The sequence below is a fragment of the Elaeis guineensis genome, chromosome 1 (assembly GCF_000442705.2).
Source record: "Elaeis guineensis isolate ETL-2024a chromosome 1, EG11, whole genome shotgun sequence".
NCBI classification, from domain to species: Eukaryota; Viridiplantae; Streptophyta; class Magnoliopsida; order Arecales; family Arecaceae; genus Elaeis; species Elaeis guineensis.
In genome coordinates, this window is record NC_025993.2 from 167,191,955 (window position 1) to 167,264,043 (window position 72,089).

The 72,089-nt window shown below is 39.8% G+C and overlaps 5 protein-coding genes across 25 annotated transcripts in view; 2 read left to right on the forward strand and 3 right to left on the reverse strand.

Moving 5' to 3' along the window:
• Positions 1–2,531: 2,531 nt before the first annotated feature.
• LOC105060266 (spermidine synthase 1) lies at positions 2,532–10,600 on the forward strand. The gene is made up of 9 exons (XM_010943910.4): positions 2,532–2,933; positions 5,000–5,076; positions 5,193–5,315; positions 7,167–7,271; positions 9,062–9,134; positions 9,583–9,654; positions 9,730–9,925; positions 10,026–10,155; positions 10,238–10,600. Exons 1-9 carry the CDS (start codon positions 2,735–2,737, stop codon positions 10,301–10,303), a joined length of 1,041 nt encoding a protein of 346 aa, XP_010942212.1. The 5' UTR covers positions 2,532–2,734; the 3' UTR covers positions 10,304–10,600.
• Positions 10,601–11,996: 1,396 nt separating this feature from the next.
• LOC105060264 (serine/arginine-rich splicing factor RSZ21) lies at positions 11,997–23,872 on the reverse strand. Of its 16 annotated transcripts, none has more exons than XR_012136248.1 (9): positions 23,736–23,872; positions 19,272–19,380; positions 17,973–18,061; positions 16,788–17,010; positions 15,899–16,015; positions 15,041–15,187; positions 14,929–14,968; positions 14,563–14,788; positions 11,997–12,368 (listed from the first exon to the last, which is right to left on the reverse strand). XR_012136248.1 is itself a non-coding variant. In XM_010943897.4 (8 exons), the coding sequence occupies exons 2-8, from the start codon at positions 19,358–19,360 to the stop codon at positions 14,732–14,734; spliced, it is 726 nt and encodes a 241-aa protein (XP_010942199.1). In that variant the 5' UTR covers positions 19,361–19,380; positions 23,736–23,872; the 3' UTR covers positions 13,853–14,731. The 16 variants fall into 16 exon arrangements, 14 of the variants coding, with proteins under 14 accessions (XP_010942199.1, XP_010942201.1, XP_010942202.1 ...); XR_012136247.1 differs by lacking the exon at positions 11,997–12,368 and adding an exon at positions 13,853–14,401; XM_010943897.4 differs by lacking the exon at positions 11,997–12,368 and having other exon boundaries at positions 13,853–14,788; positions 15,077–15,187.
• Positions 23,873–52,575: 28,703 nt separating this feature from the next.
• On the forward strand, positions 52,576–61,761 carry LOC105060263 (potassium transporter 10). Its single transcript, NM_001303589.1, has 9 exons — positions 52,576–52,614; positions 52,706–53,213; positions 53,341–53,394; positions 57,451–57,711; positions 57,792–57,844; positions 58,970–59,093; positions 59,207–59,461; positions 60,528–60,934; positions 61,129–61,761. The coding sequence occupies exons 1-9, from the start codon at positions 52,576–52,578 to the stop codon at positions 61,759–61,761; spliced, it is 2,334 nt and encodes a 777-aa protein (NP_001290518.1).
• Positions 61,762–62,862: 1,101 nt separating this feature from the next.
• Positions 62,863–64,166, reverse strand: LOC140853250 (uncharacterized). The gene is made up of 4 exons (XM_073247555.1): positions 63,996–64,166; positions 63,756–63,908; positions 63,522–63,648; positions 62,863–63,203 (listed from the first exon to the last, which is right to left on the reverse strand). The coding sequence occupies exons 1-4, from the start codon at positions 64,058–64,060 to the stop codon at positions 63,003–63,005; spliced, it is 546 nt and encodes a 181-aa protein (XP_073103656.1). The 5' UTR covers positions 64,061–64,166; the 3' UTR covers positions 62,863–63,002.
• Positions 62,863–72,089, reverse strand: part of LOC105060260 (uncharacterized) — an 11,861-nt gene continuing 2,634 nt past the window's right edge. For 3 of the 6 annotated variants that reach the window (XM_073247546.1, XM_073247551.1, XM_010943885.4), the window contains 2 exons: positions 66,675–66,762; positions 65,408–66,494 (listed from right to left, as the gene is read on the reverse strand). In XM_073247546.1, the coding sequence (XP_073103647.1) occupies positions 65,730–66,494; positions 66,675–66,740 (831 nt within the window). In that variant the 5' untranslated portion in view covers positions 66,741–66,762 and the 3' untranslated portion in view covers positions 65,408–65,729. Of the gene's footprint in view, positions 64,170–65,407; positions 66,495–66,674; positions 66,763–67,699; positions 67,854–72,089 lie in introns of those variants that run through there. The other 3 variants (XR_012136270.1, XM_073247543.1, XM_029260501.2) reach the window with 3 other exon arrangements.

Here is a 72,089-nt window from a genome sequence, read left to right on the forward strand (position 1 = left end):
CTAGATCTAGTGGCCGTGCATCGTATAATGTCTTTCATACTAAGTTCATTAGACATGTATTATCTTGATCATACTCAAACCAACGGTTGCATCTTCTTATGTAAGGTTCAATTAGCTCGAGCTCCACTCCTAACTGTGACTTTCTGGATCTTTTTTTTTTCACGTATTAGAGATAAAAATGCTTAATGGATTATAGTATGTAAGGTATTGCGGAAAGTGTATCACAATTTGTTGGAGATATGGACTCTTTTCTAGAATGACAATATTATGATCAAAGATTCATGGTTCGGACGGATCAATTTTTACTACTATATATATATATATATATATATATATATATATATATATATATATATATATATATATATATATATATATATATATGAGATATTGTTCACTTCGATCGTGAACAGTTATGGTATGAGATTTCATAATTTTATTTTTTAAAAAATATTTTATAAAAAAATATTAAATTTTATTTTTTTATTTTATAATTAATATAAAATTAATGATGCCTTCCCACCGTAACAAATGTATAAGTGCACCAAATCAAGATTCCAACCCTGGTTGGAGGTGTTGCACTAATTGCGCATATGTCATATCATGGAGCTTTGATTTGGTATAGTCTTTGGGCCCCCGTAAGACTTAGCATGGAGCTTTGAAATGACTAGCCAATAGCAAATCGGACGGTGGAAGAGGTGTCCAATTATTCGGTCAATCATGAGTACTACGAACAAAAAGTACATCCCATCATCAGCGTACTTCTTGGAAGAAGCCCATTCTCGCTGGATCTGAACATAGCGGGAACAGGGCATAGCTTTCCGACGCCACTATCCCAGCTTTTCCACCTCCCGATGGCCAAATGAGTCAAAAATTACGGTCTATGAAGAAATTTGATAAGCACATTCCCATTTCTTTACGGAGTCACGCACCTCGTTTCACTCTCTATGAGGGACAGGAAGGCTAAAACCAGATTTTGCCTTTTCTTTTATCATTGTTATTATTTTACAATAATAAAAGCACCGGTGCATGCAATAATTTCTCCTATTCCCAGCTATGATGCAGGTGGAATAACATCCACTAGTGTGGGTCCTGGAACCACGAGGGAAGCAGACAGCAGTGGCAAACCGTCAATTTCCAAGGTAATGCTGCTCAAACCATGTGTTGCATGTGAGCACTTCATAGATGCTGCATGCGTTCTTGTTATATCTCATATAAAAAATATTGAGATAATACTTTATATTTAGCTGATGTCATAATCTAAAATGACTAACATATAATAGAAATACATACTTGATTGATCTCTTCATGGCTGACGATAGATTTTATATTTAATTTATATATAAATATATATAGATATTAGATACAATCATGTTTAATGTATAAGCAATGATTTTTTTTTACTATGATTATTACTTTGATGGTATTATCTACAATCCTCATTTTAGCAACTAAGAAATATTGTTATAATTAAAGATCAAAAATCCATCATCTAGTTGTTATCTTTCTAACAATAAAAAAGAAATTACTATTGAGAAATTATTGGTTGAAAATAAAACTTTGTCTTTCAAATTAGAAGCATGGGATATTTATGACAATATTGATAGAAAGATATTTTATTATGAATTTTCATATGGATTAGTGGAATTTTCATAAGCAAGAAATATTTTTATATATAACATCAATTATATTGAAATAATAGTTGTATATATGCACTCTTTATATATAACTTACAAAGAAGATAGAAAGATATTTTATCGTGCGAAGTTTTATATAGCTTAATGCATTTTTCATGAGCAAAAAATATTTTTATATATAACATTAATTATATTGAAACGATGATTGTATACATGCACTCCTTATACATAATTTACTAAGGAGATAGAAAAATATTTTATTGTATGAATTTCTATACAGACTAGTGAAATTTCCTTAAGTAAGAAATGTATATATATATTTGAAATTTCCTTAAGTAAGAAATGTTTATATATATATATATATATATATAGCATCAAGTATATTGAAATGATGAATATATATATGCACTCTTTATATGTAACTTAGCAAGGAGAATGCAAAACTAGTATAGCAATATTATAATACTAAAAATCTTGTGATGAAAATACTTTGCAACACCAATTGCATAAATAAAATGATATTCTGTGCTGGCACTCATGAGATGCAAAATGAAAAATTCTTGGGCTATTGATGATAACCTAGCATTAACATCTTGTTGTATCTAGCAATAATTGACAATTGTCATGGGTAGAGAGGACTTTTCATTCTTATTACTCTATTTTAAATCATGAGTTGAAAGCTCTACCAAAAAGAAAAAGGAATCATGTGTTGGAAGTATTATAAATCTATTCTTGGGGTGGACACAATCTCCTTGCTCATTAGTATTGCAGTAAATGACGCAAAGCCCGCTGACTAATAATGACCAGCCAACGATGCCATCAACGCTTTTTTTTTTCTTTTTATATATTAAAAAAAGCGTGTGGGAAAGTGGAGTGAGAATAGGAATCCGTAAAGCAAAAGGTCCCGGTCCCCAAAACCCTAATCGAGGACTCTATCATATATACGCTATCAATCTTAGTGGGTAGAATAGATAAAGCCGTTCGTCCGTGCCCACCCTTCTTTTGATTTTATAGAGGGAGAGAGAGAGGGAGCCTCATAGGGAGTCTGAGGTCGCGAGCGAGCGACAACGAGAGAAGAGGAGAGCTCGAAATCTTCGATGGAAGCCGAGTGCGGAGTCCCGGAGGTGCCCGGCGAGGAGGTGGCCGTGAAGAGGGCGAGGGCGAGCGAAGAGAGCGTGGAGAACAACGGGAACGGGGCCGCCGCCGCGGCGGGGTCGGCGGAGGACGGGAAACCGGTGGACGGCATCTCCACCGTCATCCCCGGCTGGTTCTCCGAGATCAGCCCCATGTGGCCTGGTGGGTGCTCGATCTTGGTTCTTGGATTTTCTTCCAAACCGAGGCCGATTCGTAATAATTTTAATTTATTACCTCTCTTATTATGGATCTCGATATTCCATGTTTCGCTTATCAAGGTTGTGTTTTATAGTTTTTCCTGCTAAAAGAGTCGTTTTTTTGGTTTGTTTTTAGTGCCTTTTTTTTCTTTCTTTTTTTTAACTGTTTAACGAATGAATATTATGTCTTGTTTTTTGAGATTGAGTGTTATATATATATATATATATATATATATATATATATATATATATATTTTTTTTTTTTCCTCCGTCTAAAAGACTAGTTTTATTTTTGATGGTTTTGTTCTTTTTCTTTCTCTTCTAACTGTTTGTTTAATTTATGATGATGGATGGATCTTTTTCTATGTTTACAAATGCAACTGACCTATATTACGTTTAATATCTTTTTTGGTGGTTATTTGGTTTGTATTTTTTTTTTGGCTGTAAGGACTCGAGTTGCTTACAGTGTTCTTCTTCTTTTCTTTCTTTTCTTTCAATTAGCTCAAGGATATATATATATATATAATTTAGAGGATGGTGAGATGATTATCTCACCGAAACAAAAAATAATATGAGAATAAGTGCCTATTCTGGTTATCCACTTTTCTATATCTAATAATTTGGGTCAAAGTATAACTCAAAAAAGTTGAATGGGAAAATCGGTCGTTTTCTTGGATGTTAAGACTCTTTAGCCAAGGTATGGTATACGGTACTGAACTGGACGGTACAGAGTGTACCGTTCCATTACCAAACCGTTACATGGTATTTGGGGGTGGGGTACCGACACTAGGTATGCCGAACTGCCTTCTGTACCAGGCATACAGATATAGTAAGGGTAGCACCGATATGGAGGCTGATACCAAAACGGCGTACCTTGCATTTAGCTTTATTGTTTTTCTTTTTAAATTGACAGATTAATTCACTAACGGTGCTTCTTTGTGTACGCGTGTTCATATTACCTTTTTAGCAGAATGTTGGATCTCCTTTTTCCTTTTTTTTCTTCCAATGACTATTTCTTATTTGGAAAAACTCCACACTGTTTATCTATGCCAAATTATAGTGGAGATTACTGCTGTTATTTTCATATAAGATAGGTTTCACCTCACGACTGATGCTCCATGGATTGAGTTGGTTGAAGATCCTCTTCAAGCTGTCCATGTATTTTTATAATTATATATTTAGCATTTTGTTCTGTTCTGGGTCTTGTAAGATGTTTAGCTCTATGTTGAGTAGATTTTGATTGTTACAGGGAAACTGTTGCTCTCTAAATATCTTTGTCTTTTGCGCACAGATCTGCTATTGGTTAGGAAAATTTGTTTTTGCAGATCAAGAGGAAAGCCATCTCTTGCCTTAATGCTTGTCAATGCATTTCTTTGGTTTGGTTTGGATTCCAAGAAAGTAAGGGAAATTAAAATGAGAAAAATAAGTGCTACTCATGCCTAGATTTAATAGATGGTTCATGCCTACATTACTCTGATCAGGACCTCCATTGTTTTTTCATGTTACTTTTCTATTATCAAAACAGAGCCTGATTTGAAGGCTTGCTTTTATTTGGTCTTGTAGCACTATTAGGGATTGCTAATAATTTCCTTTTTTTTTTTTTTTTTTTTTTTTGCTTTTGCTATTTAACAAGTTATTGGAGAGAGAAACAAGGAATATGTCCTGTGAATACTAGACTGTTGATCGGCTTGTCAGAATCTGAGAAGAAAATGATATTAGAAGGCATGGATCTGGAAATTATCATTGAGTATTAAAATATATCTAACACTACTAAGTGAAAAATAAACACCTGAACATATAAGGGATTGTGGAAAAATGATCTTGGATTATGTTGTAGATTTTATTCAAACTTCACTAAATTTAATGTTTATGTATTCCAGGGTTTCTATGCATTCTTAAATGACTAAATTGTGTCAACAATTCTGCATTCATCTTGTTATGCTTATTATAAATTAAAGCCTGGTGATTTCACACTCTTGATGTCTTGTGTGACAACAATTGATTTTTAAGAATGCTTGCTACCATTTACAGGAGAGGCTCACTCCTTAAAGGTAGAGAAGATTTTGTTCCAAGGAAAATCAGAATACCAAAATGTCATGGTTTTTCAGGTGATTCACCACTTTGAGACACCATGAATATTCTCTGTAGCTGTAACGCTTATGTCTTATTTTTTTCTAGATATACTTGTACTGATAATAACATGTCTGTGCTATTATGGTTTCAGTCATCGACTTATGGCAAAGTTCTTGTCTTGGATGGAGTCATTCAAGTGACCGAGAGGGATGAGTGTGCTTACCAAGAGATGATTACTCACCTACCACTTTGCTCTATTCCAAATCCTAAAAAGGTAGCTTTGTCATCTTAAGCTTAATGAACTCCATATATATTTTTGTAAATTATCTTAACTAAAAACTTTATCTTGAAATCTTGCTTTAGATGTTGTCTCATTGATTAAGTTAAACAGTGTTTATCTGTTATGCCAAATGGAGAACATTCTCTTTCAGGATTTCATATATGGATTATGATCTATTTCTAGAAATTAACTGAATATATGGAGGAGTTTTCTTTTCATTTTAAATGGTTGGATTAATGTTTTTGGATGAAGGTTAAAGTTCCAGCTGGTGGACTTTTTATCTAGCACCACTTGATTGAGATTGACTCATCATGCTAGACCTATTCTGGATTTATTTTTTCATTCAATTTGACATGTGAGAACTCCTGTTCATGTAACTGCAGATTGATAAGTGAGCCTCCTCAGAGGATTGATGTTGTGAAATATATAATGATGCTCATATTGAGCAGTCAAAGTGGCATTATTGCATTTTTGATATCTCCATTTTCATCTGGAGAGAAAAGCGGATGTGTTTTAATGACAACATGTGCTTGGTTGATTGTTCATTTTTCAAGTATCGATTTAAGTGGACTTGGTTAATTATCAACAACCTTTTGTAGAGCTTTTTCTTTGATTGGCACAGTTCAAGATAATTCTCTGAAATAATTCTTGAAAAATGCTGAAATCATTCTTGAAAAATGAGTTTGAATTTGATCAATATATGGTTGAAGGTTTCGAATTTCTTTCATCTGAAGATCATCAATTGCTTATCATTAGAGTGCATATCGTGAGTTAACGTTACTTTCCAGGACAATCATAAGAAGGATAACGGATCAGCTGAAGTATGGAATGATTTTATCAGACAATGCACTTGATCTATCAATTATTCTTTTAGCAAACTGAGAGTATTAAAGGCATAATTCCTCCATCTCAAGGAAGAATAATTGAACCCATGGTTCAAGCTATGGTTGTATTTCAATCTGCTGATCACATGATGAATTAAAAGTCCTTTTCATTGAGGGATGAAGAAGGAGCCACAAAAGGGCTGTTAACTGAGTCTAATTCCATCTGATTTCTCAACTATGTCATGCTCAGCAGCCCAAAAAAAAATTATGGAAACACTCAAATATTATCTTTCTTTTCATGTCCTATTGACTTATCCATCATATCTTCTCAAGCAGAAACTTAGCTGATACTGGTCAGCATGTACTAGAGTTGGTTCAGCTTAAAGAAGCACTTGGTCAGGTCTGGTTGGTTGAATCTAACTTGATCTGAACAAACTTGTTAACATACTTGTTCAAAGTTGTAACATTCGACTATCAGCTGGTCATTACTATTAGATAACCTACTTTACACACAAAGCACCAAGCATGCTATTGCATTACATTCATATTTTGGGGAGGGAAGAATTTCCTCTGCCACGACTAATCTTGGTATGTTTAATTAAAACCTAGCCTTGATGATAATAGAATAGTTTGATACTGAGTTAGCAATACTTTTATCATCTATTTTTGTTTGCCAGTTTTGTTAGAGAATTCTTTGACACACTTAAATTAAGTGTTTCATAGAAGTGTGCTCTGCAATGCATAGATAAATGTCCATGTTGAAGATATTGTTCTGTTTCCAGGCAAAGTTATTTCATCTTTGTTATTCCATAAATTAATTTGTGGCTATATTTCACATTTCACTCCTCCAGCTTATTTCTATGATTTTCCTTTTTCCGTTTGATTTACTCTTGCAGTGACCAAGGCATTGTATTTAATATTTTATTACAAATTGACAAGAAATTGATAAGCATGCTTCTTCCTTTAAGATTTTGAAATCTTTCATGTGCTTTATTCTTTGAAACAACGGTTACTGTTACAGGTTTTGGTTATTGGAGGAGGTGATGGTGGCGTTCTGCGTGAAGTTTCACGCTATTCTTTCATGGAGCAAATAGACATATGTGAAATTGATAAAATGGTCGTGGATGTGAGTAATTTAAACTATTCTCATTGCCCCTTTATCTTTAATATTACTGCATTGAAACATAAAAATAATAAAATTGTGATTCTTGTACCGAAGTGTTCATCTTTCATCTGACCATTTACATGATGCTTCCAGCATACCTTTGTTCTAATAGCTGATGACTGAAATTTTTTAATATCTTAGGTGCATGTGGTTGTCCTCGATCATGTGAAGTTACTCAGCAAGTTGTAACAATGAATGTCATTGGTTTATTTGATGATGTTCTTTAATATACAAAATATAGAATACGATACAAGTATCATTGACCATTAAATATCCAGTTTAGGGAAATTCCCAGCTGCCTTTACATGGTATTAGTTGGTTCCCACAATTTTTCTTATCATCTATTGATTTTCTATGTGATTTTCCATGTAAATGATTTTCTGCACAATGAAAGAGAACCATATAGAAAAGCCAAAACCTATATTCTATTAAATACAATTGAACCCACCTATCATCTGTCCTGCTTGATTGCTTGGTTGAAGAGTCTGCTGAGTCATGTAGTAGGGACTTTTTCATTTCATACGAAATTTATTCTGTTATATTAGACACTATGTAAAGCGACTTTACTTGCATATTCTATTTACTCTGGAACATATGAAATGACAGTTTCCAAGAAATGTCAATCAAAGGTCGAATTTTGGACATTTGATTTGTGGTAGATTCTATGAGAGTGTGAAAATTGAGATGATGGTGTTTTGGTTAAGGCTACAGGTATTTTAAAGACTGGTTGGAACCTTAGCCTTACTTAGACTGGTTAAGGATTTCCCTTTAATAATATTTTCTAGTATATTAGGCACAACATAATAATCCTCCTCCTTTTTCCACGCATGCTATATGACTGATGTCTCAAAAATCTATGCTAGTCCACCCTCCAAAAGGGGGACACTAACTACTAAGCTATTTCTCATAATGAAAGTGATGTGAAATATGTGCAAAATGCTAACCATGCAAGAAAATATGATTTGCAGTTTAATCATGAATAAGAAGCATGTGGTATAGTCTAACAATATTTTATATTATTCCCTTTTTCCCTTTTATCGTTTTCTTCTGAGGGGGAGGGGGCCAGGGCTAAAAAATTACTTTATGCAGTATGAAGTCCACAAACAGAGCCATGTCTATGCCTGTTATCCACTGTCAATTTTTGATGTATTAAGAAGATCTTGAAAGGAATGTTGCTTTCTACTTTCAACATCATTTTGAATATAAAGTGTCATGATCTCAAATGCAGTTGCTAGGTAGCTCAATCTTTTTCCCTCCACCCCCCTCCCCTCAATTAAGAAACAGGACCTCTACCACATATGAGTGCATTAGTCCGTGGTGATAAATAATGGACAAGGGGAGAAAACATGTTATTTTTTAATGGGATCTCTTTATTGGTTGAGTCTTCCATGTGCATTGCATGTGGTACTTCCTAGTATGGATAAAATAGTCAAAAACTCATAATAACCAAAATTTTGAAGGCTGGCTTTGTACATAGCATTCTGATTTACTCACATGCTCCAGCTAACATTAATAGTCTACTTGGACCTCTGAACAATGATGCACATTTTCTCTCTTTGCAATCTATTTATGTGTTATTGCTCTCTTCTTATTATAATGGACATAACAATTTATTCTCACCTTCATTTATTGTAAGATCTGCCATTTAAACAGTCTATGTAAAATTCTGTATCTTTTCATGATTCATTTATATATTACTTATAATTCTGCCCAAGTTAATGAGTTATTTGCTTTGTTTTCTTCTTTTGCAGGTTTCTAAGCAATTTTTCCCCCACTTGGCTGTTGGGTTTGAGGATCCTCGTGTGAATCTTCACATTGGTGATGGTGAGATACTTTTCGAATTATAAATAGTTAGCTTGTTAAAATCAAGAAAATAACAATGAATAAATCCTTGCTTCCCATTCGTTCAACATTGAAGCCAGTGATTTGTATTAGAAACTGTAAGTGCCACTGGAAGTGATTAAGATTCATGCACATTCAATGTGATGGTGAAGGGGCTCTGTTACAGCTGACGTTCCTTGCAGTAAAGAGCAGCTTTGATTTTATGTGAACTATCATACCTCTACCAATTTTGAGTGAGGATGAGCCCTTTCATTTTAAATATGTATCAACTCTCACCATTTCACTTGCTTTTTTGCTTTTTAACTTCATTAAGCACTTCATATGCATATGTTTATAAGATTTGGGTGTACCTTTATCTGGGACTTGGAGTGAGAACTTAATCATTGTAGACCTTTTTATGCTTTTTCACTTACTGGATACCAACATACAGGGGTTGCATTCTTAAAAGGTGTTGCAGAAGGTACTTATGATGCAATCATCGTGGATTCTTCTGACCCAATAGGTATGGCAAGATTGATGAAGTTACTTGTTTTCATTGCTTCTTACAAGCTCTAACATCCAGGCTTTGGTCAATCAGGTCCTGCTCAAGAGCTATTTGAGAAGCCTTTCTTTGAATCTGTGGCTAGAGCTCTTCGTCCAGGTGGAGTTGTATGCACTCAGGCAGAGAGCATATGGCTACATATGCACATCATTGAAGATATTGTTAATATCTGCCGTCAAATCTTTAAGGGCTCTGTGAATTATGCTTGGACAACAGTGCCGACATATCCAAGGCATGCTTGATATCTAACTTCATTTCTTCCTTTTCAAAAGTTTTTCTTTAATTTAGGCTATTAAATGGACATGTCTTGAAGTATCAGTTCATTAATGCAGTGGGGTGATTGGTTTCATGCTTTGTTCCACGGAGGGTCCACCAGTTGATTTTCAGCATCCTGTGTATAATATAGACGAGGATGAGAAATCGGACAAAACGGAAAGGCCATTGAAATTTTACAACAAAGAGGTATATTTGCCTGTCGTGTTTCTTTTGTTTTGGTAGGATTTCTAATTCTCTTCATTCCTTATTCGGATTGCATTTTTTTCAGATTCATTCTGCCGCATTTTGTTTGCCATCCTTCGCAAAGAGGGTTATTGACTCTAAAGTCAACTAAGCTTCATCCAGAGAGAGAATTCTGCCCAACACGAATAGGTGCAGGATGGGGATATGGCTGCAAAATATTATAGCAACTCAACCTGCACATATATTCTCTTCAAATTTCACCATTATATGGTTAAAAAATAAGGACATTTTGACTTGGTGGGTCTTCCTGCCCCCTTCAAAAGTCAAATCTACAATAGCAATATGTTTAGCAGCTTTTATTATGATTCCTTCTATGGATGATCTAAGATATTGGATGTCCTTGTGACATTTTTTTTTTAATATGCATCCAGAATGCATTTCATTGTCATCTCTCATTGTGTGCCGGCATGTGGTTGGTGCTAGTATTGTATCTTCTAAAAAATTGGATTACATCACCATCCACCCTGATTGGTCTATCGATGGGTCATGTTTCCTTGTTATATCTATTGTTACAGAGCCTTTCCTATCACCAAAGTTTGCCAGTTCCTATCATCAAACTTTACCTGGAGAGCAGGCATGCCATGAGGGGTCAAGGCGAATCCTGTGAATCGCACCTGAATCTTTTAATGAAAAGTTAATGTGACATGTAGAATTGCAGCACTTTTTGAAATCTGACGCTCTATTGCAATCTTTTGTTTTACGTTCTGTGTTGTAGAACAATTGGGCGCATATGGGATCAGTAGCACTACCATCCATGACAATGCTACGGTTTCTTTTTGGTAGGCAATAATTTAAAACCTTTTGCATAGTTTATATATTAGTAAATCCTATAAATAGGTGAGAGAGCATGAGTTTGGTGAAACGGTGTTCTCAACAGCCAGGACTTTAGAATATGCCTTATGCTTACTAAACAATTTTTGGATCAAACATTAGTTTCTACATGCATGTGTGCATACATACGTTCATGCATGCATGTACCTGGATATGTGTATGCTACATGCATCCATATGTGCATGCATTCATCCATTTATACAAGCATGCATTTATATATACATGCATACATCCATCCATACACATACATCCATGCTGGTGCATACATCCGTGCAAACTTGCATGCATCATCCGTCCATTCATCTATTCATCCATGCATCCACGCATATCCGTCCATCTATCCATCCATACACACAAAGAAGGGTTCTCAGATATTCATCATTCACTTGCATAAAACATCAAGTATAATGCTTGAATAACCTTGTAACCCCAACCGAAATGCAAGATTCTGCTAAAATTTAATAGCAGTATTGCAACAGGCATGAACGATTATTCATATCAAGAGAAGGTGGTTACCTGATCATTTTAGAATGCATTGAATAAATATTGGAATGTAGGTCTAGAAGATAAACCTTTAGCCACTCAAACACCTGTCATTTTGCTTATCCTTATTTTTAGTTTGTCTCTGCATTTATCTTTAATTACCTTGCTTTATTTACCTTGCTACATACATATATACATACATGAACACAGACACCATGGTTTCTACTATATACCCTGACACCATGGTTTCTGCGTTATGCCCATCCCATCCTTGGGGGACAGGCTCCAACTGGAAATGAACCTCCGTCCTCATGCCCAAGTAGCAAAGGATGATACCATTTCAATTCAAGCGGCAAAGAATAATTCCAGCAAGCATTCCATAATCAGAGAATAATTATACTTGGGAAACAAACTTATTATAATTACTACAAAGAAGGTTGTTGTAGTTCCTCACATTAAATCATTGTTCATGCTTTTTTAATTTTTAATAGATGAAATATCCTTTTGAAAAATTATTTCGAAACATACGACCAATCAAAAATTAGAATAACGTACAGCATAAGCACTCCAATAAATATGACTTTTGCCATTTTCTATCCCAAGCCAAATGCAGCCCACTTCTGTGCTGAACAAATATAGCCGTGCATGTGTGTGCATGCACCCACCTGCCTACAAGTTAGTCACTCTAGAGGAATCACATATCCTCTCCTCTGCACTCCTTCGGAATTGCTTCTTCAATGCTCTTATCAATATTTCACTTTTCCAGCATATATTTGTGGCTTGACGGCTACCACTTGTTCATGAATCAGAAATGGACTGTTTTTACCATTGGAAGGTCCAAACTGAAAAAAGAAACCATAAAAAGATTGTATGTCAACTCCATTAACCGTCTTAAAGAAAACTAAGATGGTAATTTTGGTGCCATATTTGAACCATTTCATACCTATGTTTCTTGTGAAAATATTTCCCGTGCAACACACAAGCAAAGCCTTTCTACAAAATAAAAGTCTAATAGACTTGCATTGAGGAGATATTTGTCATCTAAATGTCACCCATCATGACAGGATTGGATGGTGGGGATTTGATCATGATATATGGTGTGTTTTGTTGCATATGGCATTAAAATAATCCTCAAGAATCCGATCATGTAAGATCATCCAATCATTATGCTGGCTTTACATGTAAACAACTAATAAGAAACTTTAAACAACTAAAAAGCCTCATTGAAGACTCATAGAATTAGAAGAATCTATTGATTTAATTCACCATCACTCACCGATCATGTTCTTACCGCATCATCATCACCTAAGCTAAGATTTTTAGTTGTGACATGATATCTGCTAAGAGGAAGGTTTCACCAAGAGTTCGGCATGCTCTGAAAGACCTATACAGGGTGCGGCCCAACAGTCGGCATCATGAAAGAAGATTGATCATTCTTTCACACGAAAGATGCAACCGGAACATTTGAGAAAAACCCCGGCTTTTTCTTAAATTATTTTTTGTCTTGTAGGATTTTGAGGCTGTTCGGGAGAGGGCATGGTTACCTAGCAAGCTGGAGAGAGATGAGCGGATGGCAACTTTACCGTCCACCAAAGTTCTTGCTTGTCTTGGCAATCAAGCCGCAAGAACCTGCATAAAAAGCCACGTTGGCTATTTGGTTTGTACCATAGATTACACAGGACCCGACAGACCCCAAACAAAAACAAGCGTAACACCAAACTAAATTTTCCCCTCAGTTTCACAAAAAACAGGAGGGTATAGCATCACCTAAAAATGAAAAATTCCTCTCAAGCATTTGGTAAAATAATGCCGGTCAAGCATTTGATACAATAACACCTCGACTACGTTGTAAAGCTTGCTAATGGGAATTTGCCCGGTCAATTTCATGTTGTGTTTGTCATTGAGCTATAACAGTAGCAATCATGTCAGATAATAGAATACATGAAATCAAACACTAGTGAAGATTAGGTGGAATAGTTGAAACCACAAAAAAAACAAAAATCAAAAAACAAAAATAAAAAAAACAAAAAAACAAAAGCAAAAACAAAAAAAAAACAAAAGCAAAAACAAAACCATACACATACAATCCGACGGACCCTAGACGTATCAAAATTTGGACTGAACATACAATGGAGGTCACGCATAACAAATCCAGAAATCAAATCAGAAGCAGCTCGTATAGTCCAATATAAAACAAATCATTTGATTCGATTCAAAAAATATTAAAATGAAGATTAAAAAAAGCCCCCACAACGCCCTTTTTTTTTTTTTTGAAATATCTCAAAATCTACATTTGCAGCCACTTATCAAGATATTCATATCCATATATAGATAGGTCTGAGTGAGTATTCATATCAGCATATCAGGAAAAGATTCACAACAATTAGATGTCCATATAGTGCCATTTTCTGATACAATATGCATGCTATTTGATTATATCCCATCCAACTCCAGACCTAGCTCATGAATACTTATCATGCAGTCATGCATACACGATAATTAAATAAGTTCATCCAAATCTTGTTTTGGAAAACCAAGTAGCTCCACATACTATCCTGAAACCAGTCTTTTATGTTAACATTTGGTGGAACAGGAGGGAGACTGAATCAAGGCACAACAACGCGCCCCCACCATGTTGAAGCCACCCCAACATACCCAAAATGCTGGATGAGGCAACTACGTCATAGGCCATAACTAAGGTTTCGTTGGTGGCAGCCTGAGTGAGTGCCATACTAAACTTCTGAGCTTTTCTCCTATCCGCAGGTGAGTGAAGTAGTGTGAGCGAAATGGTAAGCACAGAGATGCAGAAAACCCATGTCAATGAGGAGCGGAAGATCCCACAGGTGCTGCTGTTTAGGCTTTAGCAGAACCGCACCTCACAACAAAGAAAAAGGTACATGTCTTTGTTAAAAGGCTTTAATAAACATCACTTCAAAGGCAAACAGAATAATTAATCCAAGACTGCATCCAGAAGTATAATATTCAAGATTTATGATAGAGAATAAGCACAATATATATCAAAGTAGAATTGGTAACCTCTCCAAATGCCAGCATTCTGAGGAGAGTGCTTTCAAGTAAAGGTGAGGAGTCCACAAGCTTCACATTGCAGTTAAACCACTTTGCTGAAGCCAAATACTTATCAAAGGACATTTTCGATGGTCTAACAAGGCAAAGTTCCTTGCATGACTACAGTAACAGACGGAACTCATTTTGTTCTTATAGAAAACATCACGCACTTCAAATGCCACTTCAGTGTCCATCCCTGCCAGGAATCAAGGGTGATGCATATATAAATAGCATAATAAAGAAAAGGAACCATAAGCAGCAGTCACAGGTTCAACAATATAGCAGTGACATACTGATTTACCCATTAGAAAGAGGAGAATCTTCACGGTAACATACTGGTGACCTGAGGCGAGGTGAATAACTGTGGCGCCGGCCCCTGCCAGGGATTCTGAAATCAGCAATGATACAAGTTATCAAGCAAGAAGAAACAGCTGCTAGTGGTTGTCACATATTCAACACGGCACTTGTGTTTTGGGTGACACACCCATCAGGAGAATCTTGACGGCGATATGATGGTGATCGACTGTAGCTCTGGCTTGGATAAGGTGAAGGGCTACGACGACGAGAGGACCTTCTTCCACGTGGACTGTAACTCCTGTTACCAAGAGAATGAAAAGATAAATGATTTAGAAAATACGGGAAAAAATCATAACAGGCAATGAAAGATATCCTACAATCCTTATACTGCATTGAGCCCTGATTTCACGTCACGTTTAAGGCCAGGAAAGGTAATTAAACTCAGCTCCCTTTCTTACTTTGTCAACATACCCATCCCAAAAGAGGAACTTAAAATTTTAGACCTTTGCAGCGGTTAATTGCTGTCGATAAATTTTGGTATTCCTGGGAAAAAGGAAATAACATAGTTCAAATATCTTCTGATTCCTCTCCATGGTCCTTTAGATCAACTCAAATTTTACAGCATTGGATAGGTTATCTGCAGGCAAAGGACATACATGTTGCTGAGGATAAAGGCGTCAAGATGTGGCAGCAACAATGCACTTGGATAGCTCTAGATCCAGCAGAGATGGTGAAAGGCAGATAACTTCTGATAGTTGGTGATGTTGGTTTTCTCCGCATCATGATTGGTTTTGCATTTTCTTTTTTTTAAAAAAAAAATTTACTTAGACTACCATCTGCAAGGAGTTATTTTTATTATGTCTTCCTCCTTATTTTACTTTTGTTCTTTTCTTACTTGGTCTACCACAAGCAGGTCTAGTTTTTTGTCCCCCCATTTATTAAATTGAAAAGAAACGATGTCTCTGTTCCCATCAGACATGGTGTTGGCAATTGTGTTTTGGTGACAAACCCATTGGCATAAGGAGAATAACGACGGCAATATGTTGGTGATCTACTGTAGCTCCGGTCTCGATAAGGTGAATAGCTGCTATGACTAAGGGATGTTCTTCCACGTGGACTGTAACTCCTGTTGCCAAGAGAGAAAAATGATTTAGAAAATAGGAGTACAAACTGTAACAGGTAATGGAAGATATCCTATAATTCTTATACTGCATTATTCTCCCTGCTTTTGCAAAATGTTTAAGGTCAGGAAAGGTAATCTCAGCTCCGTTTATGGAGGAAAAAATATCCTAAAAGAGAACCTTAGAAATTTTGGTCTTTGTGGGATAAAGAGAGATAACATAGTTTGAAGATTGTCTGCTTCCCCTCCATGGTTGTTTAGATCTACTCAAATCTTGTAGCATTGTGTATGTCATCCACGAGCAGAGGAAGGTAGGTGATGCAAAGGTCAATGCACAGAAATGGTGAAAGGCAGATTCCAAACTAGTGATAATTGGTGATGTTGGTGGTTTTCTCCTCATCATGAGTGGTTTTGCATTGGTTTACATGGACAGTCTACAAGGAATTTTTTTTTTTTTTGTCCTTAATTATGCCTCCCTTTTTTCCTTTTTTGCTTTTTCTTACTTGCACAACCCAAGGTTGGCCTAGGCTTGCTTCCCCCAAGCATTAAATTGCAAAAGAAAAGATGCTGTCTCCACAGGATGGTACACCCATTCCCTTTCCCCGACTTATAACATTATCGTGCACAATTGTAGAAATCGGACTAAACATGACTAGCTAATCGTAAATAAATCTTGATCCAAAAGTATCTCTCACCCCATGTCCCACCCAATAGAATTCTAGAAAAAGATGGCTATTGAGGCTAAATCACACAAGATTGGCAAAGAGAAAAATGGTACCTGCGCCCGTAACTTGGACTCCTGCGATATCGAGGAGGGCTGGGGCTTCGACGCCTTCCACTTCCCAATCCTCCAGAGCCAATGCGCAAGCGACACTCCCGTGCAAAATGACCAGGTTTGCCACACTGGTAACACTTCATGTCCTGATCACGTCCACGTCCACCACGACTACCGCCACCACCCGCAGAATTATAAGAAAGCTCAACACGCCAACCATGTCTCCCTTAAATCATTTAAAAGTGTGATTATTAGGAACAAGATAAAATAAGAACTTCCCTAGTAAAATAAGAACTTTGAGACCCATGCAACTATTGCCAGCTTGCTGACAGAGTAGAATCCTTTTATATAGCATCAGCTAATGCAAACAGAAGTCAACTTTCTAGTTATCATCATAGGGAATCTGGGTTATTGAGGACTGAAAAGGGACATTAAGGTGCATAATGTTGCTATTATTTATTTCCCCTGCTCTGGTAAACAGATCAAAAGAAGTTGGCAGATTCTCCTGCCTCTCAAAAACACAGATCAGGAGAGAGAAAAATTTTTGTGCTAAAATTATCCTGTGAACTGTATATTTTCTTATCCATCTCCCATGTGGGTTCCAGAGTTCCTCTCATTATGCGCTATATGAAATTTTAAACCAAAGAATATCATGCAAATTATTAAAACATACATAAATCTCATTTAAAAAGATGATGGATAGATATATCATGATAAAATGTTATGTAAAAAAAATAATGCAATACACCTTTCATTGCATCTACATACACAAAATGATGAGAAAGAAAATACTACAAAGTTCATATTGATGCAAGAAATAGGAACATCAACAAAAGTAGAACACCAATATTGATGGTTATAACCGTTATTTGACACCATAAATAACCCATTTCCCTCAGACGAAATTTTTAATTTAGATATGAAACCACTTTAGATGTTTTCTATTTTTTTCTTTTTCTTTTCCAAGTGTCAGACAACCATTGCCCTCAGTCTCAGCATTCATAAATCCATCATATTGAGATAGTGTCACTGTAGAGATTAATGGAACAAATATCAAGCACTTTGGGTAATGGATTTGAACATTTAATTCCACATGAATATCAGACCGCAGAGAGAAAGTAAACCGAAATTTCTATTTAGAGGATCCATAGACCATCTCACAAATGAAAAGCATAAAAACTTACATACCATCTAAGTCACGGATGGCATCCAATGCATCTCTTCGATCATCAAATTCAACAAACGCATAACCAGGTGGCCTTTGAGCAACCCAAACACTGCAGTTTAGTAAGCATTTTGATTAGAAAATAATGCTACATTTTCAGTTGAAACTAAGATGTAACACCATAGATTGATGTATTCAGCAATAGAAGTGCATTTTGCCACCATATTTCAGCGCCGTCAAAATGGAAGCTTGACATTACTTCATAGGCTATAGCAAGAACTAACAGTCAAGTTATTGTGCTAAAAAATGTCACAACTAATAAGCATGTATGACATGTGCGCACGCATAGAGCACATGCAAATACATGTGATGCATTGATTTGGTGAATGTACTGCGTACACAACACACCTCTTTCAATAGTAATATTTGTACTTTTTTCTTTTGACATCAGCTATGTGTGTATATCAGGAGTAGAATAGAGAGAGAGAGAGAGAGAGAGAGAGAGACAACAGCTTTGAATCCCACAAGATGGAAGTGCCTCAAACAGTTAACAACACCATTAATTTCAACAAAAATTAAAGAACTTTTAAGCATAACTTCCAATAACCAACCACATGAAGCCCTTCATGTTTCATAGCAGTATTTTAGTATGGAAACAATATCTGACATCTGATAGGTTCAAGAGAACAAATTTTGACCCATTCCACATGGAATAATATAAAGATGCCAAGTAATGCTATATTCAATATTGATCAAGTTTGTATTCAGAAACCATATAACCATGAAATCATATATAAAAAAGAAAATAAGAAATTGTTAATTAATCATTATCAAATTTCTCTGTAGTTGATATTACATCAAAAATTATGAAAACCTCTAATATAAAACAGTAAAACATAAAGGGCTGAAAGAGATTTCCCAAATAAATAGATAGAACTAAGCAAAGGTTTGCTTTGATAGTACATGAATGAGTAAACAGAGCCATTTTGATCCTAATAAAATCCAAACTTAAGCATATCACATGATCAATCAGGGCAAGCAAGAAATCTAAAAGCACAAGCATACAAAATATTCAAAAAAGATCCAAAAAAGGAATAATACAAAATATACGTGCGGACTCATACCCTATGTAATATGCCATAAAAGCAAGACATATCTTGACCCTTAGGAAAATGAAAATACATTTGTTTGCAAAAATAAGACACTGTAGTAATGGTCAAAAAAGATTGCAAATGATGGACACTCTGATGTAAGAGTTAACAGATAACTGTGGAAAGATGCTAACATGTATAAATATTATAGATGCGATTGATCAAGCATACCTTCGAAGTACACCATATTCTCGAAATTCATCTTCAAGATCTCTTTCTGAGACTCGCGGATCCAAGTTTCCAACATAAACTCGAGACATTTTATCACAGTGATGTCAACCTGATAGATAATAAGAGATGATGACCAGAAAAAAAAAAAGGATAGAATGCAATATAAGATGAAACAACACAAGCACACATGCATATAAATAACATGTTAAACCAGCATGCATTTCACAAAAAACTGCAGATCAATAATGAGATCAATCTTTCAAAATAATATACTCAGTAAAATGGTTAAATAAGACCAAACATTCAAAATGGTAGAGGACCACACTGGCCTCAGGTTGGTACAGGTATGTACTGTGCACTGTTCTGAGACTGCATACTGACACAGCTTGGTCCAACTGATAAACCAGACATAAGGTTACTTTTAGCCTCTACTTTTTCACCTATTTTTATTCATCTTTTCTTGTTTTAATAATCATTCTATACAAGATATGGCAGGCTTAGTGATTTAAATGACCAAATAATTCTGTCTCCATGCATGCCTAAATTTTTCATTGCTTAACATATGCTTCATGGTGTAATACATATTTTCAAATAACTTATTATGAAAAAAATACATGCACTCAACCTAGTTTTGGGTCCAAAATAAAATGACAATTTGATAGATGTCCAACATATAAAATTAAAGGCATAACCTCTATCATGCGATCCAATCACAATAAATTGTACTAAAACATGTTTAACCTCATCCAACATAATTAAAATCATCCATTCTACACCTAAAAGAAATCCCTAATTCATTAAACTCAAACTCTTCAATGTTAGAAGGGCTATAATAAGATTCCAATGATCCTCCTAATACTTTAGTTCTTCACTAAAACCAACAATATATAAACAAGTGAATTAAAAAGTCAAACACTAATTAAAATCAATTAGAAGCAACAAGAATAAACTAACTAAGAAATATTAATTAAGCAACTGCAGTTTTAAATATAATGCCAGAATGAGGAACTGGCATAATCTAATTTTTCCTGAACAATAACAGGTGCCTGGATTCAGAATAGATGACATAAGTACACATCATATGGATTGATGGTTGCTTGTGTCACTCAAGGAGAGATATAAATGGTACAGTAGCTAAGAAAATGTTTCATAGCAATCATTTTACCTAATGAATATATTTACTCGAATATTAATTATTCATGTTCTCATACTCGAGTACATCAAAGAATAAGAAAAGCAGATAAAAACAGAAATCACTCATTTAAGAACACCAGAGTATCTCATTAAGCAACGAATCCTAATTCATCACTTGGTACATGAACACATTGCTAGGAAACAACACATGCACCAACATTCTTTTAGAGCCAGGTTCTATTTTGGAACAAAGGACCTTATTAATGGATTGTCCTTCTAGCTTAAAATGTGAAAAAACATATCTATGAGTGTTGCAGCATCACATCCTCACATCGCATAAACCACATTTCTTCACAAACCTGAATCCTATAGCATGGTATTCCTATGATATAGTATCCAATTGCTATTTTGGAAACTGAGTCATTAACACTCACTAAGAGTTTTAAACCAACTTAATAAATTACTAATTAACATGGCTGTTCTCTGAACACCTTAAAACATTGTGTACGCAACCCAAGAATCAGTATCACAATATACGAATAACTCAAAAGAACCACTCATATGAACACCTTAAACATTATTTAGAAAAACCAAGCATCAGTGCCATAATATACCAATAACTCAGAAAATCACTCATTTAAATAAATGATTTTGCATGATGAGGGAAATCAATTTTCAATACCAGAATTCCATCCTCCCTTATCCCCATCCCCCCCCCCAAAAAAAAAGACATGCTTGAAACCCTCAAAGCTCATGAATCCACAAAAATTTGACAAGCTCAAGAATTTTAAATTGCATAAGCCAAACTACATTTATATCAACAAATTAGGAATCAATCAACCTCAAGCTCGAGCAATCAATGTGTGGAAGGAATAATTAATACTGATTTATTGCTTCTCAATGGTGCAGTAAGGTGTTTTTCTCTTTGCATTCTTGTTCACAGATAGATATGGGCATTGGGCCGGGCCGCCCATGACATTGGCATGGCCCACTTGGTACAGTAACGGACCGTGTCAGGCGCAACACATATAAGAAGGTCGGGCTGGGCTGGGGGTTTTGTGGCCCCCGGCACGACCTATAAGGGCCTGGGCTGGCACGACCCACAGATCAGGGCCCGGCCCGCATGCCGGCCTGGCCCCCTTAAGATGGACCGTGCCCTGGCACAACCCGTAATGATTTTTTTTAATTTTTTTTAAAAAAAAATTATAAATTAAAAAAAGATTAGGTTCCTTCGGGAATAAATATAAAAAAGATGAGGGAATTTTTTTTTTGGCCCATAACGGGTCCAAACGGGCCATGCCCCCGTCACAGATCCTTTTTTATAAAAAAAAAATAAAAAAAGGCCCATTAGGCCTGCAGGCCTAACGGGCCAATGTGTTGTGCCTGGCACGACCCGCCACCCTTAGGCCTAGGGTCGTGCCAGACCAAGGGTGTTTAAACGGACTGTGCCTGGCATGGCCCGTTAAGCCCTTAGCCCGATGGGCCTAGGCCATGCTATGCCGGGCATGGCCCATTGCCCATGTCTATTCACAGATCAGCAATATTCCTTTCTCAAGAGTAGATTATTATAACCAGCAAAAATAACAATAGTAATGAAAAATGCAAATGCCTTTGCATCATCAAAATTTCTTTTCACATATGAAAAAGTCTCTAACTACCAATTTATGCTATAGTTATAACAGCCAGCATCCCTTTGTACTGACATTCATACTTGTTCATTTGTTCAAACATTACTAATTTACTGTATAGTAAATTCTCGTACATGATAATGCACTATTGTACCTCTCAATTTAAAATTATCAATATCCACGATGTAAAATATAATTAACACAAGAAAATATAACCAATTCTACAGTCTCATTGCATGATATGGACAAACTCCTAGGTAGATTGTTTGCATGATCACTAGATGTCTAATCTACCAGAAAATGTAACCAATTCACAGTCTCATTGCATGATATGGACAAACTCCTATGTAGATTGTTTGCATGATCAGTAGATGTCTAATCTACCAAAAAGTTTGTTCACTATGTGCGTTGTGTGTGTGTGTGAGAGAGAGAGAGAGAGAGACCACATGACCTCAACAACTTATAAATGTGGCCTATAAAACGATACTTCATCTGACAAGGTGAAAAAAAAAAAATCAAAAGAAGATTAAAGTTTTTAACCCAAAAAAAAAACAACAATAAAATAAAAAAAATGGGTTGAGCATCAAGCCAAAATAAATGATTTTCTTCTAGCATGTTACCTTTTTCATCCTAGCAAACTGAAAATTGGGTTCCTAAAAAGATACAAAAAGCTATTTCAGCCCATCTCATAAAATATTACGTACTTCTGTTGGAAGCAGGTAACACTGGACCAAGCCACTTAGATTTCATCGGATGCTTATAAGAATAATTAAAGCTATTGACGATATTAGTTATATTATTCTAATTTTATATCAATATGCTGTATAACTATCCACAGTTCTTTGCGTATGCTATTTTAGCGATCATATAGAATACTTATTTACAGAAGAATATGCGTTCTGACATATCTATTAACATCTTCATGAACGCATAAATTGCAAACTTGAAGCACAGTATATTCTCAAAGTAACAGAGTACTGGTTTATGGAATACTCAGCATTTTATATAATTTCGATATTTATAAAGTAGCGTTGAGAATTATATTATTTTCTAATGTAAAAAGGCAAAACATTGTTTCTCAGTTACAGCTGGATTTGGTCCAATATGAATGAGAGAAGAGATAAAGTTGAGTCAAGAAAAATGATGGATTGACCATGATTCGACCTCGACCTCTATTAAAGAAAGGGATAAGAAAGCCTCACAGGTAAGAACCTCGTTATATGGCACAGGCTAAGGAATCCTAGTTCCACAAAAATCCTAAAAAAACCACCATTCATTCCATAGTATCTATATCATCGACAGGCTTAACCGTAGAATAACAATCTAAAACATGAGCTTTTACGATTCTGGAGAAGGTATTAGACCAAGGTTAAGCCAATATTAGCATGGATCAATGCAATTATGCAGAGAAAGAACAATTCTGCGTCAACTCCCTCCAAGAATCATTAAGATTCACCAAAATATAACAGGTTTAACAGATAGATCTCCAAAAAAACCATCTCGAAGCCAACCAAGAGAATAACTTTCTACTCCACTTTTCTTCACTCCCAGAATGAAAATTCTTGCTTTACGAATCAAACAGAATAGGGACCTTTCTGCGAACAAACGAGACTACACACCAATCCAGGAGAACGAGAGAAGATAACCCCAGAGCTACGAGAAATAAAGGAGAGGAAGTAGGCCAGAAGAAAAATCGGCTTACTCTTGTGGGATCAACCAGACGAGACCGGTGGCCAGAGAAGACAGCCCCTTGGGGTTTTAGGAACCAGGGTTAGGGTTTGTGGGCAGTTAGCGGCTGTAAAACCCTAGAAGCGGGACCGACGGAGGAGAGGATTTCGATTTATTAATTGAAGGATGGGTTCAAGGACACGTGAGATGCGTGTGACTATTTGACCGGGTCCGATAGAATCAGTACTTTGATCTAATCCGACCCGATTTTAATCCAGATACTGATCCAAAATCTGCATAATTTGGTCGGATGCGGACCATGGACGAGGTTCATAAATGGGCCGGTCCGGGCCACGATTTATTGAACTTCGCTCTTTTTTTTTTTTTTTTTTGTTAAGTAATTCTTTATGCACCACCAACGACGTAGAAAATCCGATGTGAAGTGCATCATTTTTTTTAATTGAACTACATAGCCATCATTTTTTAATACATATTTAATATCTGCAGATTGATATTTTCGTTTAAAAATTTTGTATGATAAAAATATTTCTATCCAAAATTATGACATCTCTTTATAAAAAATCCTTTACGACTTTCTGATATTTTGTACGACTTCATGTAAGTGACTTTTTGTGAATATATATGATACTTTATGTGAATCTATATGATTTTTTGTGAATATATATAATTTTCTGTAAATATATATGATTTTTTTGTGAATATATATGATTTCTTGTGAAAATATATGATTTTTTGTAAATAAATATGATTTTTTATGAATATATATATATATATATATATATATATATATATATATATATATATATATATTAATGTTCACAGGAAGTCATATATATTCTCAAAAAATTATATTTATTCACACAAAATCATAGGGTTGGAAGCCTTATATATTCATAAAAAGTCATATATATATACATATATATATATACATATATATATATATATATATATATATATATATATATATATATATATATATATATATATATATATATATATATATAAAAGAAGTCATATGATAGGAAGTCATATAAAATATCACAAAGTCATGAAGATATTTTCATCGTACAAAATTTTTAAATAAAAATATTAAATATTAAATATGCATCGAAAAATAATGATTATGTGATCCAATCGAAAAAAATGATGCATTCTATATCAAAATTTCTACATTTCACCGTGTACAAAGAATTAGGAACTTTGTACACTGTCTTATGCCACCTTCGTATGCAGTAGTTTGACGAGGCTATCTAAAACGCCTTAATTGTTTTTTTTTTTATTCTTTATTTTGTTTGTTTCTTTCCGAAACACACCCCTCCTGTCCTCAGCTTTTTCGTTTTTCTTTCCCACCACCTCTTCATAAAATGAGATCTTTATCTTCCATCTATACCAGGTGCCGAGAGTCAGTAGAACGAAACGTAATTTGATTGAGCTCAAACTCGGCATGTTTTTTCCACGTGCCATCGAACTAATGCAATCCTCTTCCTTCACACATCCTCAATCGCCAATAAAAAGGACCTCCTGTCCCTATCCTAGGTCTGGAAGCTCCTAGACACTTTTCTCGTTTGCCAATAAGAGTTTCGTGCGATCCTCAACAGCAAGGAGATCATCTCTCATGGCCCCTCTCAACCATTCCATCTTCAACCTCTTCGAGCACAACATCGAAATCCTTGATGTGCATTGTTGCGGCCAATCGCCTCGTCGCCCGATCGCCGGGAAGCGTGCACCTGCAAAAGGAAGTCCGCACTGACCGGAGGTGGCTCCGGCGGGGATCCTCCGACGGTCAAGTCAGAGAGGTGACTGGGCAACAGTGAAATGTAGACAAAGAGCTCCGAGAGAAAGAGAGAGAGAGGGAGAGGAGCAAGCCTGAGTTTTTGGGAGAGACGGGCGGATCCCCCCTCGCATACGACAAATCCACTCCTAGTCGCCACCTTACCGTCCGACTCAGGAGTGGAGGGGGGCAACTGTTGTGGGATACGCCAATATTATTTGAGATGTATCATGGGTGGCTCCTTCCCTCTTTTTATCCTCATAAATAGATCAATAATTGATTAATTATTGAGGATATGATCGACTAAAACTAATTATAAAGAAGTTCCTCGAGATCATCCTCATATTGCCGTAGATCCTTCCCATAAAATTCTTGATGAGAGCCGACTCCGTTGAATCCTTAAGGCCCTTACCGACCTCACCATCCTCATGCTCGATGAGAAAGAGGTCACTCCATCGTCAACCATTGCAACCTTCTTGCCGCCGTTGTTAAATGGAAAGAAGAAGACCATGAGGAGGGAGAGATCTTTTTCCCTTGTTGGCTTCTAGTTTTCTCTCTCAAGTTTGGTTGGAGAATTATCTTTCTTATCCTTGTTTTCTCGTCTTCTACATAGGTGATGGCTGTGATATTTTGCTTTGGCTGCCTTTTCATAGATTTTTGGAGGTTTTAACAACGGCCTTATCCTCCTCTTTGTAATGTTTTGCTTCTTTTTTTCTAGGTAGGGGTGTGGCTATAATATTCTCTCTTGCCATCTTTTTCTTAGATTTTGTGAGTTTTAATAGAGGCAAGCCAGTTTTTTTCCTTAAATTTTTGAAAGTTTTAACTCATCAAAGAAGAGCTGAAATGGGTTTTTTCATCAGGGATGACTCTACCTTAGAGTTCTTGATATTGCACTCCATCATCATGTCACCCTTCCCATAGCCTCTTAAACCTTGATGCCCAAGGATAGCCAAACCCTTTGATTAGTCTCTTATCTTAGTGAAGAGCATTTTAGCCCTACGTATATCACCTAACCATCACAGAATAAAATTCCATGAGCTCCGGTCAAAATGGAGATGGATCTCGAGAGCCCATTTGAACCAGTCAACTAACTTTAGGATCAATAGGAACTTTTTAAACTTGAAAAATACTAAATGAAAAATAACTTTAAGTTGGGGGAGTGTTTCGATAATTTTTTTTAAATTATATTCTTGTATTAGGCTAGGTCAAGGATCATGAATCCTCGTATAACCCAACCAAGTCTACTTTTATAGGTGAACGGAGTTAGATGTAGTTAGATACATCCAAAATAAATTGAAGGAACAATTGTTTGGAAAACATCTTCGCCGAAGCATCCCAATATCCAAAATTTTTAGACAACTATAGATTATCCATTGTTTTACAAATGATCAATGGTTGTTATAATAGTTATATTTTTAATGTTTTGATGGCTGTTATAATGGTCTGAACTTGATTTCATTGCGATCGTAAAAATGTACAGCTGAGCTATAAATAATGAAAGTTGTGTGTTCATTGCCATTGATACTCTAGCGTTACATGATAAGCCAATAGCATTACTTTAAAACTATTACTTTTTTCAAAATTTAACATTTTTTTTTAAATATGCATGCAATATTTTTTTTTTTCAGGTAAAAGGATGGGAAGATCTATGAGTTTATTTCATGAGAAGTCGAAATTAGTGCATGCGAGAGGAAAGGACTAAAAAAAGGATAAATTACAAAATCCTCCCCCCTCTCCGAGATTAGATCGAAATTACAGTTACACTCAGTAACTTGCAAAACCTACACCGACACCCTTGACATTTGTTTTAAGCTTGCAGTTTAACCCATGCCATTAAACTACCCATTAAGCTTAACTCGAACTCAAATGCCGTATCATTAAAATTTTTAGAAATGATCTTAATAGCCTCAACAATGTATGATAATAAAAGAAAGTGGAAAACCCTCCTCCTCTAAAATCCGATATCCTCTCCTCCATCTTCCTAAAATCTGGCCTCCTCTCTTCCATCCCCCTTCCTCACGGAGGTCCCATCGACTGGAGGCGGATCCCAGCTCCCTTCCGACCTTTCAACATTTGAGAAGATCAGACGGTGGATGAGGTAGCTTCTAGTTGGGGAGGCTCCCATCCAAGATCAACCATGCCATCTTCAAACCCCAACTCGTGTGGACCTTTAGGGGGCAATATATGAACCACACACTTGTATGGGCCCACAAACCCAACTCAATATTCATACTTAAAGTAAAGCATCGATTGAGATAAAGCTATAGCATGGCCTAGCACTAGCAGACATTTCTACATGTACTTGTCTACTCACTAGAGTTATCAACACAAAATCAAATGATGACCCACCCACTGGCTAGCACCCCAACCATGTTCCTCTCCACCAAGTCCACTAGATTGAACTTGGTTGGATCCTTTGTCGAAGCTTTGCCCATTGACAAACAAGTTGAAGCCGTGGAGGTGGTGGCTCTCCACCCCTAGAATGCTGGTGTCCTGCATCACCAGCTCCACGATGGCGTTGAAAGGAAGCACCATTAACTTGATTCCATTGCTCACCATTGTGTTGTTGGGAGGGGTCCCAGTGGACTAGATGGGAAGTGCGGGGAGTAAAAGCCCTTCGACCGTCAAAAGAAGTGGACCTAGAGGAGAGCTGTGGTCGGCATTGTGAAGGATATGTTGTTGATGGTCGCGGCAAACTTGGTGCTGTTGGGCCCTTGGCAAGTCTGGTTCTTCAGGCATGGGCTTATGCTAAGCCCCATGGTGAAGAAGAATCACTTGTCTACACTTTGTGATACGTTGGCAAGAAACTAAGCGATTATCAGGCTTCGTAATCTGTTGGTGAAGTTTATGACATGCCGTATCATTTAGTACGTTTACCAGTTGAATGGCCCGCTTCAACTCCCCCTTCGAGCCCATGTTCAGAAGCCACTTCAGCTTCCACACCGCCGGTGCCACCGCCGTTCTTCACCAGGCAGACAGCCTCGATGTCACGTCAAAGGCCGCTGTGAACTCCGACATGGGCAGCGACACCTCGAGGCAGCTCGGGTAGAGCCCAAAAGAGATCTTGCATATGTTGTCAAAGGCAAAGCACCGAAACACGTCTTAGAGATCGATGATGCCGTCGGAGAGGGAGGTGAAGAGGGGGATGAGGCGACGGCGACTCTTGGCGGTGATGATGTGGAAGGCATATGAGCGGCGGACATGCTTGCAAACTCGAGGCTAGCCATTTTGTGCTGGAACTACCAGGAGTCATCATCGACGTTGAAGATGCCGCAGCCGATGAGGTTGCCGAGGAGGGACGAGAAGGGCTTCCCCTTGGGGAAGTTGTCGAACCAGGTCTTGAGCATGTACTCCACGTTGTTGGGGTTGGTAGCGATCGTGTTGCCGAAGATATGGATATGGATGGTCTTGATAGACGATCGGCAGGGGAGGTGGGTGTACCAATCGCAGAGGTTCATGAACTCGGCAGTCCACGATGAGCTCAAGAAGGCCTTGTAGACAAGGCAGTTGCACCACAGTCGGAATCTCAGCAATAGAAATAGTATAGAGAATAGAAAGAAGATGGTGGTGAACAGTGCCGGCCCTGGGGCGGGTCAAATTGGGCGACCGCCCCAGGCCCCAATTTTTTTTTTTTTTGGGTAAACGAAATGTCATTCTTCCTTTTCCGAGTCCGGACTCCCAACAGCTCCAAGCCCAGCAAGAGCTTTTTAGCTCTCATCATCTCGATTTCTCCCATAATTTCTCATCACCTCGCAATCCCTTTCTCCCTGTTCTTTTTTTGGGTAAACCAAACGTCATTCTTCCTCTCCGGAGTCCCGACTCCCCAAACAAAACGCCATTCTTCCTCTCCCGAATCCCGACTCCCAATGGCTCCCAAGCCCCAGCAAGAGCTTTTTAGCTCTCGTCATCTCGATTTCTCCCATAATTTCTCATCACCTCACAACGCCTTTCTCCCTGTTCTTTTTTTGGGTAAACCAAACGTCATTCTTCCTCTCCGGAGTCCCGACTCCCCAACGGTCATCTCGATTTCTCTCGTAATTTCTCAATTCTCATCCCCTCTCATCGCCTCACAACACCTCCCTTGATCCTATATTTCGTATAAAATATCAAGTAAAAAGAAAAAATAATTTGATGAAGATGTTAATGTAGATATTGAACAATCACCAGAAGAATCATTTAGAGTTAATTATTTTTTATATTTAGTAGATCAAGCTATCTTTTCATTGAAACATAGGTTTGAACAATTTCAATTATATGAAAATAATTTTGAATTTTTGTTTGATTTCAAAACATTAATTTCATTGGATGAAGAAAGTTTGAAAAAATTTTATCTTAATCTTCAAAGTATTTTAACAAATGATAATCATTATGATCTTGATGGGATTGATTTATTTTCAGAATTAAAAGTTCTAAAAGCAATTATGCCAAAAAAAAAAATACTGCTATGAATATATTTAATTATATTAATGAAATGAATTGTTATCCAAATGTATCATTTGCATATAAAATATTATTGACCATACCTGTCACCGTTGCTTCTACTGAAATTTTTTTTTCAAAATTAAAATTATTAAAATCATATTTACGATCAACGATGGTACAAAAAAGATTAAATGGTTTAGCTATACTATCTATTGAAGAAAAATTATTGTCAAATATTGATTGCAAAGAAATTTTAAGAAATTTTGCATTACAAAATGCACGTAGATTAATTTTTTAATGATAATTAATATTTAAAATATATTAATTTTTAATAGAGAAGTCTCATTTTTTTATTTGGCCCCAGGCCTAAAGAATGTCAGGACTGGCCCTAGTGGTGAAGAAGAAGAAGAGGAAGGAGAGGCAGTTCTGTAGTCATGGGAGAGTGGAGATCAACTCCGCAACCATTATAGGTACTGACTGGCATTTTTTTACTAAAAATTAACAGATGGCAATATCGTCATTTTACAGTTTTGAAACGATTTGAGTAACGCTGTTACAAGAGAGGAGTGTAAGTGTAAGTTTTGCAAACTAATAGGTGCAAGTGTAATAAATAAAAATCTCAGGGAAAATTTTATAATTTACCCCTTAAAAAAAATCAAACATTTTGGTTTAATTGACTTCAAAGCCAAAGCCTTCTTCCCAGATTCCGTCCCATTCAAGCCCCGGACTTGCACGCTGAGACGGGATCCGATGCAATTTGGGCTGCGAATATTGGAAGCCCATGCAAACACACATCTTGGCGATGAACCAACGCAGCATTGGACGACCTGCTCGTTCGATGAGTGCCGGACCTCAATTACTCACGAAACCGCTATCTCTCGATTTGTGAGATTTTTTTTTTTTTTTTTAATTCCTTGCCCAAAAAATGTGTTCGGTTGTTCCTTTATTTTCAAATTAACTATGAAGCAGCTAAAGTTATCGTGTCCCAATGTTTTCTGTGTTCAGTTGCCAAGTAAATTTTCGTTGACACAGTTAATAAAATAATAAATATAGATCTATATCTATATATATATATATATATATATATATATATATATATATATTGGCACAGATTAGATAAATGCGCCAAAATTTGAGTGGGGACTTTGTGAACAATCTAGTTCAGAGAGGGAGAAGGGTATCAACTATCAGCCAGTACGTATTCAAGATTTCCCCTTTTTTTTTTTTTTTTTGTTTAAAGCGGCAGTGGCCTAGAATAAATACATCAATAGCATCCGTCATGATGGGCAACGATCCCTCGGTACGTCAAAGTAACCCAACTTAATAAAAAATCACTTATTCTTTTTGCTAATTTCTTTGTTAACATTGCCCTTCCTAGACGTTATACTGACATAAAGAAGCAAACCATTTGCCTCATAGCCTCCTATGTGCATAGTTTCGTATATAATACCGTACGCTTATGCTGACTATTCTAGACCTTCTTTGGTTCGCCTGTGGGCTGTACTCGAGGTTTGGACTTTGGACCAGGCTGCATGACTTTTACTCTGGGCTCAAGGTGGATTGACCTTTTTTTTTTTTTAAGTTTTGCCTCTTAGGATCAAACTGGCTGAGCTCAATCCAGACCACAGAGGTGAATAGGGCAACCATCGGCAGCTCCACAGATCACTAGCCTCTTTCATGAAGCCTCAGATCAAAATCCGGCGACAGAGACTATGTGCTGACTGCTGACCTAAACTCATTAAATAAATTATATGCTGATATCAACACCTACATTTAAATAAGCAGTCAAGTAATCTATTAATATGAAGTTGGGGAGGAAAGGCAGGTGAAGTACACGCCAGAACAAGCCGAGTGGGAAACCAGTCAGAAAAGCCAAGAAGGGTTCAACCCAGATAAGATGGGCCTCCCTTTATCCCACCTTTCTTTTCTTTTTTTTTTTTAAAGAAACACTCCTTTTCTTTTCCATTTCTTTAATCCTCATGCCTTGATTTCTTTACTCATTCCATCTCCAAACTTTTGGACCGACGTCCGAGTCGAATTTATTGGAGAAAGAAAACGCCGAGAAAGGGATGCTCCTGTTTCCATCCGCGTCACTGTTTTGTCCGTATAAAATCACGCCTTCCGGACCCTTCTTTTGGTTCTACTTTAATGCGGTCTCATTCTTTCTCCCTGCCACGTTCTTTATGGGAGAGAAGAGTTTGAGGAACTCTGAGTGCTTGCCAACGTGCTGGTCCCATCCCTCAAATATGTGGCTGTATTCAATTGCAGCAGCCTTTGGAGTTTTTTTTTTTTCCTTTTAGTAAAACAGTAGGCCTTGGAGTTGGGACGGAATAGATTTGCAAGTAAGTACACATCCTATCAATCATTATTGAATCAGCCTGGGTTCTTATCTGGAATCTGAATTCTGGAATAAGCTTCTTTCGGATCAGTGAAGTTGTGGTCAAAAATAGGGTGGGCTGACAAGGTGTTTGAATCGGATGAGTCTCTTTGTAGAGGAGTGTGATCATTGGAATATGTTGAAAGATTTTGGAGCGTGGTGTGGTGGGTGTAGAGGCTTGCGGTCCGTGCACATAGAACTTGGATAAAAAGTTTCCATAGCTCATGAATAAACTTTTGCAGGCCTGACACTCCCATGTGTGATTTTCTTTTTAAAAACTATTATTTTTGAAGGTGCCAGCCTACCCTACTTTTTTTTTTTTTTTTCACTTAAATTAAAAAATTAAATATATTTTTAAAAAAATTATAATAACGAACAAAACTATCAAAAAAAAAAATTATTTGGTCGTTATCTAATACTTAGCCATCATGATAATACTAACATATGATATAGAGTTATAATTTATTATACTTATTTGAAACTTATTTATATTATAAAATATATTTATTTAAAATATATTATGATATTTTAATTTTAATAATTAATTATTTTTATAAAAAATAATAATTTTCTTATTTAAAGAAAATAAAAAAATAAATTACTTTATTTTATTCTTTATAATATTTTTAAGATCTTAGTATTTAAAATATTTAAAAATTTAAAAATTTTTAACATATTTCTATAATCATAAATATTTTTTTCTAATATTCTTTAAAAAGTAGATAATTCAAGATTCTTCTTATTTATACTGTAAGTAAAATATAATGATATTTAATATATAATATTTTAAAACTTTATATTATATAATTTATATAAGTAATCTTTAAATTTTTCATGTATATTTTAATACAAATTAGATTGGATCAGATCCAAATTCTTGGTTAAATTTATTTTTATATTATTTTTTGGTAATTCTATCATAAATCATTATTTAATTGTGATATTGTGCATTTAATATTGATAGTGGATTTCATATCAAGATTTACTTTTATTTAATTATTAAACCATCTTGACTCATATAATTGAAATTATATTAATTTTTAAATTTATTAAATATATAAAATATCTTCTTCTAAAAATTTAAATAAATATTTAGTGATTAAATATTATTATCACAAAAATTTCAAACTAGTTTGCAATAATACTAATCTATCATAAAAAAATAATTCATAAATAATTAATGATAAAAACTATTAGTTATATAATGATATATAAAGAATAAAATTTATTTTATTGATAAATAATTAATATTTAATAGTAAAATTATAAATATTATCAATTTGATTTTATTTAACTATATAATATTATTCTTAAATGATACTATTATAACATTATAAATTTTAGTAATATCTATAAATAACCATCACAATATTATATATTTTCTATGATGATTTTAAAAATTATGATAATAAAATATAATTTCTTATGATAGTTATAAGATAGCATCGCTATATAATAATTTTTAGTAATACTCTCGATAAAATACTATAATATTATATATCTTTTATGATATTTTTTAAAATCATCAGTAGAGAGTGTTTATAGTAACACACTTTTTTAAGTGTTACTAAAATTCCATCGCTATAAATTATTTTTATTATAATATTTATTATATAATTTATTATTTAAAATAAGTTTTGTCTGTTACACACAAGAAAAAAAGTTACTTATTTTATTTTGTTCATGGGAAGTTTAGGACGTAAACTTCGGAGAGTAACAAGGCATTTGATTGCCTTGCTGATGGTTAAACCTTTTGGCTTGAAAGTTGATAAAGGAAGCAAATCTTTCGCAATTGCATACGAAAATGCTTTTCCAAAACCATGCAATTGTAAGGATGCAATGATAGATTAGCCGAATCTAGATTCTATTTTGTTCATCCTGGCAAAGCTATGTGGTTCTATCTTGTAATTATCTTTCTTTTCATTTCTTTTTGTTATTTTTTTTTTGTTTTATATATGTGTGTAGGTTTTTGTGTGGGTACGTGTAGGACTTTGTGCGTGCTTTAGTGCATGCTTGATTGCTTGTGTGGTGGTTAATTAAACCTTCAAAAGCGATAGTTGGAGGAACCCACCTACTTTAGATAGGTTACTTTAAAATTCTCAAGAATTCGGTGAATTTAGATAGCTCCACGTATACATATTCTGCACAAGTTTGGATCCTTTCTAATCCATGACAGGATTGGAGAGCTCAAGTTTCATTGTCACTGCCGACCATGTATGGTGCAATTGTCATGATATAGTAAACCTCACGCACTAAGCTTACTCAATCACCACCACCATCATGCTATACACAAATATCTATGATTAACAAACTAGAGATCTCCAATCAAAAACTAGATTGGAGAGGATCCTGACTCTATTTAGCACTGTACATGTTATAGTTTAATAGTTTTGAAGCATGCATGATGTGGACCTATAGCCTCTCTAGACAGAGAAATACAAGCTTCCATACATGACAATGCTTCAAATTACTTGTTATGTGTTATGCTGAAGTTGCTTGCTTAGTGCATCTTAATATGTGGATGACAAAATTAGCCAAAATAGTTTGCTTACACTAAGCTTAATCTGGATGGTGTCTATGGATCTCAAAATGAGACGTTTGTCTATGAAAATCTCAAGAAGTAGACGTTTGTTTGACAGAACCACAAATTTACCCACTACCAATTCAAAAGCAACTTCTTACCCCCCACAAAAAAAAAAAAAGAAAAAAAAAAAAGAAATCAAAAGCAACTAAAGTTGCTGGAGCACATAAAAGTACCAACGATATTGGTAGCTTTAGATCTTAGACACACACACAGTGAGTGTGACAGCTCAACAACAATTTAACATCACATGAGGACCACTTCACGCACTTATTGAGATATCACGAACACATTTAGCAGTCCATTAAATCCTGCTCTGCAAGATTCAATCACATATGGTCCAGTTTTGACACAATTCAACATAAGCAGCAGGGTTCATCACATTCTTTTTGAGAGAGTCATGGTTCATCACATTCATATCTAATATGATGCAAATAAGGTCAAAAAGGTCCCACTTAGACTGCTTGTTTTCTGATTCATGGCGGCTAAGTTTGCTTGCTTTCTTTGCTTAGTTCCTTGCTAGTTTTCTGAATTCCATTGGATGTGCGTAAGGATATAATAGTTGGTAGCCAGTGAGGCTAGACGACAGTGACTATGTGGCCTATTGGATTAGTACGTGTGTCTTCATTTTGCCAATAGACTTCGGAGCAGTTAGGTTGCCAAAAGATACATGTTCCAACTCATGAATAGATAAGACGTGCCTTCATTAAATGAAGCAGTCTTAATAAGTAACGTATTTAATCTTCCCTCCTGTAGAATCTCATCTTCCTTCGATGGATATCTTATCTTTTTATTGGCTCTCGTCTGCTTCCTCCTGCCCTCCTTTATTTTTCCATTTTTTTGGTAAACTTTTGATTTTCCAATATCAGGAGATGAAGCAATACAGTTTCAATAAAATAATTTTTCCTGTCCAAGACTGTCCTTCCCTCAAAACTGTTATTCGTTCTTCATTGCTATAACAATGTATACACACACACCATTTTTGAATTATTTGATTTTTTTTTTGAGACAATAACAAGAGAATTTCTGACCTCAATCTAATTTACCAAGATAATAAATTATATAGTGTGTGAAACTTAAAAGTTTATGTCATTGACATCCATCCTTGCTAACTATATCAAATGAAGTTGGCACCTCAATATCTAAAATACAATGGATAGTGATTATAGGATGACAACCTTGTAGCGTCACTAATAATTGTATCTTTAGTTGATTAGATATTTGAATTTAAAAATGTCATTTTTAATTTGATGAATAAATGATGGCTGCTATTGGATTGATCAACAGTTTTTTTAATGGAAGGACCACTGAAAGGGAGCATAACATCAACACCCATGAGGTTGTACCTACGATATAAAACAAGGGTTGCCAACATAGTGATAAAAATTTATTTATCAGTTGAATGCATAAAGGTACATGCATGCATGCATAATATATATATATATATATATATATATATTATGCGAATGTATATGCATTATATATCAAATAATAACCACTGCAGCCCGTCCAAACAAAAGGCAACGGTTTTTTTATTATATATACAAATGGTAATTAAATAGTAGTCATTACCTTAAAAGGTAATATTGTATGCGTTGGTTGTACGTCTGGGTGCGTATGGAATAGCATGGACCTCCAAAAGCATTCAATAATCATCAGTTTTCTTTTCAGAAAAATATAAAAGATAATTATAATTTATTTAATGACCATGATTACGACTGAAAAATGATTATTGTAGCCATTATTTTTTTCCCCTGGTCATTACTTTACGCACTTCATATTATATATATACTAGTCAAATACCTATATATTATGTGAAATCGGATGTATGAAAATATTTTTTAGATTCGATTAAGTTGAAAAAAAAATTATATAAATAATAAAATAATATTTATTAAAATTTTTAAGATTATTTTATATTTTTAATTATCTATATAAATATATTTTAATTATAAAAATATAATAATATCATATATTAATAATATAATTTAGTGTGAAGAGATATGGCACAACAAGATGTATTAGAGAAATTGTGTTGACAATATTTCAATATTTTTTATAAAATATTATTTATATATATATATATATATATATATATATATATATATATATATATATATATATATATATATATATATATATATGATGCCGGTGGAGTGCCTGCTGGGAGTTAATAGTCTCTTAATTTTTTTTCTTGAGATAGTTGTTAATGGCAAAAGTGGGCTTCTGAAATATTATATCAAACTTTTGTCTTCATTTCTTTGGATTCAGAGGACAATGCAATAATGCAACATCGACAATAAAAATTTGGATATTAAAATATATATGTGATATTATATTGAAGTAGAGCAGATGGCTATTCAAACACGCTCAGCCTCGCGTCACCTCAAAAGAAGTGTTCAAACTCCAAGCAAATCTTCCCACCTGCTTCCCTTCTTTTCCTTTTTGGTAGAGCACCTCCGTCCCGTCTTTCAAAACAAGCTTTCGTTCAATGAATTGGAGTATGTACATAAAAAAACATATGGATATTCTGAACGTGTTGTATTGATCCATGTGGTCGGGGTGGTGCAGAATAAATTAACCTGCTATGATCTGCTTTTATCATGCATATACATTAACGCAAGATGAGAGAGGGGTGGTTCCACATGCACTGCCAGCTTTCTCCACCTCAAAGCGGGGAATATGTGGACTGTATAAAATCACCATTGTTGGGGGATACCCGCCGACTTACTGTCGGAGGGCCCGACCGACCGGAAGGCCCGACTTACTGCCGGAGGGCCCGACCGCCCGACCGCCTGGCGGTCTGACCGTCTCCGTTGGACGACTCCGACTGGCCGATAGACCGACCGATCGTCGGTCGGGGCGACCGACTGACGGATGCCATCAGCGGCTAACTACCGACCAGTCTACGGCCCATCGCCGGCCGGGGGTATGTCGGACGTAACCATCCCGACCGACTGAACCCGGGGGTCTGAGGCCCGACTTACATGAAGCTCGCCGATCGACCGGAGGAACCCGACGCCACTCTGCTGGCTGCCGACCTAGGGTCGGCTGACTCCTCCAACCGCCGTACGGCCGCCAGACGTTGTCAGCTCTGACACGGACATGCGGCACATTTACCTAGGGGCATTGTCCCGCCGAGAGCCGGGTCAACCGTGGTGATTAGATGGCCACACGGCGACGTGACGTTTTCACGGCGGCTCTGACAGCCCACAGTGAGTTGACAGTTCCTCACTTGTCCGCGCCATTAATGACGGCGCCATACCTAGCTCCACTATATATACCGGGGAAGGCAACAGTGCGAGGGATCGATCCGTCCGTCTCTCCCACATACGCAGGCTCGCTCCTCCCCCTCACTCTCTCTTTCTCAGAGCTCTCTGTCTGCATTTCACTGTTGCCCAGTCACCTCTCTGACTTGACCGTCGGAGGGTCCCCGACCGGAGCCGCCTCCGGTCAGTGCGGACTTCCTTTTGCAGGTGCACGCTCCCCGGCGATCGGGCGACGAGGCGATTGGCCGCAACAGATTGGCGTGCCAGGAAGGGGGGTACACAGCATGACAAAGACAAGAGCTCAACGATCGAGAGTCACTGGGTCGGCGAGGCGCTCTTCCCGCCGGGAAGAGGCCTCCCCGCCCCCACCGGCGGCGGAGCCTAGCTCTCCGCGCCCTGCAGTGACCACGGAGGCCCAGATTGCGGCCATCGTACGGCAGATAACCGTACTGACCGACGCAGTCAAAAGTCTCCAGCAACAACCGGCGGCCCGACCTATGCCTTCCAGGAGCAGCCGCCGACGGCCGCGCCGACCCCTGTCGCCTCCATGCGAGCGCTCCCACGGAGAGGAGGAGGAACGACCACGGCGTGACGACCGACGGTCCCAGCGGCCCTCTCCTTCCCCGTTGGAACGGGCAAGGAAGGAGAAGCGGCCGCGCACACCGTCGGCCTCTCTCTCAGAATCTTCCGGAGGCTCCACCCCTGGGGTCTCCCAGCATCGACGAGCGGACGACTACGAGCGACGGTTCGAGAAAATCAACCGCCGACTCGCCCAACTGCAGATGGACAGCCAGAAGTCTTCGAACGACGTCGACTTCCAGACCGCCCAACCTCTCTCCCGACTGGTCCTCGACGAGTCGATTCTCAGTCGGTTCAAGATGCCGCACGTGGAGCCATACGACGGCTCCACCGATCCGGTCGACCACCTCGAGAGCTACAAAGCTCTCATGATGATTCAAGGGGCAACCGATGCTCTTTTCTGCATCGGCTTCTCCGCAACGCTCCGCAAGGCTGCCAGGGCTTGGTACTCCGGTCTTCGATCGGGCAGTATCCATTCCTTCGCGCAGCTCGAGCACTCGTTCGTGGCCCATTTCAGCACTAGCCGAAAGCCGCCGCGAACGTCGGACAGCCTTTTCTCCCTCAAGCAGGGGGAGAACGAGACGCTCCGATACTTCGTGGCGCGATTCAACGCGGCCACGCTCGAGGTCCGGGACCTCAACGAAGACATGGCAGTTTCAGCCATGAAGCGGGGCCTGAGGTCGTCCCGATTTACTTATTCTCTGGACAAGACCCTCCCCCGAACATATGCCGAGCTACTGGAGCGCGCATACAAGTATATGCGCGCGGACGAAGGAGCGTCCGACCGACGCTTGGCGGAGCCCAGGGGTCCGAAGGAGAAGCGGAGAAAAGGTCGGGAGCCCGTCGAACCAAGCAGGCCCCCGACCAATAGTCGGCTTTCTCCACCCCGACAGATCCAAAAATCACCCCGGCGACAGACCCCAAGGCCGGTGCGTCCCAGGTATGACTCCTACACTCCTCTCTCCGCTCTCCGTGCGCAGATCCTGATGGAGATCGAGGGGGAAGAATACCTGCGACGGCCTCCGCCTTTGAAGGCAAAGGGGCTCGACCATCGGAAGTACTGCCGGTTCCATCGGAGCCACGGCCACGACACCGAGCGGTGCATCCAGTTGAAGGATGAGATCGAAAATCTCATCCATCGGGGGTATCTCGGCAAATTTTGGAGGGGTCCGCCGACCCAACCGATTGCCGATCGACGCCCCCAGCCGACTGAAGAGGCGCCGACTAACCAGCCGACGGCCGGAGTCATCAACATGATCTCCAAGCGGCTGGGACCGGGGACGTCTACAAGAGGGGAGCCGACGAAAAAGCCGCGATCGGACGACGTAATCACCTTCACAGAAGACGACGTTCGGGGCATCCAGACTCCCCACGACGACGCTGTTGTTGTGTCGGCGACAATAGCCAATTATGATGTAAAACGAATTTTTGTTGATAATGGAAGTTCGACAAATGTTTTATTTTACTCGACCTTCTCCCGAATGCGACTGTCAACTGACCGACTTAGGAGGATCCCTGTGCCCCTGATCGGCTTTGTCGGAGACACCGTCACGACAGAGGGAGAAATTACCCTGCCCGTGACGGTCGGCACCGAACCACGGCAAAGAACGATCTCCCTCACTTTCGCGGTCGCCCAGTTCCTTCGGCCTACAACGCCGTACTCGGACGACCCGGATTGAACGCCCTCAAGGCGATCGTCTCGACGTACCATCTCCTTGTTCGATTCCCGACCAAAAACGGAGTCGGAGAGATGCGCGGAGATCAACAGCTCGCTCGGCGATGCTTCCAAATCTCCGCTCAAAGCGACGGGACGATGGATCCTCTGACAATCGACAAACTGGACCAAAGGGAGGAGGAAGAACGGGGTTTGCCCGCCGAGCAGCTCGAGGCAATCCCGATTGGAGAAAATCCCGACAGAAAAGTTTGGGTCGGGTCTCAATTGCCCGACACCGAACGTCACCGACTGGCGGAGCTGCTGACGGCCAACGCCGACATATTCGCTTGGTCGGCAGCAGATATGTCGGGCATCCCTCCAGAAACAATTACTCATCGACTCAACATCGATCCGACAATGAAGCCGGTGAGGCAGAAGAAAAGGTCCTTCGCCCCAGAAAGGCAGAAGGCCATCGACGAAGAAGTGGACAAGCTGCTCGAAGCAGGCTTCATTCGGGAATCTACGTATCCCGACTGGCTCGCCAATGTCGTCATGGTCAAGAAAGCCAACGGAAAATGGAGGATCTGCATCGACTATACCGACCTCAACCGAGCCTGCCCGAAGGATAGCTTCTCACTTCCGAAGATCGACCAACTGGTGGATGCGACGTCCGGATTTCGACTGCTCAGCTTCATGGACGCCTTCGCCGGGTACAACCAGATCCGGATGGCGCCTGAAGACGAGGAGCACACCGCGTTCGTGACTCCCAAGGGCCTCTACTGTTATCGAGTGATGCCCTTCGGATTGAAGAATGCCGGCGCCACCTACCAGCGACTCGTCAATAAGGTCTTCAAAGACCAGATCGGACGTAACATGGAGGTGTACGTGGACGACATGCTGGTAAAGAGCACGCAGATCCCGGACCATGTTCAGGATCTCGAGGAGACCTTCCGCACCCTTCGATGACACCGAATGAAGCTCAATCCGACCAAATGTGCTTTCGGGGTGACCTCCGGGAAGTTCCTCGGATTCCTCGTTTCTCAGAGAGGGATCGAGGCCAACCCTGAGAAGATAAAGGCAATCCTCGACATGCGTCATCCGAACACCAAGAAGGAGGTCCAACAGCTGAACGGAAGAATCATCGCTCTTAGCCGATTCATTTCCCGATCAGCTGAAAGGTGCCTCCCGTTCTTCAAGACCCTGCGCCAGGCGAACGATTTTTCTTGGTCGGATGAGTGCGAACAGGCCTTTGAAGACCTGAAAAGGTACTTGGCTTCCCCGCCGCTGCTCGTAAACCCGCAAGTTGGGGAGACCTTGTATCTCTACTTGGCCACATCTTCGAAGGCGATCAGTTCGGTGCTTGTTCGGGAAAACGAGTGCCGAACTCATCAGCCCATCTACTACACCAGCAAAGTGCTCCACGGCGCCGAAGCCAGATACTCGGAGACGGAAAAGATGATTTTCGCCCTGACCGTCTCCGCGCAACGGCTCCGACCATACTTCCAGGCCCACGCCATCGTGGTACTCACCAACCAGCCCCTGAGGGCTGTACTGCACCGACCCGACACATCCGGACGACTCGCTAAGTGGGCGATGAAGCTCAGCGAGTTCGACATTCAGTACCGGCCAAGGCCTGCCTTGAAGGCTCAGGTCTTGGCCGACTTCATCGCCGAATGCCCGACGACCGACCAAGGGTCGGGAGCTGAAGGCCCGGGACGAGATTCGGTCTCTGAGCCAGACCCGATCTCCACCTGGGTACTCCACATCGACGGAGCCTCCAACGCTCAGGGAAGCGGGGCCGGGCTCCTGCTCATGAATTCGGATGGGGTGGTCACCGAATACGCCCTCCGGTTCGACTTCAAGGCCTCCAACAATCAAGCCGAATACGAGGCACTCCTCGCGGGCTTGAGGATGGCGAAGGAGCTGGGCATTGACAGCCTCCGGGCATTCTCCGACTCTCAGCTGATCGTGGGGCAGGTCAAGGGCGACTTCGAAGCGCGAGATCCGACCATGATCAAGTATCTTCAGAAGGTAAAAGATCTCGTGGCCCGCCTCGAGTATTTCGAGATCTCCCACATCCCCAGGACGGAGAACGCCCGTGCCGATGCTCTCTCTAGATTGGCAACGTCGGCCTATGATTCTCTGGGTCGGACGTTCGTCGAAAACCTCCAACAGCCGAGCATCGATCGGGTCGAAGGAGTGCAGCAGCTAACGTCCGAACCAAGCTGGATGGACCCGATCGTCCGGTACTTGACCGACGGGACCAGTCCCGAAGATCCCGCGGAGGCCAAGCGACTCCGATGGTCGGCGTCGCAATATGTGATCATGGACGGCCGACTCTATAAGAGGTCGTTCTCCCTCCCTCTGCTCAGGTGCTTGGGACCGACCGACGCCGACTACGCTCTCCGAGAGGTTCACGAAGGAATTTGTGGGAATCACTTGGGGGGCAAGTCCTTAGCCTTCAAGGTCTTGCGACATGGCTACTACTGGCCGACCATGAAGAGGGATGCGGCAGAGTTGGTCCGAAGGTGCGAGCCATGCCAGAAGTATGCCAATATTCAGCGCCAACCGGCCAGCCAAATCGCTCCCATTGTCGCTCCGTGGCCCTTCGCTCAGTGGGGAGTCGATATTCTCGGCCCCTTCCCACCGACGTCGGGCCAAAGGAAGTTCATCGTTGTCGCCATTGACTACTTCACGAAGTGGGTCGAGGCCGAGCCCTTGGCGCAGATCACCGAGCGGAAAATGGAGGACTTCATCCAAAAGTCCATCATCTTCAGGTTCGGATTGCCGCACACCATCATCACCGACAACGGACGGCAATTCGACAACCAAGACTTCAAAGACTTCTGCACCAGGTTCCATATCCGTCATCGACTGACTTCAGTCGGGCACCCGCAGTCCAACGGTGAGGTTGAGGTGACTAACCGAACCTTGCTCCATGGACTCAAGACCCGACTGAACGAAGCCAAAGGTCTCTGGGTCGACGAGCTGGGCTCCGTTCTGTGGGCTTACCGAACGACCCCCCGCATCCCGACCGGGGAGTCGCCGTTCAGTTTGGCCTACGGGACAGAAGCTATGATCCCGCTCGAGATTGGCCTGCCATCTTCAAGGGTCGAGCAGTACCACGAGCCGGACAGCTTCGAAAGCCGGAGGGCCGACCTAGACCTTCTCCCCGAACTGCGAGATGAGGCTCAAATCCGAATGGCCTCATACCGACAGAGGGTCGCCCGGTACTTCAACGCTAAGGTCAGACCAAAGCTCTTCAGGCCTGACGACCTGATCTTGAGGAAGGCAGAAGTGTCGAAGCCCTTGGACCAAGGGAAGCTGGCTCCCAACTGGGAAGGACCCTACAAGGTTGCTGACACCTTCGGGTCGAGAGCCTATCGGCTGGAGACCCTTGAGGGGAAACCCATTCCCCGGACTTGGAACGCCGACAACTTGAAGCTGTATTACCAGTGAATTCTGTAATTCAATTGTCGGAATACAAGTTCAGTTTGAAAAATTGGAGTTCTAACTCTTCAACTACTGATCGGCGCTCAGCCCCGACGCATCGACGCGGATCTGGCACCGACGACACATCGGCCCCTTACACGGACCGATGCATCTACAATGACGGGAGTCAATGCTCCTTCGACGACTCGTCGGACCTTCACAAGGGCCGACGGACTCTTATGAATGGGAGCTACACTCCTTCGACTTTCGGCAACACACCCGCCCCTGACAAAGGCCGATGCAGCTGTTGCGACGGGAGTTCATGCTCCCTCTACGGTCGAATTTTTGGACAGAATCCATCGGCCGACAGGCCGATCGGGCCCCGACCGAAGAAAGGCAAAAAGCCCACGCGACTATTGTCGCGACTTCCGACCGAGCTACGGCCGATCGAGGGATATTCGGTTTACCACCGTCTATCACACGACGCGACCTTTGTCGCATCTACGACTTGCCGACCGACCAACGGCCGGCTGAACGACATTCGGCTTACCACCGGACGTCGGAAAACACCGAACCCGACGCAGGGGTATGGGAACTCGACTTACTATCGTTTCTCCGACACTGCGCCGGACGACGACTTCGACTGTCGGAACCCGACCTAAAGTCGGGACACATTTTACTCTCGGGGCTGCACAAGTTGCTGAAGTCCTACCGACTTACGCGAGTTAGTGATTTGACTAAGTCAGCGACTCATGTTCGACATTGCAGACATGTTGGCATTACAAGCAAGGGGAGAAAGTAAAGGGAAGTTTCATTCAATACTTAAAGAAATTTTATCCATAGATAAAAGAAAGTCTACAAAGATAAGGCCGAAGCCCGATTACAAGTCGAAGCAGAGCATAAGACAAAACTAAACTGACTAATCGTCGGAGTCGACGTCCTCAACAGGACGACGATGCGAGTTGGTCGGCGGTTCTGCTCCGACTTCATCCGTCGGGGCCGACCGATCTTCGGCGACTAGCTCTGCGACGTCGTCGGCTTCCGCCCTGGTAGAGAGATCGTCCGACGCTGGTCCGGCCGCCTCCTCCGCAGCTGGGGCCTCCGACTCTGGCAGAACCACACCGCTGAGGTCGAGTTCGGGGTACAAGCTCCGAACGGCTTCCCGGGCATCCTCGTACCCAACTTGGTACGAAAGGTAGCCGCTCTCCAAGAGCTCCTCGCGGTACTCCTCCGAGTCCCGGAAGACCTCGATCGCCTGACCCAAAGCCTCCTTTGCCGACTCTGCCTCGGCTTTGGCGACGTCTGCGTCGGCCTGCGCGGCGGAACGGCCTTCTTCGGCCTTGGCGAGGTTCCCGAGACTTGCTCGGAGTTGCTCGCGCTCGGCCTCCAGCTCTTTGCCGACACTATCTCGCTCGTGACGGAGCCGACGGATGGTTCGGGACTTCTTGGCCGCGTCGTCCTTCGCCAATTTGAGCTCCGACTCCAGCGACGCCTTGGCCTCCTTGAGTCCGGAGACCTCCTCCGAAAATCGGGAGACCTCCCCTTCGAGTCGGTTCTCCTGGTCGGCCGACTGTTGGAACTGGTCGAGAAGGATGGCCTTCTCGGCTTCAAGGCCCGCGACCTTATCTCTCCAGGCCGCGCGCATGTCTCCAAACTTCCGATATCCGGCTTCTAGCTCGGATATGTTGAAGACCAGCTGCACAAAAAAGAAGAACCGACTGTTAGTAAGCCGAACTTGCAAGGCTACGATTAAAAACAGAAGGAAAGGGACTTTACCCGAATCAGCATCGGATAGAAGGACGACAGCATGTCGGAGACACGCTGGTTCTTCATCGCTTCGATGTCGGCAGGAAGGAGCAGTCCTTGGCATAGTCTCCTGGCCAAGTCGTGGTTGGCCAGGCCCGACGCACCCTCGGGAAGCGGAAAGTCGGCCGACCCGCCCGCCGACCGACCTTCGTCACCCGACGCCATTGGGGCCTTACCTCGGCTGGCCGTCCAGGCCCTGACGTCGGAGATCGACGGCAAGCTCGAACCTGATCGAGTCTCGGCGGACGGCGCGGCGGTAGCATGCGTCGGCTGCTCAGGTTCACGGACCTCCTCCCGAACCTCCGGAATCTGCCGGTCGGTCGGCGTGCCCCCGGCAGGATCAGCCGCTCGACGGTCGGGCGAAGCAGCTCCCCCGACTGACGGTCCCTCGGACGGGACGTCTACCAGCACCGTCGGCACCGACAGTGCGATCACCGGCTCGGCTGGTTCGCTCGACGGAACCACGCGGGGCCTCTTGGGAGGCTGCGACGGCCCGGCACCTGCTGCCGGCCTCTTCCTCACAGCATGCTGACATATGTCGGCTGCCGACAGTCGCATCCTCGGCGGCATATCTGAAAAAGATGACTAAAGGTCAGAGCTAAAGAGGAAGGCAGAAAAGAAAATGAAGATGTCGGGAGAATGCAAACCGACCTAAACGGGGGACCGGGCTAAAGCCGGCGTCGTACAAGGCCTGCTCGGTGACGAGCTCGCTCTGCTTCGGCACCGAGATGTCCTTTAGTCGATGGAAGTCCTCCCGATCGTCGGCTTCCACCTGACTGTTCTCGTTCGGATCGGTTCGGGGATTCCCCCAACGGACGGGAAACCCCCATGGAGCCAAGGACGACACAAAGAAAAACTGGTTCTTCCATCCGTGAATGGACGTCGGAAGACCAGTGATAAAAGAGAGCCCTTTCCGAGGAATGAAGTACCACCACCCTCGGGCTTTAGGGTGGGGACAGAGGACAAAGAAAACTCGAAAGAGAGAGATCCGAGGTTCGGTCGGCAAAAGCCGACACAAGAGGGCGAAGCTGACTATTAGCCGAACCGAGTTCGGCGCAAGTTGTGCCGGGCATAGCCCGTAATAGTCCAGAACGTTCCGGACGAACTCCGGAACCAGGAATCTAAGGCCGGCCCGGAGATCCTCCAGATAGAACGCCACCTGACCCTCGGGCGGGCTATTGACCCGACCATCGACGCCAGGGGCGAACAGCCGAAACTGCTCCGGGATGCAGTACTGCTCCCGGAGCCGATCGACGTTCGGCCCTGAAAGTGAAGAAGCCTCCACCTCCGGGGACGACCGAGTGTCTTCGGTCGGTTCACCCGACCGACTACCTCGTGGGGACGTCCTGGCCATGAGTTCAAGGAAATGGCGAGGAGAAAAGAAAGAAGGAGGAGGAAAGCTACTCTAGCCCTTGGAAGGGAGAAATCGCCAATGGGGGGCAGGGCGGAGAAGTACCTGGAGCGGAGGCTCAAGCGGCAGAGTCTCGACTGTAAAAATGAGAAAGGTAAAAATCATGTGGGGGGTGACTTTGTATATATAGTGCCCCCCAACGATCGAGATGCAGGCACGACCGACGAAGGCTCCCCAGATTTCGCCGCGTGGCACCATCGGGGCCGTTCGACGGTCCGACGCTTCGACGCACCACCCTTCAGATCGTGCCACGTCACCCCCATCCGCTCCACCGAACGCGAACCAATGGCCACACGCCACGTAGCGCGACGGGACGCGACGTTTGGTGTTCCCGAAGGGGCGGCGGGAATGACGGTTCCACTTCCCGATGGGACATGACACCTGACACCGGTTTTATCGCTGACACCAGCGGGACATCCGACACGGCGGGACGTCCGGCGCCGACTGACACCTGACGCTGATGGGACGAGACGTCTGATGCCGACTGGACGTCGGGCGCCAGTGAGCCTCTCAACATTTATGAGGCACCTGGCACCGTATTGGCCGGCGGTACGATCGGATCCCCGCATACGACAAATCCACTCCTAGTCGTCACCTTACCGTCCGACTCAGGAGTGGAGGGGGGCAACTGTTGGGGGATACCCGCCGACTTACTGTCGGAGGGCCCGACCGACCGGAAGGCCCGACTTACTGCCGGAGGGCCCGACCGACCGGAAGGCCCGACTTACTGCCGGAGGGCCCGACCGCCCGGCGGTCTGACCGTCTCCGTTGGACGACTCCGACTGGCCGATAGACCGACCGATCGTCGGTCGGGGCGACCGACTGACGGATGCCATCAGCGGCTAACTACCGACCAGTCTACGGCCCATCGCCGGTCGGGGGTATGTCGGACGTAACCATCCCGACCGACTGAACCCGGGGGTCTGAGGCCCGACTTACATGAAGCTCGCCGATCGACCGGAGGAACCCGACGCCACTCTGCTGGCTGCCGACCTAGGGTCGGCTGACTCCTCCAACCGCCGTACGGCCGCCAGACGTTGTCAGCTCTGACACGGACATGCGGCACATTTACCTAGGGGCATTGTCCCGCCGAGAGCCGGGTCAACCGTGGTGATTAGATGGCCACACGGCGACGTGACGTTTTCACGGCGGCTCTGACAGCCCACAGTGAGTTGACAGTTCCTCACTTGTCCGCGCCATTAATGACGGCGCCATACCTAGCTCCACTATATATACCGGGGAAGGCAACAGTGCGAGGGATCGATCCGCCCGTCTCTCCCACATACGCAGGCTCGCTCCTCCCCCTCACTCTCTCTTTCTCAGAGCTCTCTGTCTGCATTTCACTGTTGCCCAGTCACCTCTCTGACTTGACCGTCGGAGGGTCCCCGACCGGAGCCGCCTCCGGTCAGTGCGGACTTCCTTTTGCAGGTGCACGCTTCCCGGCGATCGGGCGACGAGGCGATTGGCCGCAACAACCATGTTAGAGACACCTACGTCGGACAATGCTCACTCCGGCGCTCTCTTAATTAGCAATGGTTTAGATCAGGATATATTGTCTTGTGATGCAATTCTTTCTCGTTGCGAATGGAGAGGATGAATGCTGCGTGGAGAGTTTGTTTCTCTGTTATAAAAGATGCAATATATGTGATTTTTTGTTTTTTGTAAAAATCCTCTGATTAGAAGATTTAAGCATTAAGACTTATTCGAAGGATCCTCTGAAAATAATTAATTACACATTTTTAGATAACCAATTACACATCTGAAAGATATCGTGCATGTGATTCTCTCTTGCATATCTCGCTTCCATGATTATGAAAACTATTTTTAATTGTGGCCAAATTGTTGCCAGATAGATAGAGATCTGGGTATCTTTAAATTGACTATGTTATGAGCATTGATTTGATAGGACAGTGATTGCATGACAAATTTTAATTGATCAGTCTACTATATTTGAGGCATATCAATTCTCATTTTAACCGTTAGTTGTAGATAGTCTCATTTCCATTCCCATTTGAAGGGTGAACAGAAATGCTCCTATCCCTCAAAAATCTAATCCCCACTTTTCCCAAAATCTAATTTTGAAATTTAATAATTTTATTGGTAGAACACCCACTAAATCATCAAATCCTACTACCACTAGGTAAAGATCTATAGCTTTTTACAATTGTGAGCATGCCTAATTTATGAAATTGATGCCTAGATATTTATCTTGTTCTTGGTTATCATCTACATATTTATCTAGGATGATCACATTTATTTGGGAGGCATAGGGAGACACGTTTAGGGTGATCGGTTCCTTTCTTCTCGCTGCAATAGACCCTTTCCTTCCAAAGATGGATATGCCTGAAATGGGTCTCATGAGTCATGACTACGTACCCATTATCCATCATCAAACCCTTTCAATATTTTGTTCCTCTTTTTAGTGCGGCTTCCAACCTTCCCTAATGTTCCCATGGCCTAACGCCTAATGATTAGGGTTGAACACTTTTATGCCTGTTCCAAAAATTTGTGACCTAGATAGGTATATGCTTCCAGCTTTTCCTTTCTCTTCCCGGCCAAAAAAAACCTCTTGCGAGTTGGCAGACTTTCTGATGATAAGATGTGGAACAACATTCTATTTGTAGGAGCATCAGTTTTCCAGAAAAAGTAAGCATTTTTTTAGAAAAATGTCATGAATCTCCGCTTTTCCTACAAACTAGCCAATGATCTGATAGCTTTTGGAGCTACAGGTTGAGTTAGGCCAAATTATTGCTAGAGTTAGATTCCATCTCATTTTAATCTAAAGTGTGTTTAGTGAATCAAAATCTAAAAAGATTGGAATAGAAATAGAAATGGTCACCTCTTTTAATGTATTTGGATCGTCATTGAATATAAATAGTAGGTGAGAGTTCGAATTGAATTTTTTCGATATTAGAGCATTCCCATAATCTCATTTTCTTTAGAATTAGGATAAAAATGAAACTCTCTCCGGTCAAATCACTGAAATAAAAATTACTTATTTTTATTCTTATTTTAGAATCTAATTTTTTACAATCAAATATGCCGTTAAATTCAAATTTGAATTCAGTCTGATCCACTCAATTGAATTAAGCTAGGTTACATTGATGTTATTTTTTTTTCCTGCCCCTCTAAACATACGGTAAGAATATCGAATTCGTGAGGGGGTCTAGATCTCAATGCAAAGCTATATTTTCGTATTTGCATAGCAGACAAATTTTGCAGAAGAACATGATGAAAAAAACAGTAAAATCATGATTGCCCAGACTTTTTGGCGAGATAAAACAAGAACATCAAAACACCAAAATTCTTAAATTTCTCAATCTAACATAAATGGCCAACAAACTGTCGTTGCTCATTAATGGCCAGAAAATACGGTTTTAATATACTTAACTGCAAGCCGTTATAAATAAAGAAGATCCCCACAAAATTTTACATATTTATTTTGGCATGTAAAAGTAATATTGCCGGCTAAATGCTAAATAACAACAGTCAATAAGATTCTAATAATGCCATTGCATTAAACTGTTACAAATTGCCAAGGCTGGCTGCTATTTTTTCATCCAAACGACAGTGTTACACTTTAATTATAACGTCTCAACGTCAAGAAGGCTTAGATCCATTCCTTGTAGTAAAAGATGTCCACTTCCATGCCACTTCGATGTGACCCTTGCCGACTCAAACGTCTCCGCGCCTTTCACAACCCGGCCGATGTCGCAACAAAACACTGATAAGCCGTATGTGCCCCTGCTGCACCAAGAAGAGCTACCACATATCATGCTACTTCGTGGCAACCACTCGACAACAAAAAGGTTGGTATCAAGCGCGATAGGCGACACTCTCTCCCCTCCTTTTCATCGTCCGAAAAGCAAAAGCAAGGTTTCCATTACAGCGTTATACATCATCAAAATAGCTGCTATCTAGAGCCTCTTTATTAGTGTAGGGAAAGTTACAGCCTTTCTTTATTTACCGAGTGCAGCCTACTTGTAATCATGCTAGCTACCAAATCGTGTTTTTGATTTTATGGGAGTACAATATTATTATCTGAATCGATTTAGAGATATCACTATATGAAATCATAGTTTCAAGGGATTATCAAAAGAAATGAGCCGGCCAGAATCGGTTATTTCGATAAATTGATAGTTATTGGGATGGAAGGTGAACTAAATGTGCATATTATTTATCTCTATTATATATATGAAAAATTTTTTTGGATTGAATTATCAGGAGCAGTTTAAAAAAATACATTCACAATTTTTTTAAAAAATAAAAAAATATACCCATAGAAGAAAGGAATTCCGTTCAATTCTATTTCTTGCATTTAGATAGATAAAATAAATATAAATAATATTATTATGCTTATTTTCATTAATCTAAAATCAAACTGAGTTTATGGTTGAGATTGATCATCTAGTATCTATCGGTAAAATATAAAATCTTAATATTTTATTTATTTATCACATCATAATTTTTTTTTTTTATCCGCATACATATCTTTGACTCCGACTAAAGTAAAGAGAAATAAATGCATGCATTCAAAAATAGAATATTATGGAATGAAAGAAATTATATCCCATACAATATGGAACACTAATTGTATTCATTTATTTTTATTGCGGTCCATTGAGATAAGTATTTCACAAAAAATATTTATGAAAATAATATAATTTCTGTAAAATGCCTCGTGATATAATTTTTTTAGAGCACGATATGTATATAACCGAATGATTAGGTTTGAGGGGCCAAAAAAAAAAAAAAAAAGAAAGGGGCCAAGACCTCACTGCACCCGTCAGCCCTCCAAACAGTTTCTCACCTGCAACTCCTCCACAATAAATATATCCAAAGCTTCAGTCGGTGTAACTTCCGAACAGTCGTTAAACTCAAACTTAGTTACGCCACCACTCTTCTTTTCCACCTTTTCATCCCTCTCCCTTCCCCATTTTTTTTTTCCCTCCCTTTTACCATGGCCTACCGGGTTCCCACACCACCAGGCCACCTCGACAGCCACAACCCCAATGCCACCAAAATAAAGGCCACCAGCAATTCCACACCTCAAACCCCACTGCCTCCACTCTCTCTCATCTCAGCGGCAACTCTCGATACCGTTTCTTCCCTTCCCCCGTACAGATACTACTGACATCGCCCCAGGCAGCCATTAATACTCCCCAGCTCACACCCTTTTCTCAGCGAACAAAACTGCAGCACGACCGGCCAGCTCCGAACCAACCCCTCACCATATTCTATAATCGCCTTCTTGTTCTCTCTCTCCCTCTCTTCACTTCTTTCTTTTTCTTCTCCTTCTTCTCACCGCCCCTGGATGATCCTCCGATCCCCATTTGACCCTCACCTCCAAAATCTCACCTACCCCTACCAAACCCATAAAAATTAACGCAGTTCCGCCCAAACCCAATTCCTTCCCTCTCTTTTTCCCTTCTCCGGCTTCTCACTCCCCCGGCATTTATCTGGGAAATCTTTATTTCCCATCGAGGCATCATCAAGTTCTCTCGAAAAAATTCAATGCGTTTTCCGAGATCCTGAGACCTCTCCGCTTGCCATGGATCTCGAGGGCGGTCTCTACTCGGGTCCCTCCAAGGTAAGCTGGATTATTCCTCATCTCTTTCGTGTCTCACCTCATCATCTGGTTTTCATGCACTGATAAGGATTGGAGGGTTGGGTGATGGCAGAGGGATTCTTGGAGGACGGTGTTAACTTTGGCGTACCAGAGCCTGGGGGTGGTGTACGGGGACCTGAGCACGTCGCCGCTGTACGTGTACAAGAGCACCTTCGCGGAGGACATCCAGCACTCGGAGACGAACGAGGAGATCTACGGCGTGCTCTCCTTCGTCTTCTGGACCCTCACGCTCGTCCCGCTCCTCAAGTACGTCTTCATCGTCCTCCGCGCCGACGACAACGGCGAGGGCGGCACCTTCGCGCTCTACTCCCTCCTCTGCCGCCACGCCCGCGTCGGCTTCCTCCCCAACGGCCAGCTCGCCGACGAGGAGCTGTCCGCGTACAAGAAGGGGGACAGCATAGACGGCCGGCGCGGCCGCGGGGCGGTGGCCGGGGCGGCCGCGTCGAGGGTGAGGAGGATGCTGGAGAAGCACCAGGTGCTGCAGCGGTGCTTGCTGGTGCTGGCGCTCATAGGGACGTGCATGGTCATCGGGGACGGCGTCCTCACCCCTGCTATTTCTGGTGGTGCTCTTACTTTGGCCTGGACTTGTATAGTTCTATTTTGGTTATTTGGTTTTTGGTTTCACCTTCCTCTCTCTCGCTCTGCTTTTTTGAATCTTTTCTGATTAGGCTATCAGTGATCTGGCAGTTTTTTCGGCGGTCTCGGGGCTGGAGCTTTCGACCTCCAGAGAGCAGCATAAATGTAAGGGAATTCTGAAGTTTGAATATTTTCTTGGAATAGTTATTATAGCGTATGGAAGAAGTTACTGTAGACAGAGAAAATGCGGCCTGGCCAATCAACAGTTTGCTTTTGCAAGTGATTTGACTGGCATGATCATAATCAATTTGGTTCTTTTATGATATAGGCTGTTGCTAGAGCATAGCGATGATTTTTATTTTTTTTTTTAATGTTTTTATTTTTTAATCATGGTTCTATTGATGCAAATGATTGAGTTTGACTTGGTTCTTTTGTAAAAGCTTGAGACTGAGACTCAAAGATCAGTACAACTGGACTCTCATGCTCTGATTGTACTTTTTGGTTGTCTAATTTAACGATATGCATGTTCTTCATTTGGATGCAGAATACACCCAACTGTTGATCTATTTCTATCAAGTACATATAATTAAATATATGCAATATTGTTTACATTAATATCATTCTGGGACAACCACAATTGTGATGCATTAGGCCTTAGTTTGGTCCTTCTGATCGATGAATCCTCAGCTCATCCGGCATAGGAAAGGAGGTCACTTTAGATTCAAAAATTATAGTAGGGACTCCTTCATTCTGATGAATGACTGATGGGGCATTCTATTTATAATCTCTTTAGAGCTCTGGAAGAATACATATGGACAACAAGCTGAACAAGTATATGTTGCAATGCTCATACAAAACTAGGGGTTTCCATTACAATCATGACATATGCTACCCAAGCTGTATCATGTTCTGAGACTTTTCTAAACGACCAAGACAAGAATCTATGTTGTTAAACTGTTAACAGGAAAGGAATGTTTGTTAGAGGCAGTATAACTAGAGTGGTTTATGAATGATTTGATATGAGGTGGCTAAGGCATCAAGTCCAACAGATGAGATAGGATGATGCTTATGGGTGCTCAGCCATGGATGGGAAATTATGGGTGCTGAGAACCAAGCAGACTGACCATCATAAGTAACAAGTATAGCTTGCAGGTGAGTAGAGAGTTTTCAGGTCAGCTCATTTGAGCATTGACCGGTTTCACTGGCAGCAGAATTGGCTCGTCTTGAATTAAGTGACGAGATATAAATTTTCAAAATTGTGGTCTAGTTTGCTCGATTGGTTGTGTGAATGACAAAGCAAGAAGTAGCAATGCTTCATCACATAGAACTTGAAGATGGCAAGATCAGCAATATTAGGTTCGTCATGAGAATACTAGCTGGGAATACTAGCTGATGCACTCAACTGAGTGAGTAGGAAAGCTGGTGATGTCACTTGGAGTAATTGAAGTTTCGAGCGGCACAGCAAAGCTGCAAATTCACGGTGTCAGAACTTTTTAGGGTGCAGTGCAAGTGTGAATCTGTTCATCAATATAAGCAATCAATGGTGCAAATGATTGCTCAATTTCATGACTAGGCCTTTTGGATAGTGAAGTTGGTTTTAAGAAAATTAACATCATGAAGTCCAAAGGATGTACGCAAAATGTAACAACTCAATCAAAAGTGATGTGTAAGATGCAGTAATTGGCTACTCTCAAGATTTTCAAATCTTCAGCAAAGGTCTCTTATACGGCCACACAAGCAAATAGATAGCAATGCTCTAGTACCAAAGTCATCGCTGGGGTCTGAGGCACATGCAATTGAAGTAAGGCTCCCAAGTATGAAAACATGTACCATAGCATGTTCAGACCTGAAAATGAAGCAATATCTTAAGAGAAAAAAAATGCAACAACCTAGATTTCTGAAATCATTCTGCATTAAATAATGTGATGATTGGATGGTCTACAAAACAAAGATCATTATTAACAAAAGAACACATGAAAGTGTTAATTAAGAACACAAAAGGAACCTCAGATTAGAAGAATATTATTGCCTATATTTAGATCAATGTAAATCAGGGGGTGGAATTATGAGCTTAAGGGGAATTTTGAAAACAAGCTGCTATAGACATGGCATGGAAGGAAGCAGGAGCAGCTTACCGAAAATCAGAGAAGCATTGCATATAAATTATGTTAGATGGTGCGGAATATGCAGATGTGACACATAAGAAACACTGTATTTTGATGAAGGCCAAATATGGTAGTAACATAAAGCAGATTGAGATGACAATAAACCAAAGGCTAGCAGGGTGATTCGGAACCCTCTTAGGTCTGCAGAACCTTTTCCTGCTAAACATACATGCAGCATAAACAAGCCTTATGTCAGGCAACTTAAACTAAAAAAGGATAACAGAATTTCACTTCATACCAAGATCTTAGGTCCTGCACTGGATCCAAGAAGTAACAAGTCCATCTAAACCTAAAACTTGAATTTCAGTGCAAGAGATAATAGAGATAATGCTCTTTAGGCTGATATTTTTAAAAGCCGAATAAATTAAAATGAACCATTGCTATTTGAAGTGATGATGTCCTTTCCTGTTAGATATTATCTTTGAGGGACTATTTGTAGTTGAAAATGAGAGGGTAAGCCTTGGCGCAATGGTACAAATTTGAAATATGTGGTGATAAGGCTGCGTATATCCGACCCTCCAAAGACCTTGTAATAGTGGGAGCATAATAGTGGGAGCCTTGTGCACCAGGCCACCTTTTTTTAGTTGAAAGGGAGGTGAAAGCGAGGGTTTTATCTCAAGTCCTTTGGTACCATGGTGATGTTGAAGGATCGAAGAGGCTCACTAAAGAAGTATTTAGTTCCTTATATAAAATATGATTTATTTTAGCCATATACAAGTTGGCATTTTTTGGTGCACTGCTGGTGAAAAGTTTACGAGCAACTTGTTGAATTGATAAATGTCCAATCAAGGAAAACTCTTTAAAAGCTGGTTTACAATAAATTTTACCATATTGTGATAAGTCCTGCTTTCTATGTCTGAGAGGGTAAAGTCAACACAATGATGGAGATGATGATGTAGGATGGTGATCTCATGCTTTGATACCATAAAACTTGAGGAACAAGTTCTGGGGTGAATACTGCATTTCAGTAAGTTATCATTGCTGATATATAATTAGGAAGGGTATATGATTGTGATCCCATGATTTAGTATTACAAAATTTGAGGAACAAGTTCTCCTCGAGTTTTGGGGTGAATACATTTCAGTAGGGCATCAATCCTACAATAATGAAGGACTTGCGCACAATGGGCACAGGAGAACATGTTAAACAGTGCATGATGGAACCATGATGTAGACTTGAAAAGAAGAGATCCCATTTCTGGTGTAAATCCTTATACAAAAGAATAACAACACATACATAACATCAGTGTTTGGGAATTCATAGAGGATGGATACATAAAGTTTATGGGTTTGAGATACTTCATTCATCTACTGGAAAATTGTGTTGTGATTTTGGCCCCTTTATTTCTTGAACTCACAAGCTTGGTTTTTGTTCTTCCATTTATTTCCTTTTTTGTTTCCTTTCTGCCATACTACCTCCCTCTGGAATAATGTGCACCGCCGTTGACTTTGTCTCCATAATTCCGTGGTTTGCTTAGAAGCTGTTTGATATATCTGTTAGCAAAAGCTGCGATAATGCGATGCCAATTCCCTCAAAGCGAAAGAACACAAATTTAGAATAATCATGAAAGTTGGATTGCATATCAAATTTAGGATTACTTTTCTAAGTCCTGTCTTTGATAGAGTGAAGAGATAAGTAAGCTAGAACGGACAACAGAAGGTAGGGTTTTGGTAATGTAAGATTATTTCTAGACTCAAGAGATAGCATGACAGGTAAATTTATTTTCTCATTTTTTCCCCTTATGGCAGCTGTATTATGAATCGTGTAAAAATATTCAGAGATATTATTTTTGTTTAGCATACATCTTTTAGTTATATGTGATGTGATTTGTGAATGGAACTACGGACTTAAGACGAACAATATGTTGCTTAGGAAATGATTGTCATTCGGTTGCTAACTAATAGCAGGCTGAGTTCTAAGCATGCTGCTTAATGGTTAGTTGCTTATCAATCAGTTATTTGTGCTTCAAGTTCTCTCTGTTGATTTTCTATGCAAAGCCATATAGAAATAAGGTTGTGAATTGATATTTACCTTTTCAACATCCATCAACCTGCAGATGTGGAAGTTCCTGTTGCATGTCTTATACTGGTTTGCTTGTTTGCTCTGCAACATTATGGTACCCATCGGGTGGGATTCCTTTTTGCGCCAATCGTCATTACTTGGCTTCTATGTATCAGTGTGATTGGTGTCTATAACATTTTCCATTGGAACCCACATGTTTATCAAGCACTCTCTCCATACTACATGTACAAGTTCTTGAAAAAAACTCAAAGAGGAGGTTGGATGTCCTTGGGTGGAATCTTATTATGCATAACAGGTATGCGAACGTGACTTATTTGCTGTGGTTGTCTGCCCATTATGCATGTATCATTTGCTAATTCTTTTTCATTCTTGCAGGTTCTGAAGCTATGTTTGCTGATCTGGGACATTTCTCACAGTTATCGATAAAGGTAGGAAAGAAAGATTCAAGGAATCTTAACTCACTGTGGCGAGCTGGATATTCATGCTTTATTTGATGCATCTGTTTAGTAATTTTAATAAGTTCTCCTGGGGCTACAAGTTCTCTTGAAATTTTACGTTTGCAACTCTTGCAGTTCCATGTAAATAGTTACATTTTTATATGACAATAATCGGTTTGTTTGAATCTTTAGGCTATCTGATGAGAAGCGGCAAATGAAGAACTCTTACTAGGGCAAATTATATGACAGGTCACTTATGTATCCAATCGCAGTGGTCTACTATCTTCAAATATTATATTTTCTTTCTCGAACTTCTCCTTGAAACCATGCCAGTCTTTTACCTAATCCAAGAGCACTACATATACATATTTGCGAATTTCAGAAAGAAATTCAGCTAATTCTGAAAATCAAGGAGTAGAAGGGTATTTTTATATTTATAATCATCAGTTTTCCACACCAGATTTCTCATACAGCTTACAAAAACAGATCCTGAATATAGCATAACCTTAAGCAACAACCTTTATCTTAACCTTCTAGGCTCCAAGTCCAGTTTCCTTCATCTGGTTGCAAATAGGATTCTGTTAAAATAAATACATCCCATAAAATATCAAGATTTCCATATCTATATGTTTGTTTTAGAACTAATGGGACATGAAGCAAGAAGTCTAAAACATTGGATCTGCATGAAACACATTTGTAATTAAAACAAAATTCCTTATTGAAACTGAAAAAAATAGCTTTTAGATTGCTAATCATCACTATCACACAACAACATGAGATACAGTTCATTAAATCGGAGCCTGAATTTACCATAGCCATGGGCAAGAGTCCTTTTGCTAACCTTTTGGAGTTGATAAGGTTAGTTTCTTTTATTTGATTGGAGAATTGGATTCCATATATTTTTCTTGTAACTGTCTACTGTATTGATGATTTTCACTTATGGTTATGCATCTAGATTTGGAGGAGCACGAATGTCTGTTTAGGCTATTTGATATTGGCTCTTTCTTTTAACGGGACTGGTTATATTTCATTCATAGACACCTTGTTTGTAAGTAATGCTTTCAGCAGCCAAAGATGCTGAACTAGATCTTTCTAATGAACCATTCTCATCTGCAGATTGCTTTTACTTCTGTGGTTTATCCATCATTGATCCTAGCATATATGGGACAAGCTGCTTATCTATCTAGACATCATATTATTGAAAGTGACTATCGAATTGGATTCTATGTGTCCGTACCAGGTAGTCGGTAGTTACTTTTTGTCCTTACAATGCAATGGAATCAAAAAACATCTTTTTGTACTTATAGCATGTTGAGTTCAAGCTTATTGACATCTAGAGATTTATCTTGTTAGAGCGGATAAGATGGCCTGTTTTGGCAATAGCTATACTTGCAGCTGTTGTGGGAAGCCAAGCCATTATCACTGGCACATTTTCGATCATCAAACAGTGCTCTGCTTTGGCCTGCTTTCCTAGAGTGAAGATAATTCACACATCTTCTAAAGTACATGGACAAATATACATCCCAGAGATTAACTGGATCTTAATGATATTGTGCTTGGCTGTTACTGTTGGTTTCAGAGACACAAAGCGCATGGGCAATGCATCAGGTATGAGATTGTAGATATAATCAGCTATCCCCTTTGAGTTCTATGCGTAACCCTTCTGTCTTAACATATCACATACCCAGCCCCAAGCACATACACAGATGCATGCAATCATTGCTGTTTAAATAAGTACGTGCCTTCTGATAGGAACTAATTTTAGGATATTGGTTACTCCCTGTTCAATTCTAGTTGTCCTTCATAATTAAATCTTTACACATATGCGTCGAATGTTTAGTTGAAACTACTGTAACTGACTGAGCTACCTCTTTAGGAAAATCAACTTATAAGTTATACCAAGGCTTCCTTCATTGTTATCCTAAATCCTTCTCTGCATCGAATTTGAAACTATTATTTGGTATTATATGTCATGTATTGGATCGATTGATTTGATTTGGATGATTTGTTGAAGATCAATTTTAGGAATTTTTAGCTTGAACTTTTAATGCCCATAATCAGGTCAGTTTGGTAAACTTGATGACGATCATGCTTTGTCAACAAAGATTTTGGTTTTAAACGAAAATATATAGAAATATTAGCTCGTTTCTTCCTTTCATTTGTAATATTATGTAGATCTTTGATTGTCAACAATTTGAATTTGTAGAAAGACAATGGCCAAATCCAAGTGTTTTGGGCCCTTTTATCATGAAGACCATATATGATTTCTGTGATTTATGAACATAAGACCTGCTTAACATGCCATTGATGATAATGAGTACCATGATGCTCTCAAGTCTAGCCCATGATGTGAAGATGCTGAAAGGGATAAGTGGTCCAGCTGCAAATGTGTATATTAGATATTTATATTCCATCATGGATGTCAACTAGTATCAGCAGATTCTTCATTAAATTTCTTGCAATTGAATAGTGCCATCCAAGAGGATGCTTGCTTGGACTTTTATCATTTTCATATCGTCTTTGCATAGAAAAACAAATAAAAATAATATGCAGTGCAGTCCAAGTGAAAACCCCTGTTGTTTCACTATTCCTATTTCTCTGCGAATTGTATTATCTCTTATGACTGCAAGATCTAATGTTTTTTTTTTTTTCCTTTGGTTCTTCCTTGGAACAGGATTGGCTGTAATAACCGTCATGCTGGTCACCACCTGCTTGATGTCCCTGGTGATGGTCTTGTGTTGGCATAAGAGCATCTTTGTGGCTGCATGTTTCTTACTCTTCTTTGGCACAATCGAAGCTCTCTATTTCTCGGCTTCTCTTATCAAGTTCTTAGAAGGAGCTTGGGTACCCATTGCCCTCTCCTTCATTTTCATGATTATCATGTATGTCTGGCACTATGGCACCCTGAAGAAATACGAGTTTGATGTCCAAAATAAGGTCTCCATCAACTGGCTCCTCAGCCTTGGTCCTACCCTTGGTATTGTTCGCGTGAAAGGGATTGGTCTCATACATACTGAGCTAGTATCAGGAATACCGGCCATCTTCTCCCATTTCGTCACCAACCTACCTGCATTCCACCAGGTCTGCTATTTTAGTTTCCTTTTCTACTGGTAAAATATATATTGAGTACGTTGTATACTAAAAATGACTTGTCTTCTGCATCCCAACCAAAAAAAAACAAAAAACAAAATGTTTGATATATTTCTTGATCATTGTTTTTCTATGGGATTTGCTACTCTCTCTCACAATTTCGATGACATGCCACAATGCATCAGGTCCTCGTCTTCCTCTGCATCAAGTCGGTCCAAGTGCCATACGTCCGTCCAGAGGAGCGGTTCCTTGTGGGTCGAATCGGCCCTAAAGAGTACAGGCTCTATAGGTGCATCGTCCGCTATGGATACCATGATGTCCACAAGGACGACCTGGAGTTTGAGAAGGACCTAGTTTGCAGCATAGCAGAGTTCATAAGGTCAGGAGTTTCTGAACCCAATGGCATGGTGGAAGAGTCTGAAAGGGATGAGGAGAGAATGGCTGTTGTTGGAGCTGGAGTCCGTTTTGGTGAGGTGGATGTGGAGGCGGCGGATGCAGCTGGCCCTTCAGATTCTAGAGAGATACAATCGCCAGTGATTGCAACGAGGAAAAAGGTGAGGTTTGTGCTGCCCGAGAGCCCGCAGATGGATGCCGGGGTGAGGGAGGAGCTTCAGGAGTTGATGGAGGCAAGAGAAGCAGGGATGGCCTTCATCCTGGGGCATTCCTACGTCAGGGCCAAGAGTGGCTCAGGTTGGATCAAAAGGCTGGTGATCGACGTAGGGTATGATTTTTTGAGGAGGAATAGCAGGGGTCCGGCTTATGCGGTTAGCATCCCTCATGCATCCACTCTCGAGGTGGGGATGATTTACCATGTCTGAGTTTTTTGATGATGCATTTGTACATTTGCATCTCATGTAAATTATTATACAAGTTCAGCCTCTTGTCATCTTGCTGTGTTTTTAAGTAGCATTCATGGGAAGCCATATTCTTGCTGGTGATGAAGGGGTAAAAGCATTAAAAAGGAAGAATTCATGTCTGTAATTTTTTAAAGCTGCCTTGAATTTATGACTGAGAGAATGTAATTAATCAGATTAAACAAACTGATAAACTGTTGAGGTTGAAAAAGATGGTTAATAAAAGCAGATTGTGTGCGCGCACGGCAGTTGTCAGTCTGAAGGCATTGCTGATCATGGAAAAACTAACATCGATGGCCCTACATGCTGATGGATTTGCTGGACTGGGTTCATGATATGTATCATGCTCAAATGTATGTGCTGCCATGGTGATTTCGGTGCTATCCATTAAAAGAATTGTTATGGTATCATTGGCACCAATAATACCATGCTTTAGGAAAAACTACAGTAGACCCTCTCGACTTTGCTCGAGTTGCACTCCCACACCCTTGGATTGAAGAATTTTTAATTGAGTCCTTTAAGCTAGTAGAATGGTCCAGTTGATCTTACTGTTCGTCTCGATTAGCATCATCTCAAGGAATGGTATTGCATGTCCATCGCATGATAACTTAGGTTCCTTTGGGGCAAATATAATTATTTAAAATTAAAGTCTCTAGAGCACAAAGGGAACTATGAATCAGTTACCAAAAGAAAAAAAAAAAAAAGGAACGAGAGAGAGAGAGAGGAAACTGCGAACCATGCGACCTCGCATGATTCTCTTCTAAATAACCAGGGGCTTTCCACTTCTACAGAGAAACCAAAGGGAGATATAGAGACGGATATCAGAGGAAGGGAAGGAATCATCATGGAAGCACACTAAGCTACGTCTAGATCTTCTTCGGCCAACCTATCTATCACAAATCCTGGCCGTTGCTTCTATGAATGCTCAATGTACGAGGTATATTAACGCCGCTTCAATTTCCTCGACTGTCGTCCAACTTTTCAGCCAAATCTGTGATCTCAACCTGGTGTTCCAGGTAACCAGGGTTGTAATTATTTAAATTGGCATGATCTACCCGCAACACGAACAGGAGAAAGAGATCATTTTTTTTCTTTTTTTGGTAAACAGAGGAGCATGAGCTGTTTTCAACAAAGAAGGCTGTTTACAAAGTTACCATAAAAAATGTACAACTGAACTGAACGCTCTGATGCTGAAAAACCCAACATCAGACATCCCAATAAAGCACGTAGTACATATTACACTCCAAAAGAACCCCTCTAAGTATGCTACCGTACTGAAAAATAGATGTCCACATTAAGCCAAAATCCCATATGAGGAGCTGATCATAGTTGTAACGAGGGGACAATAAAGAAGAGTAACTGAAATTAAGCCGTCGATAGGATGCAGTGCCCCCGTTGAAGCTTTGCTGCAACAAACAATACAGTTGAGTCAGCTGCAGGAGGAATAAAACCAAACCATTGTATTCAAAACTCCAGTAAGTGCTTCCCAACTGTGGCTGTACATCCATGGTCCACAATGTAGTATAATCATGTTGGCACCCATTCCAGTTAGTAGATATAGTAAAAACAGCAACAGCAGCCAGCAACTTGAAAATAGATTGGATTCTAAAGCAACAAAGGGCCACCCACAATGCAACTTGAGGCCTGTTAAGCAGCCATTGACGCTTAAGGAGAACTTTAGCACATAATGACAGACCCCTTCTACTCCATTTAACTGGTATTACCTGTATCATGGTATGATATAACACTAGTAGAGTCGCAGACATCCTTTTATCAGCTATAAGGAAATATGAGTACTTGAGACAATTAGTGAGTAGATTATGAATATTGCATCCGAGCAAGAAAAGCCAGCTGAAAATGGGACATAAACTATGTTTATGAAGTCTGCATGTAGAAAACTGAATCAAATAAGCACTGGAATAAAAGCAGGTTCTATAAGATAAATGAAGTTCCCCGACCTGTAGGCCACCATGACATTGTGAAACTCAACCATGACATAAATAAAGTTGGCTGTGAAGAAATGTATGAGCCACCGAATGCCCAGCCAGTATTTGTCAGATAAGGTAAAGAGTAAGCAAAATGAACTCCAAAGTCCATGCATAGTAACCAGCCTATATGGAGTATTATGGCATGAATCATAAACTTTGCCAAAAGTATAAAAGGCACCAATATGATTTTAGAGTATAGATATTGCAGACCTGCTGGTATCAAATGAATAGGATATATCAACGTTCATTAGGCCTTTGAGCCCACTGCAGTGCATCTAAATATTTGCGTGCCATATGATACCTTGACTCTGTGCTGGAACCATAATCATCCATCCTGAGTTTAGCCCTCCTCATGATCATTTCGAGGGAGAATAACCTTAGATCCTGCATAGAAAGAAAATAAAGAAGATTGTGCTTGTGAAGTATTAACCTCATTTCTTTCGGATGAAAGATATTCCCCTACAATCAACCATAAGGATATCATAAAAATCAACAGGTAGCATGTCACCACTATAAAAATTAACATCCCCAAGCAAAGCTCCCTTGGCCGCTTTGTTTGCTTCTCTAAAAACATGGGACACCGTATACCTAGTAGTACTAGCCAACCAGGTTTTTATATCTTTCATAAGTGGAAAATTTTTCTGGCCACCCCCAGAAGGATTGTTGAGCCATTTAATGATTGTGGAGGAGTCCCCTTCTAGCCATATTTGGTTGGTTTGCAATTCATTTACAGCCACCTGGGTGTCCAACCAAGCAGCAGCTAATTCAGCAAGAGGTACAAGCATTGGGGATATCAGTCTACCCCCAGCCCAAAGAAGTCTACTAGCGTTGTCACGAATGACAAAAGCCACACCAGATCCTGAATTGGTAACAGCAGCTTCAAAGCTAATTTTGATGACTCCTAAGGGAGGGGGTAGCCAGGACACTAACACATTATGAGGGTTGTTGCTGTGAATTGGAAGGCTATCCCAGTGCCTAGACAGAGCCAACATGGCATGCAAATTATGGCTAAGTATAAAAAATAACAGAATCTTCCGAACGACCAGAACTGGTGTAATAGAGGATCTTGGAAAGATTCTATCATTTCGGCCCCCCAAGAGCAATCATGCAGCGCATGCAGCCACTGCTCTTCCCCTCATCTCTACCTGGTCGTTGCCAATATACTCAATAAGAACCGGCAAAGAGTTAGGAGTAAAGCTGAGCCCACCAATATGCTGCAAATATCTCCAACAGGCCATGGCAAATGGACATAAAATGATTATATGTTCAGAGTCCTCCTCACCAGCGAGACACCAATCATAATTAGTACCATTGTCATTCAAAATACTACAATTAAACAGTAGCTTTTTGGTAGGCAAGCAGCTCCAGAACAATCTCCATAAGAAGCATCAGCGTAAGCTCTAGAGCTGCCAAGCAAACAGGAAGTATTTGAACCCATGCATACTGGCTTCTTAGATGGGTTGCAAGTGGCATATTGCCTTCTAGGTTGGAATGTGAAAGCCCAAATCATCTTAAATGGATTGCCCTAATGGTGAGTATATTGAAGGGTTTTGGGGTCTATGCCAACGGAGTCTCAGGTTAAATGCTTTGTGGTATATTAAGGGATTTTTTTCCTTTAAAAATAGAGATACAGGCTCCAAAACCCATAATTTTTCATTCAAAGACACCTGATACAAAACTTGAAATGATGCATACTATGTTCAACTCCTAAATAGAACCTTTTAAGCACATTGACAAGCATCAATCAGCAAGACTGCTATTGCTAGCATCCAAATATTATAGATCACCCAACAACATCAGCTGGTGATTACTTACCAGATAAAAGGATACCATCTGGTGAAACAGATAGGCAAAGAGGTGATCAATAAATCCAGATGAATCAAAAGATAAAAAAGCTACCTACAGATACCAAGTTTAGAAGTCCATGCATTCATTATCCTCAATTCAGCCAATACTCCCAGTACCACCACGCCAGAAGGACTTGAGAGGAAATTGTGATAACCATGATTCAGGTCCGGACGCAACAGCTCTGGCCCCCTCCATCTCTGCAATATCTTCATGCCAAAACTTGATAACATGGAGGCTCTCCTCCTCAGTCGACCTCTGGACAATGATTCGAGATGCATACCCCTTTTCTCTCATCAAACGGCAAATCTGGGAAGGATTGTTGGCTGTGAGGGTGACCATATAAAGCCAACCCTTACCTGAAAGCAGCTCATCAACAACAGGAAGGATCCTATCTATCACCTTGCGTCCATTCTCTCCTCCAGCCCAAGAAGCAGTTATCCCCTCACAGCCAACTTCTTCTTCAGGTGTTGGGACATAAGGAGGATTAACGACCACCACATCTACCATACCAGCAAGGCGTTTGTGAAGCCCGGAGGCAATATCCGTGGTGATGATCTCTGCATGTACACCATGAGCTTCAAGTGTCGCACGAGTCACGTCCACAGCATGTGGGTTGATGTCAGTTGCAAAATAATGGACTCCAGAGTTTTCTTCCCCGAGCATGAGGGCCAAAGATGTGATCACATAGCCACTCCCACAGCCCACTTCCATGCATAACCTTGGCTTGTGCTGTAACAAATTTGCTCTATCAGCTAGGAGAGCATCCACTAGGGCAAATGAGTCATCACATGGCTCATACACCTCAGGATGGCGGCTGAGGAGTCGAATCTGAGCAGTTTTGTGTAATGACTTTGATGAAACCTACCAAGAATAACAGTTTCAGTTTCAGAAATCAGTTCAATGATGAAATTCACAAATAACATCCAATTTCTGTTCCATAACTAAATGGCCCAAATGATTCAAAAAAAAAAAAAAGATGCTCAAATCATAACTAAAGAATTAAGTATGCCGTAAGGCATGATGTTACTGGTTCTAGCTTACAGTTCTGCTGCTCAACTTGCATTTTGTGGAAAAACTAGAGGATCCGATATCTATACTGTAGTCCATGGCAGCTATCCAGCACAAGAACCTAGCCAAATAAATAGATGCCACATATTATAACAGTACAATACTTACATGATGGAGAGTACATGAATGCATCAAGATTAATGCATGTTTACTTCTCATTCCATTGATTCATTTCAAACATAGCAATAATCAATAAAGGCATAAAAAATACTTCGAATAATAGTTAAATATTATATGGGGTATGATATTTGTTGTGATGAATTATGACGAAAGAGGAAAAAACTTCATTTACACATTACAAAGCTAAACAGCAATAAAACTGGGAAGAATTTTTGGGATAAATAGCTTTAGTAAAACATGACATTTTTGGGAACACATTTCCACCATCAGGTGGGTTGAATCACTGAAACAAGAATGTCAAAGAGAAAAGCATTGAAACAAGACAAAGTACCAATAAACTGGAAAATCATAAGACAAACTGGATCATTTTAGCTTTATAACATACCATTCACTTGCCGATGAGAATAATGGTGATGAACAAAACTGTACCGACCATTAACAACAGTGATTGCTTAAGAACCACAGGATTGTGATTTACACAGACAGGTATTGTGATATGCTGTCATACTAAAGTGAAAGTTGGCTTGGTTTTATGGAGTGTTTTACTGAATCAATAGTGTACAATAATGGAAGTATAAATTTAGCGAACATGAAAAGAAACCCAGCAGCAGATGGCTGCAGCCCACCAGAACTAAGATTTTCAAAATATGATAATTGCAGGAGCTCAACCACAAATTTGCGAATCTGGATCTCGCAGGTTTGAGAGAAACAGAAAGACAATTAACAAAAGAATAAAAGAAATATTTCTTTCAAAAAAGATTGAGAGTTGGCATGCATGGCTCCACAAATTTGATACATGAAGACTGAAGAAAGTCAATTTTTTTTTAAATAAAAAATCATAACAGTTACAAGACATTCTCATAATAAATTGAACTCACACAGGGGGAAAACAAAAACTAGTACACCCGACCAAGTTCCGTCTTAGCGCCATAGTGACAAAACTGCTATGAGATGCATAGAGAAACTTGTCTCCAACAAAGAAGATTTCAGAGCTCCAAAGCATGTTCATCTCCATCAAGGATTTACCACTAGCTAAACAAATGTGAAAGTTAGACATCCTAAAATCCTTTTATATAGACATATATCCATGTATATTACAAGCAGAAGATTTAAGTACCAACATATTGTCATTTCAAGCCTTATGAATGTTCTTCTGCCTAATTCAAACTTGAACATTTTACAGTATTGCGTTTCTAGATGATAACATTTTGGTCACGGCAGTAGCTGATGTCATGAGCATACAACATGTAAAACACTTCAATCATCCTCAAATGAATGGTCAACATCATCATTTTAAACTAGCTTTTTTGCCCTCTAGTGACATAACTGGTCATCGCATCCTTCCAAAACTGTGGCAAGTGGACCCTCTTCCTCCACTACAGGGTCATGACAAATATTGGATAGCGCAACCACATTCCTATGTTATGCTGATCCAAAACTGTAGCACATTCCTGATTCAAACTAGGTTCAAAGTGATCAAAATACCCCGATTCCATGTAAATTTAGCATTTTGCACAGCGGTCAAAAAAATAGCTATTACTTTCTACCCTAAACTTGGAATCTTGCATTCAGCAGAAATTGGATTCTTGACTCAATGCCCTTTCAAATGAGTACTATGTCGCCTATACTTCAGCAAATGCAAATTTTTAAGAAATTTTGAAAGTATGATGCAAGTATCAAGTGGACTGGTTTGGCCAAGGCATGTGCCTCAAATGTTCAAAAGGTAATCTACAAAAAACTTATTAATGCCATGAGAAGTGACCAATGAACTAAACGCTGATTTTGAGGGCATCTTGAAAAAATGGGGCATTATAAGATGTAGATATCTTAATTATTCCGAGGAACAGCCCAAATGGGGTATCTACAACAGCAAACTCAAGGGAAGCAAAAAATTGAAACAGGCAGAAAAATTTAAAAATTAAAATTAAAAATTAAAAATGAAAAGTAGAAAATAGAAGACTATGATAAAAGATTGAAACGAAAATATAATAGTATACATAACTACCAAAAAACTTTAGTTCAGATTGTACATCTCCTACCTGATAAGCAAGAGAGCAGGGATCTGATTCTAGATAGTATCGGCCTCCCCTTTCGGCCCCTGATTAATCAATTTCCTCAGTTTCGCATGCAGTGGTTCAGCCTACCTGGGGGCCTATGCTCTGATCTAGGTGGATTGGGATGGTATAGGATAGTGGGTGGGGATTAGGCCATCCTAGTCTCAAAAAAAACAGAGAAAATATAACAGTATATGTAAAACAGAAAAACCAAAACAAAGAGTATAAAAGAACACTCACAAAACAAGAAACAAAAAATAAAAAGTGAACTAAACAATTGAAAAAATAAAACCAACTCATGAAAGACTAAAAGCGCAAGTGGAAGGTGCAATTTTAAAACTAAAATAATAACGAAACTAAATGAAAACTTAAACCAACATGCAGAGTATTATAAACCTGAAAATGCAGAACAGATTCAAAAGCACAAGTAAAACAATAGAAAACAGATATTAAAGCATAACAAAACTCAAATGACCAAACTATAAGTAACAAAGAAAAAGTTTGCAAAATATAACGTAAGAAAAATAGAAATATAAGAAAAAAAAGAGATAGTCTGTAAGTTTATTTGAGTTAGAAGCTAGCAAACAAAATACACAAAATATAAAAAAAAATGGAAAATACATATTAGAAAAGTTATAAGAGATGAAAACAACAAAAATAACCAAACAAACACATCAAGGAATCTAAAGAAAAATAAAGGAGAAAAAAAAAACTAAACATAAAAACAGAATGCACAAATCAAATTAAATAGAACTGGAAATGCAAAGTAAAAGGAACAAACTGAAAATTACTAAATCAATAAACCAAAATAAAATAAATCAAAACAAAAGTAGAACATATATGATTGCAAGTACGAAATGCAGGAAAAATACCTAAGAGAAATTGAAACAATATAACTGAGATGGACCAGAGTGAGTAAAACAAATAATACAAAGAAAAAAAAAAGTAAAGTAAAATATATAAAAAAAGTAAGAAAGAAACAAAAAATAACAGTAACAAAAATTAGCAAATGCATGACATACTGTTGCCAATAGATTGACTGAAAGAATATATCAAAAAAAAGAAAAAAAAGAAAAAATAAAACACACACAAGTGAATATATGGAAAAATTAAACTAAAAGTATAAAACAAAGATAAAACAGGAAAGAAAGTAAAAATGACCTGAAAGATAAAAATAGAAAATTCAAACTGAAGTATAAAGAACTAAAAGCGCAAAGTAGAGTGTACGTATTAAAACAAAATAAAATAAACTTAAAATAGAAAATAAAACATTGTATAGATCATATGAATTGAAAATAGAAAATGGATGAAAAGTACAAATAAAAGAAACATTAAAATAATAAAATTTGAAGAATACAGGAAAAGCTAAAAAGTTTGATAGAACAAGCAAAATGAATAATACAGAATAAAGAAATGTTATGTAAAACAAGCACAAAATATAAGAATAAACAAAGTAAAAACATATAAAAAAGAAAAGGTAATATCGAGTCTTTTCTCTTCCTTTTTTTTTCCTTGACACTCATAACTGTGTGATGCAAGCAACAGGGACCACTAATCTGATCCAAAAATCCCTGGGAATTGCAACCATGGTCTTTACATAATACACATTTTGGAATGGTTAGAGCCATGGGCTGACTTAAACTGTACACCATAGTTATGCTTGAGACATACTTATGTTTGTGCAGATATCTCCTTACACTTTTATTACCTAATTGAACCACAGTAATCCATTGTTAACTGATGGAACCAGCACTGTAGGAGTTTCCTTTTTTCATGTTAAATAATTGCTCATTGTTCTTATTCAATCTCGGTGAAGCTCTTTGTTTACGAATTGATCATATGAAACATCATCCTTGAAGGTTGCTAAAATTATCATCTTAATCAATAATTTTTGGTGGAATTCCACCTTATCGTCTAGATATGGATGATGTGCTCTAAGAAGCCGTAGTATGTTGCTGTTTAGGAAAAAAAAAGATACATCGGCCTATGTTTTGGAAATGTAAACTAGATCTCTTTCCCTCTCTGAAAAGTACAGATACATTGTAGTTTTTCACAGCTTTACAACCAAAATTGCTCTCATTATCCCTATTATCGACCACAATTAGCACAAAGCACAACTTAGAGAAGTTGTTAGATCTTATTCACAGCCCCAGCAGTGTGAATAGCACAGTCGAAAGCATTTCAATTTCTTGCTAGCTAAACTACATTAAATCCCATGATAATCCTAACATGACTCCCAAAGCCATAACTTTTCATCAAAACCGTGTTTGATACTTAATAGAAATATCCAATCCAAGATTTAAATAGAACCTACTCTTAATGGTAGGATTTGTTGATAAAAAATCCTTGTGGGATTTGTGTCATATGGAAAAGGCACGTGATTGAGAAGATGACATAGAGAAAGGGGGTCGTAGAGTAATTGGAAAATATACATTTGCCAAACAAACCACTTCAATATTATTATTTTAATAAAGTCAAGAAGTAAAAAAACTAATGGTAGTATTGTATTAACAAATCGAAAATGATCTATTTGAAGACTCAAAATTCATGGATAGAGTTTAATAGGATAAAATTAAGTTCACTATGCACTTGAGCTTGCCCAAATACTAGTTGGTGAATAAAAATTACTGGACTGGACCTAAAAAAATGGGAAAAGGGTTGTAGATCCACTTGTGGGTCAAATTTGAAACATAAGACACACAGATCCATGTTACTTACCCACTTGCTTGAAGAACTAATAGGAATGAGTAAAGAACAACAGCATGCATTTTGATGTAGGATTTGCCAAAATTCTTCTAGTTGGCAAATGATTGGATAAATTACACTAGCAGAAAAAGGCGGTTATTGTTCAATGGTGCTTTATATATCAAGCATTTTGTAAACTTTCAATCTTGAATGAAAATCTGTCCTCAGATTACATTTGCAATAATGATGTGCAGGTTGTTTGGAATAAGGTTTTAAGTCTCCACCAAAACCAATCCACCTCAGGTTTGAAACCTAATTGCATTTTTTGATTTCAGTCAGTTTTAGCAGATTTCAGCCAGTTTCGGTTTGGTTTTGCTAGTTTCAACCAAATCCAATCAAAATTGATATTTTTATTATTTTTTATTTTTTTGGTTTAACAAGTTAATATGGCTAATATTTTTAAATTGATCGATATGATTCAATTATACATTCATCTAAGGCTTTGTTTATCAAATTTGTGTTAGTGGTT

Bases quoted from the DNA above. Each gene is read 5' to 3' on its own strand.
- LOC140853250 (XM_073247555.1), bottom strand. From the start codon at position 64,060: ATGCACTGCAGTGGGCTCAAAGGCCTAATGAACGTTGATATATCCTAT. The intron at 63,909-63,995 runs GTCTGCAATATC...TACTCCATATAG, and splicing joins TATTCATTTGATACCAGCAG to GCTGGTTACTATGCATGGAC. The intron at 63,204-63,521 runs GTAATACCAGTT...TGTTTGTTGCAG, and splicing joins TATATCATACCATGATACAG to CAAAGCTTCAACGGGGGCAC.
- LOC105060266 (XM_010943910.4), top strand. From the start codon at position 2,735: ATGGAAGCCGAGTGCGGAGTCCCGGAGGTGCCCGGCGAGGAGGTGGCC. The intron at 2,934-4,999 runs GTGGGTGCTCGA...TACCATTTACAG, and splicing joins GATCAGCCCCATGTGGCCTG to GAGAGGCTCACTCCTTAAAG. The intron at 7,272-9,061 runs GTGAGTAATTTA...CTTCTTTTGCAG, and splicing joins TTGATAAAATGGTCGTGGAT to GTTTCTAAGCAATTTTTCCC.
- LOC105060263 (NM_001303589.1), top strand. From the start codon at position 52,576: ATGGATCTCGAGGGCGGTCTCTACTCGGGTCCCTCCAAG. The intron at 53,214-53,340 runs GTGGTGCTCTTA...GTGATCTGGCAG, and splicing joins CCTCACCCCTGCTATTTCTG to TTTTTTCGGCGGTCTCGGGG. The intron at 59,094-59,206 runs GTAGTCGGTAGT...TTATCTTGTTAG, and splicing joins ATTCTATGTGTCCGTACCAG to AGCGGATAAGATGGCCTGTT.
- LOC105060264 (XM_019845724.3), bottom strand. From the start codon at position 19,360: ATGTCTCGAGTTTATGTTGGAAACTTGGATCCGCGAGTCTCAGAAAGA. The intron at 16,016-16,787 runs GTACCATTTTTC...TCTTGGCAACAG, and splicing joins AGTCCAAGTTACGGGCGCAG to GAGTTACAGTCCACGTGGAA. The intron at 15,188-15,898 runs GTTTGTCACCAA...TCTTGGTAACAG, and splicing joins TATTCTCCTTATGCCAATGG to GAGTTACAGTCCACGTGGAA.